Here is a 72,089-nt window from a genome sequence, read left to right on the forward strand (position 1 = left end):
TGCTAACTTATATGCAGATACCTCATTTCCAAGAACGTCTGCTACAATTTCGGTTGAATCTGGAGAAGATTTGATGATAATAAAGAAACATTGCGGTTTGAAGGCATCAACGGTCGCTGAAAGGTACGTTGATTAATTAATCAATCAGGTGGGTTGTGGTTAATTTCCTTCAGCTTGAAATTGCTAACTTATATGGAGATGCTTCATTTCCAAGAACGTTTGCTACAATTTCGGTTGAATCTCGAGGATATTTGATGATAATAAAGAAACATTGCGGTTTGAAGTCATCAACGGTCGCTGAAAGGTACGTTGATTAATTAATCAATCAGGTGGGTTGTGGTTAATTTCCTTCAGCTTGAAATTGCTAACTTATATGCAGATACTTCATTTCCAAGAACGTCTGCTACAATTTCGGTTGAATCTGGAGAAGATTTGATGATAATAAAGAAACATTGCGGTTTGCAGTCATCAACGGTCGCTGAAAGGTATGTTGATGAATCCTGAGATATCACTGGATTTGGACATCAACGAGAGTTGTAAATGTCCAGAAGAAATATAATTTTAACACAAGAAACTTCCACTGTATAGAATCATTCATGCAATGAACACGAAAAAAAAAACGTTTTCCTATTACGGAAAAAGCTAGAATTTTCAGTTATCAACCCAATTGATGTGATGATATTTTCGAATTTTTAGAAGCATCTTCGGAAATCTACAATTGAATTTTTATATGAGAAATATAATCAAATTTTCAACTTAGTTTCCGTCTGAACAATATCAATTTTATTTTTTCACTGATGTAAATATGAAGAGAAAATATATTTCATTATTGAAAGTGATATCTTCCATTTGTAGCTCGAGGCACTTTTTCCATAATAAATTGATATTTATTTGTTTGCAGACAAACATTGTAAATATTCATTTAAATGAAATGAATTCGAATTATTTATAAAGTCAAACAGAACCAATATTAGTTCTAACTCAAACAGATATCAATTTCTCCAAATAAGAAGATTTAATTAGACTTCTGCGGAGAAAAGTGTATCTGAAAATTTTCAAACAAGTAACAATGTCAGACCATATTATTAAATGAAAACCTTTTTAAACTAGAACAGAAAGTCGAGGGAACAAAAATTAAAGTCAACATTTATAGAATTAGATACTTTGAATAATATTTACAAATGTAGACTTTCCTTCGAGCAATTGAACTTTTATTTTAATAAACTATCGAATTCATTAGGGTATGTTATCCATAATCATGTGAAATAGGTTGAGAAAAGTTTCCTTTTCTTATTATTTCTAGTTTAAATCAAGCATTTTATCCTGGAAGGAAATAATTGTTTTGAAAGTTCCGTTCTCTGAAACGTTCAGTAACATACTCGTTAACGCAAGTGGGTTAATTGCAGAATTCTTTCTCGTTCAACATCATTTTATCAACTGGGTTGTAGAAAAACCTCAAGCTTTTTATTTTGATTCTACACTGTTCTTGTAGTAGGAATGTTGCTCATAAAACGAAAGTTGATACACAGTAAATCTTGTTATCCCATTCATACTATGCTTTATTCAAATATTCATAGAATCATCTAAATTACTTGAATAACTTTCATGCACATCCATTGGTTATTTATCTGCAAACAATTTCTGAGGTATCCAACACCCAATTGAAAGTTACCTCAGTCTAAGTTTACCCAGTTTCCATTTCAACAACTCATGACTGAAGAAATGTTATAAGTAGCTTCAGTATCTTGTTAATTGATGTTAGTATCTGGTATTCTTGGGATAAGAAAATTTTCTACAATTCCAATAATTGAAAACCAAACATTATTACTATGAGAAACAGAAAAAATAATGATAGTAGTAGCGCTGGAAATAACGATAACAAAACAGTTTCTCCGAGAAGCACCCATTGAAATTTACAACAAACTCAAAGTTTCCGATGAATATTTGTTTTGAATTTGTTCATATTTTGTGAAACGTAGTGAAAAAGACCTAAACGCTTCAGAAGATTATGATGCGATGAAAAGAAACTAGAAATTCTTAGCATAGAAATTGGTTCGTGTGAACTAATGAATCAGAAATATTTTGACACACGGGATGATAAGCAGAATTCTTATTTTATTACCTTTCTAAATGCTTCATAGGTCTATAGAATGCGATGAAACTCAGACGATGAGGCATAGAAATCGACAACACAAGCTGACAGTCATTTCATCGTTTCATGGTAGATCAAGTCAAGTTCGAAAAAGACTGCTAGGACACACCTGATATTACCTTGAAAATATTGGAGTCTAAAAATGATAAGGAACAAGAGAAAATGCGTTTTATGATAAAGAACGAGCTTCTTTTAAATTGACATACTTATCTCTTTTTGAAGATCTGATTCCACTGTCCGAAGATGACCACTAAGACATTCAAAAGCCTAAAAAGTATTTGGTTTATAAGAAGTAAATGATAATAAATGAAGCTAGAGGAAAACTAGAAATATTTATTGGTTCTATTTTTTGTAACAATAATTTATAAAAACAAAAATTAACTGCTTCACTGTTTATTATTTAGAGTGATTTTCATTGATCTAAAGTTGAAAAGTTAACGAAAAATAAGCAAAAATAGATATGGAGATTAACTGTTCGCTTAAAAAGATATTCATAAATTGAGGTTTCGAAATTAAAAAATGTTTTTACTGTGTATCTACGAGGTTTTTTCATTTCAACGGGCACCATATCGGTTCGTCTACGCAAAATCTCCAGACTTCATTCAAAATGATCGGAATGGGGTAACCGAGATGCCGAAACGTTGAAATAACGATTTTTATCAGCGATGACAGTGATTAATTGCGTAAAACTGCTCTTCACATTACCACAAAGGAAACATATATAGTGTTGTCTCAGAGTCATATCAAATCAAAAAAAGTATTTCAGGTAATTTTTACAAGATGTTGTTCCAATGCGATTTCATCTAGATTGATTAACATTGGGGTGTTTTTCTCGAAAGTTTAACTAATTGATTGTAGTATTTAGTTTGAAAGGAAGTGAAGAAATTTTGGAAAGAATGATATTTTCGCAAACAGTCTCCTCTTATATTCCTTGTTGTATCATATTACAAACTTTAGAAGCGTGTTTCATATGAAATAGATACCTTAACAAAGATATATTGGAAAATATTGTCTTTTGTTTTGAGTAAAAGCATCAGTTTTTAGAAAATTCCTTGAAACATAATATCCTGCATTTAGTAATTAGTCTACACAATGAAACAAAAACATGGAACAACGTAAATTTTTATGAAACAATAATGGAAACTTCGCTTACATCTCAATAGCTTAGTTAGTTTTATGTTTCTAAGTTGGTGATTAAATTAGTTGATAAATTTTTCCAAATGAATATATTCCTTTACAAAAATACGTTTGGAATAATGATTTGAAGTTTATTTGAACACTGTCCACCGCTCTACACAATTATACAAGTTTGGAATCATTCAAATGGTTATTGTTCGTGGAGCGTTGAGAGAACATGGAGAGAGATTTATTCATCGGTTGAATAGATGCGAAACTACAACGAATCATTTTTAAAAATGAATGCATTTCAAAAAAATTCGCTGTTAAAGCACATCAAACTAAAAATTTTTTCAAATAAGTTCAAAACAATAATGAATGAATGAATGAAAACGAAAGCGTATTTTTGTTTTTTTTTTTCTCTTATAAACTATAATTATTCTCCACATCGAAAATAAAATTTTTCTAGAAGTTTAGGTCATTATTATTGTGAATCTCCAACACAGGAAGCACATATCGAAAATTCTTTTTAAACAACATAATTCAAGGTGTTAAATTCTAAAGAAATACTAATGGAGGTAGTCTAGTGAATCATCAACAGAGGACAGACAGTCATAATTTCTAAAAAAATCTTTTTTAAAGCGTGAATTGGTTTTGAACCCTTGACCGGCAAATCCAGATGTTGACGACTTAGCCCTCTCGGCTAACGAACGCAATTAAAGTGGTAGGGATATACCAACAGTGATAATCCACTTGGTTCTAGTCCAAAGGATAGTTACATACAGGTGAAGCTAATAAAAGCAAGTGAAAAACTACAATTCTTAATGGAAATATTTCAATTAGCCCAACAACAAAAACTAGTTTGAATGGAAAGTTATATATACTTTCATCTCGTTTTATATCATTTCTCCTTATGCATTATCAGTTATATAATTCCAGTATTTCTCGCTTTACTGTCTAGTATTGTTTTCTTTTGAAAACTTTCAGAATTCCTATATATTTTTCATCTTTCTTCTCGATTTTCTCTATTATAGCTTTTTTTAATGCTTTCAATCCTACCATTTTGGTGTGTTTTGTTATTTTCACTCATGGTATGTATTTCAATTTTATCGTTTTCCCTAATTGCTTTAATCTTATGTCCATCATATCTCATATTCTATAATTCATTATTCGTAACCTCATTATCTTATTCGTGCTTTTTACTGCCTATTTTAGTGATCGTCATATTATAGTCCCAGAGCTGGCTACAAAAAACAAGGTCCATAAGATGCGCGCCATTTCAGCTTGTAAACTGGCGGCCCCAACGTAGTACATCACCAAACGCCACTTCTTAAGGTCACCACAGGTCGGATATGAAAATGCTGAAAACACTCATAACGTGTGTGCGTGAAACCTTCTGTAACATGGGGTTTAAACCTCAAATAAGAGCGGTGTTGTAGTAGTTTAGAAGGCCGGAAAATCCTCGTAAGAAGTGACCGAAAGTGCAGGAAAACTCATCTGAGTTTTTGACCCTATTGGGGTCTCAACTAAGAGCAGTTTTATAACGCAAGAAGTTTGGCTTAATGGAAAATTATTTTTGATGTCTTCATTCAAGATATATGTTTGAGCTGCCCGAAATTATCGATTGATTTTGATAAAAGTTTTCATAAAACTTCTGGGAATAGTTATACTTTTTGATATAGTTGCTCAGTATTGAGTAACGGCTCGAGGTGTCCCAAGAACTACTCTTAGTTGAGACACCAAAAATCTAATAGAAAAGTTTCGCGCGCGCACGTTATGACGTTTTTCAGATGAGTTTTCCGGCAATTTACGAGGGTTTTTCGGCCTGCAAAACTTCTTGCGCTATAACACAGCTCTTATTTGAGGTTTAAACCCCACGTTTAAAAGGATTCACGCGCGCACGTTATGAGGTTTTTCAGCCAATTTTTTCGTTCGGGAAAACCGACTAGCATTTTCATATCCAACCTGTGGTGACCTTAAGAAGTGGCGTTTGGTGATGTACTGAGTGGGGGGCGCCAGTTTACAAGCTGAAATGGCGCGCACCTTATCGACCTTGTTTTTTGTAGCCAGCTCCCCGTCTATTAAACTGTCTTGTTTGTTTCAAATCTTCAAATTCCTACTATATTTATGTTACCGTTAATTTATATTTACATTCCAAACACTGCATATATTCAACTTTCTATTCCAAGCAAGTTTCAGTTTTCGAAATTTTTGTGTTTGTAACTAGTTTATGTTAAATATATTTTCGTACGATACAAGTTTGATGTGTGTAGGTAGCGGCTTTTTGGAATTTGTCATCGTCTTCAAAGGGAAAATTTTGGATAAAGAAAAGTTAGATGGTTATAAAATAACTTGTACTAGCTCTAAATTGCATTTGGCATGAGATTTTCTGGGACTAATACTACGATAACTTTTTAGATATTCAAAACTTTCCGTCATATTTCCATCATCGTCGCCTTTTTTTATATGTTTGCTTTAAATTCCTTTTATTGAACATCTAGCTTATTCCAATTTACTTATTTTTCTAATTGAAAGCGTCAATGACAGTTTATTGTGTCTTGATATCTTTTCTAAACACAAATTCATCCTCAATTCCTATAATCCCATTTTTTGTCGTTTGAAGCATATTCTGATTGCTTTGACAAAACTTGTTAATCAATCAAGTCTTTATTAGACAAATAAACAAAAGAATTATTAAGTTTCAGTGAACATTTTATACTTTTCTGACTCATTTTTCACTTTTTTTTCAGATTTGCCTTCAAATTACCTCTAGCCATTATGTTTCACAATCAAAAGTTAGGGTAAAAGCACTTAATTTTCTAATAAGATTTATGAAAAGGCATATCACTTTTGGCAACTCTATTATAATTAGGGTCGTTGAGGAGAATTGCCGGACAGAGCCGGTTCGAGTAGTATTTAGACAAAAAAAGATAAGATTTGCTAGAAATGTAATATTTGAAATGTCAAAAAAGTAATTTATCCTACTATATGAAAAAATATAGTTTTTAGAACAAGCTGAGAAATGTGGAAGAAAAAAATTCATTTCAGTATTACAAATAATTGAACAAACACACAACACACTTGTCAGGACCGTCAAATTACAAACGGAGTTCATTATAGACTGATCTAAATAGAATAATTCTCAATTATTTCTTTGGAAGTGCCTCGTACGGCGAATCTTTCGAATGTGAATTGAGGAATTTTGATTGTTGGGGTCCCTTTGTCATTAATTCACTACAATTACAACGATTGTTGCTAAAATTTTGAAACAAAGACTAATTTCCTGGGAAAACCGGATCCTTGATTTATAGAATTGATCTAAACTCTTTCGATTGGTGCTTATTTACTTCGGAATAATCTAGACATACTTGCTCGAACCGTATTTTAATATCTGGGTTGTCATTTACGTTGATAGACATGGGAGGATGGTCTCGGAGACAATCATGGTTTTGGTGTTTGGTCTCAGCAAAGACTTCTTTTGAATATATATTGAAAAGTAGAGGAGGCAACATGCATCCCTGTCGCACGCCTCTTTTCATGCTTTGTTACAACTAGTTTTTCTCTCATTGAAATTGGTGAAGTCGCATCTTTGTATACGCAGAATAGAAAAATTGAAAAACATTTTACCGAATCATCTATTGAACATTGACGAATTTTGAAAATTTTTATCCACATACCAAGTCAACGTATACCTTGAATCTTACCATGTATTTGTTTCTCGACTAATTCGCCTTTGACCTTCATTTTCCAACAAGACTTTTGTGAAAATTTTTGATTAAAAGACCCGAATTTTCGAATCTATTTTTGTAACATTTAATCTCTTATCCAGATTTAAAAAATTTATTAGAATAATAATTCCAGTTTCGTGTCAACTATATGAACAATAAAATTCATCAAACATATTTTGATCGAAACATATTATGTTTTCTTTTTCATTGTTATATTGTTAGTTTTCAATTAAAAAATGGATTTTAATTCATCAAATTGTTGATTTTATCGTGGTGGTTCCACTGAATTCAATCGATAATATCTAATGAATCACACTACTGGAATAAATATTTTTCGAAATTTTCTACAGGGCGGCCTTATCTTTGAATTAAATGAAATTATATGGGGTTTAAAAATTGTATTTCTATACCCATATTCCTCAATACTATCTATTGTCTCTTCCAAAAATTATTTAAAAAAAGTAACGTAGATTCCTTTCTATGAAAATTGGTATTTTCTATGTTTGGTGGTTGGAAGCTGATTTTCCTCAGATATTCCTTAGATTTTTTTGTAAATAAAAGTCTGAGTTGTGCTCTTTTGAATACGCAATTCCCAGCAATGGGACTCTCTCATTTATATCTTTAAAGAGGATTAATTGGAAGCCAAAGGAGAACAAATATGAAGCTGAATCTTGTCTCAGAGTGACAAAGATTAGAATGGATCCGCTACATTATTTACAATAATGTTGTAGCTTACAGCAAGAAGATCTTTAAGAGATTTGAATCAAGCATTTTCTAAATGATTGTAAGTTCTTTTTTCCTTATTCCCTCTCTTGGTGGAAAATATCTTAACGATATGAAGTGAATTTGAGACATTCTGTATATATGATGATTGCTACAGCTTAGTTCAATAAAACATTAACATAATTTTACTTGTTTGGTATTCTATTTTATAGAAATCCGTCTCTGATATATACCGAAGTCAAAGTCAAATTTTGGTCACGCATAATTTTAAATGGCAGCTACAAAAATGCGTGTAATTAAGGCAGTATCTGCAAAACTGACTACGAAAAATGGGTTTTATTATAAAAATTATTCTACAATCGAATGCTTCCCTTCAATATACTTCCCTCCCTTCGCCACATACCATTCCATACGTTTTTTCCATTGATCCAACCAGTGCTGGAAGTCTTCTTTGGTGAGTGCCTTTAAGAACTTTACCGTCGAGTGTAATTTCGGGTGTAAAAATTTTCTATTTTTAGTTCATTTGTCGGCGTTTGCAGTTTCGGCAATTATCTCATGATTTTCTCTCATTTTAATTGTTTTTTTTTTGATAACAGAGATCATTGACACGTGGTACTGATAAAGTAAAATTATTAATTCACAATTTAATTACAATACCTGGAAATTAACAATAATAAACATTATATTAATGCTTCTAAATGTTTGATAAAAAAATTGACGTTTCGACTTCAGTCTTCACACAGATAATAATTAAATAAACATTATATAGATACAGATTTTCCAAATAGTTTATTGTTGTGAATTGCCCAATGATTCACCCACTAATCACGTATGGAACGTCTTATCCTGGTTATAATTGTCTCGGGGGTTGCATAAGTGAAAACCTAGCAGATTGCATATGTCTCCTGTGTAAATTTGAGCACAAGATGGTGGACGATGCTGCTCAATTGTTTGATGAGATTTGGCTAAAGCGTCAGATTTACGTGAATACATCAGTATACAGAATTTAATTACGATTGGGTTTAATGATATTCAGAAATCGTTGTTTCAATCTCTTGCTCAGAAATTATACTGGGAGATGTATTGCATTTTGCTTTCCACATTCTTGGCAGCAATGCGAAATTTTAGATTCTAATTAGTTACATTTACGTGATTAGAGTGAGATTTTGTTCAATAATTAAAAATTGTACAAATTGGTTTCGGATGCAAGTTTTTTTTGCCTTTTCTTAGGAAATTAACCCTGGTAGTGGTAACAGAAAGTAGAGATCTCAAAGAATAAAAATCTTACAGACTTTTTCAAAAAAGCTCATATTTTGATGGGACAATTTTCGTTTCAAAATTAAAGCGCTCTTTCGATATTATGACAAAATAATGTAAAAAAAATTAATATTTCAGACAAAATTATGGTTATGGATAAAAATAAATTTTGTTTTTTGAGTTTTGACATAGATTTTGAGGTTACGTCTATTTACAAAAGTTGTAGATCTTTTTATTTGCTACAACTTTGCTATAACAATGATTTGTATTTTTGCCGAAAATACCGTTTGTGACCATTAAAAACTAACCTGTGATTAAAAAAGAATGTGAATAACATAAAACGTGATAAATATTAGTATTTCATGGATATTTTTTAGGTTTAATCATTATAAAAATATTTGTTTGTACTGTGTTACAAAAATCGTGGAGGCCAGTGTTATTTGTGAAATTCGTACACGGTTTTGCTTCGCTCAATGTTTAACTAACTGGATTTGTGTCAAAACACCGACGTATTCTATTTGTACTGAATCCAACAACATTTCCGAAAGAGGATTAAACAGAGAGAAGAATGTAACGTATACAAACGCAATATTACTGTTATTAATTACATCGAGTTCAAAAATAATCGGTCATACCAATCCGCAAATCCTTCCAATTTGTTTAATTGACATTAGTAGGGACCTTTGCCGCCATTTTAATTTAATATTGGTTCATCGGATTATTTTTCCACTGATATGAGTATCTGGGAATTAGAACTTGATATAAAAAGGGAATATATATATACGCGTTTGTAAAGGTTGAAAAAATTGTTTACGAGAATTGCGAGATATGAAAATGATTAATAAAAAAGAGACGATGTTTTTTTATTGGAAATGAAAACGCTGTTTGATATTTCCATGAATTTTTCCTCGTTATTTAGAAGTTTAAGGGATAGAATCGTGAGTTTTTTAATTGGGATCGAAATTTTAATTTTCAAAATCAGAACTAATTCTTATGATTATAGATTTTGTCGAGCTTCTTCCGTGGCTCCTAGGTAATCACGAAAGTAAAAGATTGTCTCATAAGTAAAAGATTGTCGTCTATTTTATGGAACCAAAGCTATTCACAAAGATTCATCTTTCCACATAAAAGATCCGTACAACCATTATCATAGTTAGACGGCAAAAATTCTACATTGAAATTAAACAAAAACTACAATTATGTTGGTATACGAGGATGGTTCCAGAAGTACCTGGCACAACAAAGAAAAATTTTTGAAGGAAATATACTTATATTTCAATAGCCAAATGCCAAGAGCCAAATACGGCCGTTTTTGGTTGATTTCTTTGCTCAAACGTTGCATAATACTCGCCGTTTATAGTTTTTCCTTGTTCGAGATTATCAATGAAAATTATCCCACGCGCGTCTCAAAAAACCGACGCCATAACCTTGTCTTCAGATGGAACGGTCTTTGCCTTCTTTGGAGCCGGTTCTCCCTTTTCAATCCATTATTTTGAAGTGATGGACCCACGCTTCATCCATGGTTATGAACAGAGCAAAAATTCGACTTTATTTCCGTTAAACTCCCGATGGAAACATCTTCCCGATGCTGTTCTATTGCAAGCAAACCCATTTCGCGCACAGCTTTGTCATGACCACATTATCAGTTAATATGCATGTATCACACTTTTTGGAATGCCTACTATGTCTGCTAGCTGGCACACTTTCAGTCGACGATCACCCAGTACCACTTTGTGGAGTTTCTTCATTATTTCTGGAGTCGTCCCCTGCTATGCTTGCCTTAGCAGGTCGTACGGATTTGTTTATACTCTGCTACTCAATATTTTACTGCTGGACAAGTACCAAGCAAATACTAAACAACGTGACGTCTTGAAATATATGCTGTACTTATGTACTTTCTAATAAAGTGATATTTAGTCTACAAGATCGTTTTTCATTTGAAAATTTTGCAAAAATCGTATAAAACTGCAGTGGAGAAGATCATTCATCGAATCTTCTTCCTTTTAAGCCTTGTCAGATTTCCCTGGCGTTGTGAATTACATTGACAAGCTGATCTTTGTTTTCAAAGAATTATTTGTATGGCTGTCCATGCCCTAACCAAGAAATTTGTTGTATTATAAGCTGGTAGAATCTGGTAACGATTTTCACTCATGGAATTATCGAGAAATGACGATGTTAGGTATTCAAGAAGACTATTTTTCCTGATTCATTTCCTTGTATAGCCACCAATGGTACTCGTAGCATTCGTCTATGTGACCACATTTAAAATTGTTGATTGTGTCCAGTGTCCAGACCGCGTACAACAGCTCAAAAAAAATAATATTGAATTATTCTATGTCTCAGTTTCCTGTTTATATTGACGTTAATAAACAGTAATCTCAAGTTGCACGAGACCATCCAGTCCTGCTTCTAATTTCCTTATCAGAGTCCAGTTGCTGTATGAAGGAAATTGGAAACCCTTTCAACGTTCTGGCTGGCTGGACATTCAGTTCCGTTTATAAGCTATGAGATTTGTAGACCCAAAAAGCAAATGGTGTTAATTACTTCACCGTAAATCTTTTTTCTTCGTCTTTACTAGACTTTGCTAGAATATCATATATTATCAAAATGTGTGTACTCTTAAGAAAAATAAATACGGCAAAGTTGACATTTTTTTTCCGCCAAGCACAATCTCAATTTGATTCTCTTTCTCACGTTAGTGGTAACACAGAATCAGCTTTTATGACTTTAACACAGAAGCAACATCATGAAAAAACGCCAGTTAATTTTTTTCTATAGTAACTCGAATCCTCGAGCGAATTGGAATTGATGATCGTTTTTATAGTAGCGACTCGAGAAATTATTAACAAAATAATCTTGGGATTAACGGTTTTCCGTTAGGAAATCACAGAAAAAAGTGGAAAATAGTATGTATCGAATCATTCAGCCGATTGGATTGATGTTGAATCACTTTTTTTTAAAAAAAAGCTTATTCAACTCAATAGGAAAAATGTTTTGATAAAATTTCACATGGATGTCAATAAAATGACAACATTTTTATATATGACATAACCTCAACAACACAATTAGGTTAGTTAAGTGTCAGCTTCTATTATATTTTGTCTATGAATGTATGTGGAACGTACCAACAAGTTCTGCTCTGCTTTTTGTTTATGTTGCCAAACGAATTTGTGATGCAAATTTCGAGAAGCTCAACCTGGATGAATTGGGAATCATCTATAATGTTTGTGTTAAATCTCGAAAGTCATTTTACCAATACACTCATCCATAGCTCAGTTTCCAGGATGCTTAATCGGTTTCAGGAAACTAGAAACGAATAAATCCAAGAATCATCAACTGTCATTGATGATATTTGCCTTAGATTTACTGCACGTAAAATACTTGTAATACTTGCAGAATCAAGATCAGCTTGGGCATTAAATCAACAACGCCTGGATCATGAATGGAGGGATGCGATACTCACAGATGATTCTGGTTATGGATTAACCACAGAAATAGACGAGAGCAAATGTGGATCAATCTATTGTGACCATTGCATAAAAAAAATTGCCTCTAGCGAAGAAATACAATTATGGTTGGAACAGGAATTTATTTTAATGGAGAAACTAATTTGTTTGTATTGGATAAATCATTGCAGGACAGGTATTTGAAGATCAAGACTTACTGCCACAATTTCACGATGTAGATCCCCTGTATATCAAGGTTATGTTCATCTACTGCTTCCTCCCACGTCGCCTGATCTGAATCTCATAGATCATACTAGAAAAAATTATAAAAAGACATTAACAACCACAATCTGCGACAAGATTGAGGTTGTTAAAGTGAATTTTCCTCAACGAATTTGGGCAGATATTACAGAAAATTTATTAGACAACTTAGTTGAAATCAGGTCAAGAAGATGTGCTGCTTTGATACGTATCAATAAATAACGGGTCTGGTTACGAAAAAGGGGTTTATTATAAAAATTATTCTACATTCGAATGCTTCAAAATACTTCCATCTCCAGCAATCTTCTTTGGTGAGCGCTTTAAGGAGCTCTGCCGTTTTTTGTTTTACCGATTCCATCGGGTCCTTTTCACATCAGATCTTCTTTTAACCTTTCAAAAAAATCTGATCAGACCCGTTGACGCAAGAGCTTTTGGTCAGGAGTTAAATTTTGTGGCACCAACTTCGCATTGACTTTTTTCGTCTCGGCAATCACCTGGATGCTCATTTGACGATCCGGACGCACAATTTGGTTGATTTTGGACAATGTTTCCGGTCTCTGGACCTTCACTAAAGCGTGTACAGCACTCAAAAACACACGCACGAGATAAAGATAATTTTTGTTTGAACTAATGTGCTCGAACTCGCATTATTATGGTGGAGAGAAATAAAAATATTCACGATTGCAAGTAAACTACTTTTTATTGAATTTCCAGTATGGTAAGATAAAAAAATGTTATTTTCTATTGTTCTAGCTTCTAAAACCTTTCAATATCTTCCACTTTTGAACAGGAGTTTATTCGTCTCCAGGATAAAGGAAAATATTTCATTCCCCGCATTTTTTCATTAATTACAATTCTACATCAGCTTTATATAGTCCAACTTTTCTCAGAATATCATAAAAAATAACTGGAAGAGACGAATTACTCCACATAATTTAATTTTCTTAATTAATTAGTGTACACGGAGATCAGTGAGTATTTAATTTCTTCCTTTTTGATATTACGGACAGATTATAAAACATCGCAAATTTCCTTTATTTTTTTCTCAGAATTTCTTTAGTAAATGCTCGAAATTAACAGCGCGAGTAGGTCGCATTAAATTTACATTAAGAAAGAGTGAAATGTGTTTTTTTATTTTTCTTTTATCCGTTGCTCCAAAGTAGAATCTTTTCTGAAACCATCGAAATAACTCGACGGTGATTGGCTTCATTGTAGTTACACACTTTGATAAGAAGAGCAAATTTTTTGACGTGATTCGGATCTCCAGTCGGAATTGACTATGTCACTTTCAATATCAATTTCCTCTTCACTTTCCACATCTCTATTTCAAAAATTACCACACGTATTAGATCTGCGAGAGGAATTTTACAGACAATTTGATTTTTGTTTTACATTGACGACATTTTCATTCAAAATTGGTACCCCTTTTGATGCTTTTGATGTTTGTGTGAACTTTGAGCCCCATATTTCAATAGGTGGCATTCGACAAGTAGCAGAGTGTTTCAACATCTTCTAAATAGAATAGACAACGTAACTGAGAACTTTACATGTGGGTTTATGAATATAACGTAGAAACTGTCCAACAACCTGGTAATATCAAAGTCAAAGTCAAAAAAACCAGGTCAATTAAAGGTTTTCTAAGATTATTATCGTGTGGTTCACCAGGAATCAATTCCAAGGAATGGAATGGAGTACTATTTGCCCGTTTTGAAGTATTCGCATGAAGTTTTTAGTGGACTTAGGTTCAACTATACTTCAGTAAACTGTATTGCATAACATGACAATGGATAATGCGTCCACTACGACTGTGATTGTTTTTTTTTTGGTCAAACAACAAACGATAATCATCGTTCAGCCAACGTATTCCCCATATTTGACCCCTATGTATTTTTACCCTTTCCGAAATTCTAAGATCCGATTCGGGGAACGCATAATGATTAGATTGAATCCATTAAAAGTAATTGGATTGAATTTGATTAGATGGTATACGTCAAAATATTTCAGTAATAATCATAAAAAATATAGAGTAGTATATATTGATTTTAGAGCTGCAGGTATTGGTGGATGAAGTGTCTCTAAAAGCTCTATTATCTAATGGATTGAAACTTGAAAGGATTGTAGAAATTAAAAATCGTGAAAGTGGAAATGGCAATTTTTATATCTCAACAACGTTTTACAGAATATGACAAATATAACGAAAAACTTCAACATTTCAATTATTGGATGAAAGGACTTTCCACAAATAAGAATTTTACTGAACTTTCTGTGTGTGAAATCCCTTTTCATTGAACGCATTATAGAAAAATCCATTTAGGAATATTTTCTATTTCAATTTTTTGTTCACATTCACTCAATACGCCCTTCCGAATATTCACAAAAGAGCCGTTTCTGTAGTTTATATGGTCATTGAAAAAATACTGCCTTGTTAGTGATTTCTACGTTCAATATTTCACATAATTCCGTTTGTTTTTTTGGAAATGGATGAAATAAAGTGACAAATCATTAACTCACTGATTATTGTTGACTTTTCCATAGATAACGAAATATGTTTAACAGTTGGCGTCAACAAAACGAGTAGACATTAGTAACAAAAACTTTATAAGAACTAGAAGTTACTCAAAGAACTAATTGCAATATTCTGTGCTGCACTTTCAATAATTGAAATAGTACAATTGAAAAACAGCAAGATTAACCTTTAACAAATATAGAAACCAGCTCTCAGTTGGAAGGATTTTGTTCTTACGGTTTTGAGGTTTCAACCGAATAGACTTCAATTTAATCTAGACAAAATTAGGGCTGTAAAAGACTTCGCATCTTCAGAAGGTAAGGATGTGATTCTTCCAATATTTCTTCTGTATAAATTCAACCTCGATTCAAAATAATGAACTTAAATCATGGCAAGAAGACTAACAATCGGCTTGATGGTCAACACACGCTTAGATTTAACCTAAAGAGAATACGACTGACATTATTATGTGTGGAACTCGTTTGCACACATGATCAGAAAACGAATTGTTTCAAATTTAGAGCGAAACCATCTCTATATACTGAGAAGATAGATATTTTGGTCAAAACTTCCAGTTTAGAGCACTTACGATCAAAAGGCAACGTATTTGCTATCTCAGAAGATGAGGTACATTGAAATCTTGGTTGAATTTGTTACCAACGAAGCTTACAACGCAAACAAGCTGATACTCGATATTGAGCTTGCGAGATTCTTCATTTTTTTCGAAAAAATCGTGTGTTTTCGGCAATTATTTCATAAAGAACGAACGGCAGATTTCCTATAGTTGTTTCTAGACCTGCTTTGTCAACACAAATTGATCATAATTGATTTTGAAATATACAAATCATACCTAAATGTTTTGATCTTATGTTCCATGAGTTTGGGAAACGATATAATACCAGATATGGTGAAATTATTAACAGAATTCTTGATTTTGACATACCGTATTTGTCATAATTTGAAAGTATCTGTAGGGTTTCGAAAAACCTCGAAATGTATGAAAAGTTATAATCCCATAGAACCCTTTTATATTGTTTCCCATACAAAACTAAAATATCGGGTTATGCAGAAACTTTTATTCCAAAATCCCATCATTTTCAAATGAATCTCTCCGGCTCGATAAACTTTTCGGAAACTTTGTTTCCACATTTTTTCATGGACCGTAAGAATTATGAGCGATCCCAACATTACAAATGCAGTGAAATATACTTGTAAAAGTAGTAGACAAAGCTAAAATTCAAATTTTTACTGGAAAACCAGATAAAAACTTTTCAAATAACACGTTCGTACATTTCAACTTCCCACGTTACACCAAATGGATTTATAATGCTCGAAAGGGGATTTAAAATATGAAAAATAGATTGATTGATTAAATTTCTAAAGAGGTATGTAAACTTTTAAAGTTACCTGCCGAAAGGCCAGGTAAATTAATCATGTTTGAATTTTATTCCAGACTTGGTGAAACTTTTATAACTATCCACAAATATTACTATAATTTTGTAATGTTTAACCCTTAAATCGTGCTCCATTATGAACAAAATGTTTTCTTAAAATATAATTTTCGATTTTCTACAAGCACTATTTAGATTTTTAACTTTTATTTATCAATGTAACAAACACCAAAATAGAAATTTTCTACTCAAAATACAATTTTTCTCTGAATACGAGGGATGCTACCTAAGTTTTGAGTTATGATTCGTAAAGTTGGACATTTTCAATGATTTCAAGCAACAATTTGGAAGAACTGCTTGTCAAGTCGATTCATTACAGTGATAAGAAGAAAGTCACTCGGTCACAATGGTAAATTTTCCATTCACTGATCCACCAGCAATTTCCCAAATTGCTGGTGGACCAGAACAATGATTACAAAAACCGGCAAACCTCTTCGTTTGTTTGGTGCGTTCATTGGTGTCATTGACATCGTCAGTCACAACGGTTTTTAAAAAATCTTTTTCGGTAGTAAGAATCGTAATAGATCGAATAGAATGTTCTTAAAACTTTTCTTCTTGAATCTAGCAAGTTAAACTTCAAACTTTCCAAATATCTGAGTCTATTTGTAATAAATAAACGTCTAGAATTATTAGTTGACATAAATTCTCTACTGATTATGGTCGAGTTGTAGTTAATTTCGATTTGCAACTAACTCTGAAAAAGGATCGCGATTCTATCAGATTAAAAAGCATAAGAAGTAGAATTATCCTACAAACTTTTTCAATTTCTGAGCATATTTGGAGTCAATAAATATCTGGAAAGATAACGTAAATTCTACAGATCTGCACAGATCTACCGTTTGATCTGGAACTATTTTCCCTACGATTGTATCAAACAGGAATGAGTTCCAAAGGTTTGAATTAATTGATTCACGTTTTCTTATTTATCTATTGATAATGTAATTATTTATAAATTAACGGACCGTTACTGCAAAATGTTACCAGTTGCACGATGCTTTGAATCGTGTTTCTCCGATACATACTTTCATTTGTACCTGCTCCAAAATTTCAAAAAAAAAAGTGTGTTTAGTTTTTTGGTCATATCTCGGTTAATTTTCAATCAAATCAATCGCCCAAAACGTGGATTTATAGAGAATTTCATAACCTATAAGTTTATAAACGTTTTAAATTTCTTTAGAACTCTATTTTTTGAAGAGCAGTGTTTAAAAGATAATAGGTATACGTTAAGATACGATTTTTAAGTTCATATTTAAGTAATTTTATAAAAAAGGGGAGATATTTGTTAAAAAAAATTGACTTTTTGCTCTCTATCAATTTTTATGTATATCCTATAGTCTTTAAGAAATTTTGAAAAAAAGGAGAAATTTTTAAAATTTTCGAATATGATTTTTCGACTTTAAACATATTTTTTTTTCAAAATTGTGCATTATAAATCATTCAAACTCTCAGAAATCATTAGTACGTGAATAAATTAAATCATCATTACATTAGATTTTTATTGCAATTCGGGTACTATTGCTAACGGTGAAATTGAGACTTTTTTATACAAAAAAAAATATAAATCGATTTTATTTTAATCATAACTTTCTTAGTTTTTATGCTAGAGAGTTTTACCAAGTCTCATTTTGAAAATTTTCAAAAGTATTTTCAAAATGAATGTATTTGATTACCTCGAAAAGTTGACCGTTTTTCCATTAATCAACGTTGAATTTTCAAAAAATTTTTTACGATAAAAATAATGAACATTTAATAAATCATAAAACGGTTTGTATTATACCTAAAGTGAATTCAAAAAAACCGAACTCTTCCTTCTTTTATAAGCTTCTTTTTTCTTTCTCCAATTCTTTAAGTTATACATGAAAAATCAATTAAAAACATGGTTTTTTCTCATGAAAAATTGTTTTTCATAAGTAAAAACATTTTTGCTTAAAATTTGGATCAAATATATTCACCCTTAAGTTGGGGTGGAACTCACCACTAGTGCAAAAACACGCATCGGCGTACGATAAATTTTTCTTTTCGAGATATTCTCCAAAAAATTTTATTAAAATCGAAGCAGATTCGTAGAAATCGGAGGTGAGAACGACTACATTTTAGTCAACCGATTTTGATTATAGTTTCAAAATTTGAAATGGGTCATAAATTTCAATTTCAAATAAAGAACTTGTGTACTTTAAAAATCACATATCATATATTATTTATTCTTCTCCATTCACTTATATACCCGAATAGCGGCTGCCGTACCGTTTTCATATTAAACTTGGAGAAAGAGCTAAAAGGCGTTCGGATTTCTCATCAAAAATAAAACGCTGTGTATATCTTGAATCTGTCCACTAATTCATTTAGAAACGTAACTGGTTTAATTAAATTTTCCTCTTTAAAATGCCGCTAAATCAAAGTAGTTACTTTGAGATATAGAAAAGAGTTTGAATCGCTTCTGAAAGGAAAGCGGCTAGATAAATAAAAGTAGAAACTACCTCTCGAATAGAATTTAATTGAATTAGCAATGACTATTACCAAGATTGGTTTTTTCTATACTACTTTCACTGGAAGTATCATTTATTAATACTACTAATAAAATAATAAATGAATTAGATAATCAAAAATTAGTCTTCTTTTTATCTTCTTGACAAGGGTATAAACTACGATTACGGTTTTACTTTTCCTCTGGATGCATCAAATAACTTATATTTACGTCGAAAAGCTAAACAAAATCCTTTGTTCCTCGTACATTCGGTATCTACCAGCAAACATGATGCGTCAGTATGTTTACAACCCAAGAACTCCAATTTCACCGTTGAGCGCTGCTGTAGCTTTGAAAAGGGTTGCTTTTTGTCAGATTATAAATAGGGTTGAGAAGGAAACTCAACACAAAAACACTAATAGTGTGAATATGATGTATTGGGTCACTTGATAGCCTCAATATTTTACGTGGATTGAAACGGTATGGGATTTCATTACTGCTGACGATAACTTTGTTTTAGGTTTTATCGAGATAATACAAGTATCGTATACTATATCACATTGATGATTTTTGGTGCTAATGTATTGAATTACATCTCCGATTTACAAAAAAATCAGACGACATATTTATAATAACGTTAAATGGAAAATAGTGGATGATATTTGTTTTTTATCTTCACACAATTCTAGAATTTTCAGCAAGTTCCTTTTATTTGAAAATTTAGTATATATTTCATTGACTTTACATTTCCATCTTCATTGGGGTATCACGTAAACCGTGACCCGGAGGATCAAACCCTCTGCGATATTGAGGAATCCAGTGTTTATGAACTATTCCAATACCTCATAAGAAAGTAAGCTTTTTCATACAATTCATTTTCAAATTTTGTAATGGAATAGTGAAAAATTAAGATATGGACGTAAATTTTAAACTTTTGCCATTTCTCAAAACAGTCACCATTGAAACTTCAAAGTTTTGCAAGTCTTAGTACCATCAAAAAACCATTTTATCTTTGATCCAGTTATAATATCTAGTTTTTGTCCTTGAAGCTTTGGGAAAATATGGATGGTGGTGCTAATTTGAGGTTATATCCTGGATATTACACTGATTTCTAATAAACTTTTTCTAGTAACACCTTTTTTCTACCACAACAAGTAGCCGAGAGTTGTCGTAAAGTAAAACTGAGCTTTCTATAGTAGAGTGTCTTTGGTCCTCAATATTAATTGAAAACGTGGAAAATATAAATTGTTTGACACTAAAAAAATAGATACAAGCAAACAGGATTACATTCAAGAGCTCCAGTTCTATAAGAAGTATTCTGTCCTGAGACCGTTGTTAACCATTTGAATGTGGTTAAACTTATACCACCATTGAGATCAATTTTTTTCCAAAACATGTATTTTGAAAACATCAATCCCTTCTTCGGATATAGAAAACTCGCAATTTTTTTTTGATCTGCGGAACTAAGAAGAAATCCACGTGTATCAAACAAGGACTATACGGTGGATGAAACATCAATTCAATGTTTGAGAACTCGCATTGTCGTGATGGAGAATGATTTTTCTTCGGTGATTGGTTCACCTGATTCTTCTGCAAACAAATGCTGGTGTACCATTCAGAATCGACAGTTCTACGTTGCTCTAATAAAGCGGTGGTGACAAAAACAAAAAATCAAGCGACCATTTCCTTCAAAGTACAAATTGTTGCTCAAATATACTTCAATCTCACGGTATGTCACATGACGATCTTGCAATAACAGTTTACGCAAAATATTGAGACACAACAGCTGATTTTAGACCACCACGGAATTCGTCCTGTAGAGAAGTACAGCCGCGATACAATTAGGAAAACCAGCGAAACACGGTTGCTTCAGATGGTACTTCATCATCAAAAGTCGAAACGAGTTGATAGACACACTCGTCGAAAAATCATCGTACGAAAATGTTTATTTAATTCCATTCTTTTGACCAAAATGAATGTTTCATTTATTTGTAAACAACTGAAATAGTACTAGTACGACATTTTAAGTACGTTCATCTTTGAAAATATCATTTTTTTTATAGTAATGACAGATTTAACTCGTTTACATCAGTATTGCCATACCTCAAAACGAAGCAGCATTCGTATTAAGTCAAAGTGTTGGGGAAGTTTTTACCCCCGTGAAAGAACATCTCTAAAGATCTTAGTAATTGAAAAATTTCCCAATTTTTTCTTTATTTAACAGAACAAATTAACTTTTACTAAGTAATAAGCAATTTTTCTGATTGTTTGTCATTTCGTGATATTGCAATTTCTAAAAATGATTCCATCGAATCAATACTTGATCTCAATTTATCACAATAAGGATTTGAATTAATAGTCTCAAGATTGGAAAAAGTGAATTATCACCATTTTTCAGTGAAACTGTTTCCCAATATGAGTTTTAAAGAATAACAACCAACTGGGTGGTGATTTTTCATCGGCAGCTGGAAAAAAAGTTTGAAATGCATCGTACTTTACAATATAAATAAATTACTATCAATTCCGATTATGTATTTGATAAAAATCAAGTTTTATAAAGAATCAATTACTTGGTTTACAATTAGTCAACTAACTTTGACCTGCGGGAATTCCATCAATTTACACTCAATATGGAAAAGTGGAAAGGTGAAATATTTGATGCTTCTTAAACACGAAAACTAATAAAAGATAAAGTTTCATGATTATTTAGGAAAGTAGAGCTTGGAAAAGTTCGTGTTGATAATGTAAATTTTTTTAAAAACCATCGCAGCACCTAATTATGAAGAAGTTGTGCAATCATCTCCATAACATAAATTATAATGGATTAAATAAAAGAATCAGCTTCACCGATATTAGAAAGGTGTCAGGTTTGGCGAAATGAGTCTTTAAAGAGAGACGTATCTCAATTTTTCGAAACAACACTGATATTATTAACATATCCGTTATTCCAATTCATGTTTTTCGATGTTCCAAATTTTTTACTCGCAGTGTATTTGAAGATAAGCCGCTGCCACTTTGAAATTTAAATTCGCCTAAACAAATATCATCTCCTTTGATCTCATGATTGAAAAACCAGGCATATTTAATAAGAGTTCGTAAATATAGCGAACAGCAGTAGGAATATCTAACGACCGTACTAATACAATTCCAACTATGTTAGATATTTTTTTTTTTTTCTAATTCATATTCTATGTTCATTTTAGCGTGAAAAGTTGAAAAGAAAATGTAAAAAATTCTATATCTGCAATTCTACTATCATTATGAATTCGACGGTACAAAGATATAGAAAAAAAATTTGTTTTTAGTATGTTAGAATATTAAATTTTATGTTTTGAATTTACAAAAATTGAAAGTGAAAACATTGTTTATTGTGTTGCCTAGTTATCATTTTTTATTATTCGATATGCTGACGGTTATTCAAATACGAAAAAAACCAAATAATATAATGAAATAACCTTATTTCTAAAATAAAATTTGATGATTTTATTCCTTCTATTAAGCTATCAAAGTCGATGTTTTCAGCAATTTCATTTTCGAATGACAAAGTTCCCAGCGTGAGTTACAGAATTCCATATTCCAAAACATCGGAATCAAATCAAAGATCGATTTTCTAGGAACAATCTCTATTTTCAAAAGTTGAAAAACGATTGATAATATGCTTCTTTTTAGTAGAATCCGCCTGTTAAAATAAACTGCTTACAGCGCAGCGATTAGAAACTACGTTCTAATCTAGTGTTGTCGAATTATTCGCTAAGTTTTCGAAATTTCAAGACAACAAAGCTCAACTCAAATATGGCAGTAGCGCCCTTTTATACCTGGCGTCCTGGGCCCAGTACCAGCACTCACGGATCTGAATATACCGTACATAGACTTTTAAAATCATTGAGTGATCTCTATATCAGCTGTCGCAAAGTTTCACAAGAACTAACTGACATTCAAGTGCGAGATGATCGTTTAATTAGACGCATATTTATCCAAACAACCTCAACGTAGAAAATGATTAATTAGACAAAGAACAATTATCAGAATCGTTTGCAAAGAGGTAGATTCGAGCTATCAATGATGTTGTAGTTGACAAAATAAATGGACATCCGTAATGCAGCTCCAAACCACAGACATATTCCCAATTATTCATTGACTTTGTTTTCCTAATGGATATAATGAGGGACCTCAACACCTAATCGGTTTGTTTTCAAATCTGTTACAACAGTTTCTTGTTTGTCTGACATGGATTTGGTCCTTTTTCCTGATGGTCTTTCTGATAGATAGGTCGAGCTAGAAACGTCAAAATTACAGAAAATAGAAAATTGTTTTTGGTGTTTGTGAATGTTTAATTCACTGGTTTTTATCCAAAATTGCATACAATAGTTCACAATAATCTCAAAATGTTTCGGCATATTATTTTTAAAGAAAAAACCGTTGATTATTAACGTCTTTCAATGAACTATTGAAGGTTACATCTTCCATCTGTTCTATTTCAATCTTGATCTAAATTTGAATTATGGAGAGAGATTTCATCCAAACTATTTTACATACCTTCCGCTCTCGTACTCTATCCACTAACTAATGCTCATAACAACTCATTACTCTCAAAATATATAAGTAGTTTTATATAATTCCATTCTGTGAACTCGGATTTATACTTCAAGCTTTAACAAGACCGCTCTTAACCTCATTAAATCTTTTTGCATCTTTAGATATGAATGACTTCAATAATTTTCCATGTTTCTCTTTCTCTCTTCACTCTTTTAATCATAAAAGAATATCCCTGGAAACCGTGTTCTGCTGGCATTGACTTTGGTGAGTAACGATATACCGATCATATTTCTATTTTGTGGAAACGCTCGAGTGGAAATATAAATGACAAAGCGACAGAAGTTATCATTGGCGTATCCAAATACTTGAAATACAAGTTGATTTTCTGAAACGTAATTTCTCATCTTCATAGCACATCCTATGTATTATATTGCTACGAACTCCTCCATTGACATAGACCGTGAAGCCGGTATTATTAATAGAAAGTTTTAGATATTACTAACATTCTGAATATGACCATATTAATGGGTCCCAGACGTAATGAGTATCGAAAAGTAAACCAAACGCTATAATCAAGTCAATAAACTTTTATTTTTAGGATAGAAAAGTGTGCTCACCTTAAGAAGCTCCAGACACTTAATAACTGGTCTACTCGAGTCAACCAGTTTATCTGTAAAACAAACATATCATGAGATATAAATTACTCTCGATTAACAAAAGGTCACAAAGATCAATATATTGCAATTGATTGCCACGAATCAAAATAAAAGTAAACAAAATACAGAAGGAAAATATAACTAAGAAATTTTTGGAGAGAGACGAAATATCAGTTGATCATTAACTCATTTCTCGTTAGAATTGCATTTTGCACGCAATAAAAACGGCACCAAACCAAAGTTGTTTGACGTGATGTAAGGCAACAAGCAATGCAATGCAAGAGGCAAAATTTTTTGATCAAAACTATGGAGTTCAATTGATTGTTTCTTGCAAAATCTTGCTGTTCAGTTCAAGAAACGGATAAACAAACACTACAATCGATTAAAAAATAAAACAGAAACCAAACATAAAACGTTTTTTCTTACCATAAGTACAAAGATTTTCCCAACAACTATCTAATTATTTTAATAAATATGATAATAGTATAATTCATGAAGGACATAATAAAACAAAAGAAATAATATTATATATCAAGTGCCTTGTACTAATTGTGACGCTGTCTACATAGGGCAGACATCTCAGTATTTGGAAAATAGACTAAAAGGTCATCAATTACGTCTAATTCTACAATAAATGATGACAGAATATGTGAATTGACATAGGTGCTTTCTAGAAAACGTTTTTCATTTTATTCTTATTTTTTAACGTATATTAACAAAGAGGTAATCAGGAAAGGATTCGAAATATTCATTTCTCTCAGAACAAATCGAGTAAGGAAGCTTGGTTGTACTAATTTCCATTTGCACTTTCCTAATTTGGATTAGCTTCGATGCTTCTCCAACCCCCGTCGTCTTCTTGTTAATTGAACTAGAATTAAGTTTGAAACTATTAAAAATATTCGTGATTGCTTCACGGAATGTTGTACAATATTTGCGTGTAACTTTGGGTTAATAGCAACTAATTTCACATCGAGATTCCTTTATACAAGTTACCTGAATACATAATCGTCTTGGAACTCGGTTGAACATTCCGCAACTCTGGTCTTTGAAACGAGTTGATAGTTGAACATATATTACAAGTTGTGACTTTTGGTCGGAAGTTCCGAATAGTTTCGTTACAGATAGCATGTCTTCTGACATGAAATAATGTATATCGAACGTAAATTTGAAGATAATACAGTCAGTTTACATCACTACCCTCAGATTTCACCAATATCCTCAAGTCTTTATATACATTCAGAGAATCAGTTTCTTGTCTTGTTTTCCAGAATAAATTAATCGATATAAATTTCAAACACTAATCAATAATATATGTATAAAGTTTTTCCACAAACACAAGCTCCTTTTGAGCTTTACCAGCATTATCAAAATTTTGAGGTGATTGGATCAAATGTTTTACCATGCAAAGTCTTTAATGAATCAAATTGTAAAGTTCTATTTTTGGTTTATGTTACTTCTAATATTTTCTGGCCTCGATACGGTTATAAAATAATTTTCATACGAAAAAAAACTTGCTTCTGGATCGGAGGTTCCCAAAATTTGTTTCTCATATACCACTGAAAAATTTTCCTGAATCCAGAGGACCTTAAATATTGATTCTCCTCTAGTATTTTCGCAAAAAGTAGCTTCTCATGAATTCCTTCGTACATAACATATGCCAATAATAATGTTCCATTGCAGATAATCATACAAGAAAGTTTCAATATCAGAGTTAATTTCAACAATATGTATTTGTACAGTGTTGGTACTCAAAGTATGTCAAATGAAGACTTGAGCAGAATAGTTCTCAAAACCTCAGTTGATATCAATTGTTTTCAAATGTATATTTCCGTAGATTGGATAGAAAAAATACTTTTAAATAAGGCCTGTAATAAAAATAGAGTGAATTGAACAAAATAAATGGGTAGGAAAGTACTTAATTTTGATAAGAGAAGTCAAGTCAATATTTCAGTTCTTCATTATCAGAACTAAATGAAATTTCATGGTACGAATCGTAGACACCCATTGGTTTGTCAACCACTTTGGGAATAATTTTTCTAGATATTGAACGATCCGAATACTAAAAGCATTGGGAAAATCCCACTTTTTTGGCACATTAATTCATCTATCTGGCAAAGTAACTTAACAATTCAGTATTTAGCTTGTTTTTTTCTATAAATCACTCTCTAAAACCCTCCATTTTTCCACAAATTTTGTTTTCCATAACTTGAATTTCGATCCATGCGAATTTCGCATCCATATGGCTCAATATGTCTATTTTTTTTTTTTCAATATTTTTAAATAAACCATTAAAACAGCTTTTGCTTAAGATCGAAATTATGACTCAGGTACCAAAGTTTTTCTTTTTCAATTGACACAAAGCAAAATGTGGCGAAAGTCTGAAAGTTTGATTGTTGATGATTTGTTTTTATGTTTCGAAGTTTTTCCACTACTTTCAAATTATCATTTTCATCTCTCAATATCTCGTTAAGTTTGTTTAGTTACTACCTGGCGCTTTTTGTGTTTTCATTCCAGCTATTTCGTCTTCTCTCTCATATATGACCTAATTATCTTTTATTTTATCAAATTGCAGTTCAATTATTCGTGAAATAAATCAACAAACTTTTGATTATTATAAAAAATTCATGTATATTGACGTTGATGTTCAATCAATACAATTAGTGAATCCTCTTTGATGTTAGTAAACAGAGGTTTCGGTAGTGTCGCCGAGCGATGCTGAAGCTAGTGCGAACAACTTCCACCTCATGCAATTAGCTATCGACTTAGGGGAAGCGGGATAGGGTGCATAAGATAACCCATTTTCATATGGTAATAAAGATAATTAAACGACAGGTGTTTCTGATATAACGGTATGCTCTCAGTGGAATTAAAACAATTGAAACTTAGGTATGGTAATAAATATTAATGGTACTAAATTATTTAGTAATCTTATTCACTGAGCTAAATCACAGTTATCATCATTCTACGTTTATTAAAGTGTAAATATTAGCTTGCAAATGCGTTATTGAATTTTGAGAAAAGTCAAATGTTTCAAAACGATTTACCTTTGAATGGATGTGACCAAAAACATGAGATAGATTTAAACGTGAACAAATAAACAATAGATAAGAAATTAAATAGATATACAGGGTGATACAGGACTTGATGTCAAAAATTTGGGAGTGACTAGAAGACATTAAACCACTGGAACCCCATTCTCTGAAATGAGTTTTAAATTTTTGTTCGTAATCGCCAAACTCTGTATAAGGTCCTCCACGTCAAAATATGATCCACGGAATGTTATGTGTGGTCAGTACTGCTCTACAGAGTGGAAAATTGCACCTTGGAAGCTCAAATGATCGAAAAACTTGGAGCATTTGAGATGCGGCTCTATAAACGCATCCTGAAGATACATTGGACTAACAGAATCACCAGCGACGAAGTACTAAGATGCATTGGTCGCAAAGGAAAGCTGAAATTATTAAGATATTGGACACATCATACTCAAAGACAAATACCTACTGCTTCAGAACAGAACAGAACAACTCACTTTGTATAGATTAAAAAGATTTAACACGGTTTGCAACAATTGGTTGAAGGAGAAAAATAGTTGGAGGCCTAAAGTTCTGTAAGAACTTATCTTAGCATACTGGTTTATATGTTCAACGTTATATTAATCTAGAGAAATGGAAAAAAAAAGGATATTTTCGTAAACCAGATGCATAATATAACCCTTATAGCAACTTTTATAGTAAATAACAATTTTTTTTAGCCTCGAGATAAAATTTAGTACCTCAGACAACTTTTTATAAACAAAGAAAGAAGTTTTCACTTGATTTGTACTAGGAATTGGGTGTATTTGTATAATTTGAAGCTCATGATTCAGATACGATACGCATAATAAAAAAAATCATTTTGAGGTTAGGAAATGATCGAACTAGATTCTAAGTAAAACATTGATTTTCCAATCCATTACGTCTTATCAAAATGTTACTTTATTCCATCGAGCGAACGCTAATCAATGTTTGCTTTGAGTTCCCGATATTACATTAACAAAGAGCGGATCAGAAATTAACTAGACGTGCTCCGATTATGCACTTCAATATCAACTTAATAGAGACAAGGTAATGTAATTCGAATAATAGATCTGTGTGTACTATATCAAAATATAAAAAAATAATGATGAGATTAAGTGAACAATCCGAAGTTGAACGCGCTAATTTTATTAACTTACTATCTGATCTTTGTAGAGATGTAAATGCGTTGTAGACAATGAAGGTTTGATTCATTTAGGTTAATAAAGTATTCTAACGTATTTCAAATTAAAATTCTTTTTTCCACTATTAATTATACCAGTAACGATTTTAGAATAATATTAGTATAATATTCAACATCAAGCTTCATCAATCTTCACGTTTCTTTTCGTTCTTATTGAGTTTGTGCCTCTTTCGTGCCTCTTAGATCTTGAAAGTCTCTAGTTCTGATTATTCAATGACTCAATTTGGTCCTTGGTGTCTTGCTGGCGTACCTTTCACAATAATATATTTATTATATTTTCATTTAAAACTAATAATCTACAATATGTACAGGTACGGTAATGGCCGTTGTTGGCGTGTTTATTTATATGAGAGTTTCAGTTTCTGTTATTAATAAATTGAGAATAAACGATTATTGTCCTGGAAATCAATTATGAAAGTCAAATAAACATAAGAGCTGTACTGAAAAATAAAAATTATTCTTATAGTAGTCGATCGATCGATGTGTAAAAATTATAATGAAAAATTTCGTTTAAAAAATAGATAAAAATTAAGGAGAGTGCCATGACTAATGTTTTGGGGTATGGAAAACAGATTATCAGACCTACTGAATATGCATATAAAATTTTATAAAAATCGGTCGAGCCGTTTCCAAGGATTACGGTAACTAAAATTGTGACATGATTTTATATATTTTCCGCGTTTAGTCACTCATTTTTCACTAATGCTTCACTTCTATTAGTCGCAGAGTGATGTTATATATCCTAAAGTCTTCCTCGATAAATGAACTGTCCAAAACAAAAAGGATTTTTTAATAATTCGAACCAGTAGTTTTTGAAATTAGCGCTTTTAAACAAACACTTATACTATTAGTATAAATGTTAATTATTCAATTAATTTGATATAAATAACATGAAAATTTATTGTTTATTAAGTAAATTGAAGAAGCTATTTTGGAACGTACTATAAAATATTTTTCCGATGTTTCTGGCACTCTATTCAAGATATGTCTCGGCACGGATATTCCAATAATATACGTAAGATAAAACGTATGCTAGAGACATTAAAAGTCGGTTACATGGTTCAACTATCGAAAGAAGTGAAATATATACTGACGTTTTCTGAGAATGTGACTCGTAAAGATGCGGTGGAAACATATTTTTCTCTGGCACAAACATAAATTATTGTTTTTATGCAATATATAATGTAACCACCATACTTGATATTATATAATTTATTATTGTTAAAAGTTTATCTACGTATATATATTATATTGTATATAATTTCTATTTTCACTATATTTCCATCATTTGAAACTGAAAATTTTTAGTTTTTCTTAAATATTTCATATTGATACTCAATAATTCAGCAATTGCCTATCTATTATTTTCACATGGAAAAAGTTGTACTTCTGTTTTGAATAAGAAATTTCCTCGGTAAATTTAATATCAAAATTTTCATTATTTGGATTCAAAATAATACTTTACTGATACCAGAGATGTGTCCGATATTTTGATATTTCACTTTTAAATTAATCAAAATATCACATTAAAGTAAGGAACGTCAGTGATTTTATCAAAATAGAGCTCTAGCGACCGCCCAATATCTCAAAATGAGTCTCAATAAAGAAGGATTACCACAAATCAAAAACATAATAGAGGCTATTCAGGGTGAATTCTATGCATCATTTTCAACAATTAAAAATCGATCTAAGTTGTTTTGCTGGGAACGAACTAATTATAACGGGGGGTTCTACATTAAAAAAATTCCATGGAGTGTTATCGGAATGAGAAACCGTGTCAAAAAAAGCAGAAGTCACTTAAAGCATCAAAAAAAGTGATGGCTACAATATTTTTGGACTGTAAGGGTATAATTTTGATTGAAATCGATGAATTAAATACCAACATAAACGCGGGATATTACTATGACTTATTAAGGTAGTTGCATCACAAAATTATTCAAAAAAAAAACGCATGGGGTGTGCGTTTGCTTGAAGGTAACGCTCTAATCCATACTGTCTGCTTTGCTTTATAAGGCTACTGTATACGAATGAGGTTTCACTTAGATTAAACACCCACCATATAGCACTGATCTGATCCCGTCTGACTATTTGTTTGTTTTTAAAATTGAAGCCTCAGTCGAGGAGGAGAAAATTTAACAGCGACGATCAAATTAAAAAGGCCGTGCACGAACATTTTGACTCTAAATATGCATCATAATTTTTCTAGTGACATTCCACATCAATCTACATTGGCAAGTATTGAAAAAAGGTTGGAAGAACCGGGAAACTTGTTAATTAAAAGTAATAATGCTGGCAAGCAACGTACAACAAGGATCTGGTAGAGACAATATTAAATCATATTTTTGAAAAGCCATCTTTAAGTACCCGAACTGTAGGTGTCCTTTTTAAAACAACGAATGTTACATTCATACAAATTGAGATTTTCAGGTGCGTATAGAATTTTTAAACTGGTATTTCCAAAAGTGTCGTGAAAATGGAGATTTTCCAAAATATGTGTTGCGCTGGACTGAAGGCAGCGAACTGTTTAGGTGAAACCTGTTTGAATTATAACTACGGTCACCGAAAGAGCGCACAGAGCACGTTCGCGTATTTCAAATGGATAATAATATAACTGCAACAGCGTGAATTGCAAGAAACTTCGACTCTATCTATCAAGGTATGGCAAGGCGACTCAATATTTTCTTGCGAATAAATGTCGTATTCATTTAGATTATTATAATTGGAATCATGTCGTTATTATTTTTTGAAAAGCTCTGTGCATTTTCCATCCCTGTGTCGCTTAATGGAAAAACATTCTTTTCAAAACAAAAAGATATCTATCTCACTTTCATTGCAAATTGTTAATAATCACACCTTTCAATTCCAAAACACCAAATAATCATCTTTATCCACCGAATAATTTGTAAGCCTTCCTAGTTATATGGCATTTATCGTACGGAAAGCTGTGTTAATTTATTTCGAGTTCCGTGTTTCTGTGACTTGTTTACGTGTAAAATTTAATTAAAACATAACATGGAAGTAATAATAAATGGATAAATCAATTAAAGGAAAATTTGTCTATTCGATAAATCCTAACTGAATGAGGTTATGTTGTGATGAAGATATTATTTATTTAAATAACAAACATTGTTGTAAAGCAAACGCGAAATATATGAAACAAATCAATAAGTTTGGGGCATGAAATATCAATTCTCTATATTATTCGGTTTGTTTTTTGTAGATCATTAGTGGGAATTGGTAGTATGATACATCAAGATGTAATAAATGTCCATTTCGACTAGCTCAGTCATGATACGGCCCGCGGGCCGCTTCCGGCCCCTGGGCCGTATTCCTCATTTTCAACTTTTAACACTTTAACGCGAGATAAAAATACCAAAAAAGTGGTTTTGTCTTGTTTTGGTATTTATTTTTTCTTTATACCTTGGTCGAAAGTAAGTAAAAATCGTATATATAGTCCGAATGTTGAAATCTAGGTCCTGCGCGTCCTGATTATCAATTAATTCAGTGAGTTAGTTGTAGACTAAAGACTACTCGACTCACGTAATGTTTGATAGTATTTACTCATCGGTCTATCGGGGTAGAAAGTATCCTATCATATAACTTTGATCCGATTAACTCCGAATAACATTCAAGGAGTTAGTCCTCAGATCCGATCGTTTTTCGTGCTAAAAACCATAAAGCTTTATCTTCAAGGTTTCTTTCCGGACTCATCGTTGAATTTTTGTGAAAATTTGTAATTACCAAACTTAGGAGACCTTGAAATTCGTAGACCGAAAATTGTTAACTTATTTTGGAAATGATTTAAAGGGTTTTTTACTGTACTAAACTACGTAGTTAAACTTGTTGTTGCTGAAGCAGAATTTTTGTTCTAATATACGTTCGTTCAAACATTATGTAGTATATTAGAAATTGTGTTTGTATATGAATTTTTAATTGATATAACGAATAAATAAATACCACCCCAATTTCGATTTAATGAAAACGCAAACCCAGTTAACTGATATGTGTATAATATAAAGCTTCTAACAATAAGGAAATAACTGTTTATAATTTAAAGTTATAATAAGCGTGGAATTGTAACATAATTTCAATGAAACTGATAATAATTGATGGAATTACAAGATTAACTTGTTCGTGATATTACGCATGTCACATATATATACAGAATGTCCACATTTCTCGAGGAAATGTTTGTTTGATTTTAGAATTCAAGTTTCTTTTCATCTGAAAAGTCTAAAAGACTATTTTTGAAAATGAAATTTGATTTTTGGTCGAGCGGATTTTACGTTAGCTGGCGGCTTATTCCTTGTTTATCTTTATTGGAGTATATGCAGCGGTTAATTTTTTTCTATTCTTTTTACGGTCATTTCGTCGAACGAAATTTCTCTGGAAACATTGTTAGGATTATCGCAATGCTTCAATAAAGCTTCCGCTCCAAGAGATTTTAATCATTTTGTGGAAAAATGAAATAGGATCATATGTAATTCAACATAGAAATTGGACATTTGTTTTATCAGTAGATTTTCAAATATTAGGGCTTATACGGAAGGAACAGTTGTAGATTTAAGAGAATAGATATTTGTGAGACTCGAATATTCAAAAGTAATTTAGAGAATACTGGAATTGAAGATAATAAAGATAAGGATGTTCGTTTTTGTCCAATCCACAAAAAGTTCAATCAACTTGATACAAATTCAAAATTCGTTTATTTCCAAATTTTTTTTATTCTTCATTATCTATAACGGATTTTATCTCACAAATTTTTTACTTTGTGGATTATTTTATGAACGTTTTGATTCGGTCAGAATGTTGTTTAGTTTGAAAAAAAAAACATTTACATCGAAACATTAGGAATAAGCCAGCTATTGTACTAAAAATGCATTGTCTTGCGAATAATGAATCACAATGGACTGAAAAAGCACTATAGATAAATAAAATGAGAAAAAAGTGTCAATGAATGAATATTGTGTAATTGAAATAATTACATTCGAAATGAATTTTATTAATGTGTACTTCAGAAAAAAAATTAGCCATTTTGTAGCTCGATACCTCCTAAAAACGTCTAGACATGGACAAGAGGAAGTCTTAGGTAATATAAGGTATAAGACAAGAATCAAATCAAAACTTCTTGAAGAATCAAAGACTTGAAACGATTACCATGTTTTATATGACCAATGAAAACTATCTTAATCCAATTGTTTAGGTTTTTAAAAATTGATCAATTTCCTATTTCGATATGTATACGAACTATTTTTTATTTTTCTGGTATCTGTTTAAGGTTAGAAATTTTGAAATTATATAGATGATATTTTCTGATTTTATTTCTATTATTTTTATTTTATTTGTCGTATCGTGAATATGATTTCTCGATCTATTTTCTAAATAATGAGATGTCTGTACTATCTAAGCAGCATAATAGTATAAAATCATGGTAATTGTACACTTTCACGGTCACCTGGTTTTTTGGCTCTAGAAAATCGAAAAATGGATGGATTTTAATGATCTTGGTCTCAAAATTACGGCGGATTGATAAAAAAAATTAGTAGAAATAGCTGGAATGAAAATTTCTCATAGTTTTACTGTTTTAAATCGTAAAAAAACGGTTTTGCAAAATAATCCTTTACAAAAAATCATCCCATTATCAGATAAAGTTATTATATTTTTTTTGTATTCTACATAAATTAATAAACAATTTAAAAAAAAATCCAAAAAGAATGATTTTTTCAGTTTTTATAGCTTAAAATGAAATCGATGAAAAACAATCAATTTTCGTGAATAGTTTCGTACTATATTCTTCAATGTTAATAGTTTTTGGACCATTAAAAATCGAAAAATAGATAAATTTTATAATTTTGGTCTCAAAATGTTCCATTTTACGACGAATTTATGAAAAACACGGGGGTAGTGGCTGAATTTGCGGTTTTTAATAGTTTTAAACCTTAAATAGTAGAAAAACTTTTTTTTTCAAAATATTCATTTTTTTATGTAAATTGCGAAAAAAAATATACGAATTTGATTCCACGACGTCAGAAACAGTTACAAAGGATTATATGTAGAAAGTCATTTTTTTGCATTTAAAGTCATGAAACTGTAAAAAATATTTATTTTTTTTAATTTTCGTATTTTTTTTTATAAATTCGCCGTAAAATGGAACATTTTGAGACCAAGATCATCAAAATCCATCCATTTTTCGATTTTCTAAAGCCAAAAAACCAGGTGACCGTGAAAGTGTATTATTACCAAAATCATTATTGATTAAATATATTTCTGCTTCTCCACCAAGTTTTATCTGTAAGCTTTTGCTTTGTGAACTTTTTCATTCGAAGCTTCATTTTTGTCAAATTTTATTTGGAAAAGAAGGTTCTTGTTAACATAACTGTTTTCTGTCCAAATTAAATCGGGAAATTACATTTTTTGCTAAAATTGAACTCAATTCATTGAGATTTGATTGAGACAAATATGAAAGTGACATTTTTGAGAGATTATAATTTTAGAAAGTTATTTTTTGTCCAAATAAATTTTGGTAAACTATTTTTGTTTATATTAGACTTTGGAACGTCAAATTTCCAACGAATTAATGGTATTTCTTGACAAAATCAAAACAGAATTGAATTAGAACAAGTAATTTTTCTCGTCATAAAATTTTGGAAAGTTATCACAGCTATTTTTCTACAACAAATCAATTCTTCATCAAATAACGTTTAGAACAGCCAGTCTTCTTCAGATTAAAATGATTTTTGTCCATATCAAATTTGAGAAACCTATTATTTTTCACAAAATCAAATTTCGGAAATGAGATATAATAGAATATTCATTAAAAAATTACTGTGTTTATTGTGATGAGAAAGAACTTTCTCTGTATTGAACTGAACAATATTTAGATTGATTTTTCATTAAAAGAGACCAAAAAGGAAGAAAATCTAATATTAAATAAGTACGAACAAATTTATTTAGATATTAATGTCATACAGCATACCGCAAATACTATTAACAATATGTTGAATTTCAAGTTACACAAAAATTCTTCACAGGTCGAAGCATTCCAGTAAATCAAACTTACTACCCACCGCCCTACCGTCAATTTTCCAGTTATGACTGTTAGAAATGAACATCAGCCAACAAAAGCAACCCTCCATTTCCATTAGTCAAATTGAAATGTTTTCCGCACTCAATTTGTGCGCGAAACTTGGCTAAAAAGGTACAAAAATAGAAAATTAGCAGTGACTTTTCAGTTTTCACCCGTCTACCACATTTGTATTATTCTCAGATACAGCATTTACTTTCATAAGAGCGTGAAAATTGGGGGTTAAAAGTGGCATAACGAAACTATCAATAAGTACCTCAAATTTTTTATTTAAGATATAATTCTAGTTTGAGAATATTTTGACATTATGAAAATAATAAATCGGTGAACCTTAATTGAATGTTCGATGTAACTACGCATTAATCGAAATTACAAAAGTTTCAAAATTACCTAGATCGAAACTAATCTGAATATTTGCTTTAAATCAAGTTCGAAATAACCGTATGTTTGATTATAATCCATTTTTCAATCCAGCAAATCCAACGTTCGTGCTTTTATAAATGTTACTATATCAACAAAAGATAATTATTTATGTAAGTATCAAGGACATCAAGTAGATCATTATATCCTGACTATTCCAGTCTAATTACACAAAAGGCTGAAAAGGCAAACAATACCGAGATAATTTAAAAATTCATAACATAAAGAATAAATAACCAATTTTTGAGGTGGAAATCAGAAAATGTTGTTTTTGGGTACTATAACGATTTATCCGAAAGCTTTTTCTTTTTTTTTTTTTATTTAAAGCAAAAGTCGAAAAGGTACCAACGAAAAGAATCATCAGGATCTCAATTTATGTATTAACTTACAGCAATAAACTGCGGAATCTCGTAGAATTACCAAATACAATAAAATATGAATGGTTTTTTTATTTATTGGACAATAATTTTCAATTATCTATATTATAGAAGCATGATAAATTACTGCTGTGACAAAAATATAATAATAAATAATAAAAAAAAATAAAAAAAAATGTAAGACTGTATTTAAGATTCCAATTGACTATGGGGGACTCCATTTTTCTATCAGCTACAAAATAAATGGGATATAGTATATTTTAAATAAAATTCCTAACTTTTTTCTAGTACATTTGGTTGCTACTACATTCTTATCATATTTCCAAAGCTTTGGAAGTCGGATCCAACAATAAAAATGTTTGTAGACTTTGGTTTAGATTCGACCCCGGACTATTACGTGAATCAAAGTTCTAAATAATAGTAATAAATGTTATTTTCAGGAACTATGGAAGCAAAAAATGATGTTGAAAAAACCTACCTTGATGAAGACATCAATAAACGATGTCCTTCACTATACATTTCAATAAATTTTCACTAATATACCCCCGAATAATCACCAACCACTAAATTCATAGAGGATTATTTTTACTTTTTCACACATCCTTCCGTATTAATTTCATGTTTTCACTTACATTTTATAAATACCTTGATGAAATTAAAGTTTCTTAAAAAAGTTTTTCGGCGCATTTTCCAACTGACGCGAAGTTTTCTACTGAAAACTGGCACAGGGCATACATACGTCATCAAATACACGCCGAACTGATTTTCCTTAACTTTCGGAGTTAGATGTGATGGGTAGAAATGAGTATAGAAAGCGATCGCGCATCCGCATCCTGCGCACTAAAATATTTTTACATGGTAAAAGAATTTTACGATATGTGAAAATTATTTGCTTCATTATATCATTTTTCACATCAAATATCCGAACAATACAATCTAGAAACCAACAATTATTGCTACTTTTTGAGATACTGAATATACTGTTTACACCAACACTAACAATTATACTGTCTGACGCGTAACTTCAGTCTCTGAAGACGATAACTTGGTTATCGAAACGCCAACGGTTCCACAAATTCCAACTTGTTAACTTTTCAAGATACCAGACTTTCAACCTTCAAATATGGATCACAATTTTCATTCTAATATTGACGTTTTTTGACACGAGCGTTACCAACTATACCTACGCTTAAAAGCGTTAGAAGCATTTCAAATTCAAGCAAATTAAATAAAAAAATGTCGATGTTTAGCTACAAACCCAACTGGTAAAGAAGCAGCTACAGAAAACATTAGGGGTATGTTCGTTAATGACAGAAACCACTATAAACTTGGTATTTTAGAGAAATCTTCAGATGGTACTCCTACGAAAGTTCTGTCCGTTAATGAAAAGAGGCAACTGGTGTTTGATTCCAACAAGGTTTGTGATGAAGTGACCTGCGAAGAGCTGGCTCAGCAACGAAACAAAGTTTACAATAACCTTTATGTTTGGTTCCAAGTAAACCCGACGAAGAAACTTTTGGAAAGATCTTTAGGTAAAACATCTGCGTAGGATATGGAATCACTATATATTTGGTATTCGAGGAAGATCTAGGATGGAGCGGCTAGAGAAATCTTCAGGTGATACCCTATGTGCGTTAATGGATAAACTTGGTGTTTTAATACAAGCAAGCTTTGTGATGAAACGACTGCAGAGGTCTTAAAGTAAGGCGCCTGCAAAGAGCTCACTCAGTAACGAAAAAAAGACTACAATAAACTAGGTGTTTGGTTACAAGCAAGCCCGACGAAGAAGCTGTTGGAGAGATCTTCAGATACGAAGAGCGTATTCGGTAATGGAAATGTGTCTCAGGAAACTGATACTATTTTGGTAATGGATTGTTATTTGATCGAAAGAAAGAAGTAAAGAACCTGGAGGAGATGTTTCCATGTCAGAAATCTGCGAAGTGCCTGTTTCGTAAAGGAAAGGATCTGCAAGGGAATGAGTTCTTGGTTAAAAAAGTCCAGATGACGATCTGTTTTAGTGGTCTTTGATTCAGAAAAGTGCGCAAGGCCTATTTGGCGATAAAAGGGAAGAACTTGAGGTTTCGTTAGGAAAAACCATAAGATGAATGTACTGGCGAGATCTTTGAGTCCTACAAAGGTCTTGATCATTAGACAAAGAATATTGTAAGACAACTGGAATAAGAACGATTTACAAATAACGAAGATCATTTGTTGCAATTTTTTTTGTTTCATTTCATTGGCCATTCTCCACACAACAGGAGTATTATCAAAAGATCTTTGGAGTACATCTTGAATCATATGTTTTCTGTTACATTGAAAAGTACCTCGGCAGTATTTGTAAAATTTTGAGTTGAATTCCGTTTATCGATTCTCGGCATTGCAAATGTGAAAGTTTATTTATGTTTACGTCGAATACTTTTTCTTGTGAATATAATGCTTTGAAAATTTATTCTGTCACAGCTTGTCAATCTGTGTACGTCCACAATTCATACAACTCCATCTATCGAGTAATTAACTAGTCACAAAGGTAAAATTCCTATGAAAGAAGCGTCCTTTTTAAAGAAAAATTTTTCCCGGAAATTGCTTCTTTTCGTTTTCTATACATTTACGAATTTTCTTCTCCTACAATAGCCGCTAACAACGAAATAACGAAGCTATTAATCTAGTTAACAGAATAGAAGCTAACGTCAAGTAATTAATCTTTTTTCTGGTTAGTTGAAGAATAAACCCAAAGTAGACGGTAATAAATGATGAAAATTAAGTAGTCGAGTCGTTTGAAAAATAGAAATCAATAATCATGAATAAAATATTCAGTGCGTGATGGTGGTGCATGTACAATCAATGCAATTAAACATTTTTCATTACTTCGATTAGGAACTTTGTTTGTCAAATAAATCATTTGATCTAATCATTAAGGATTAGTTTTTTGATCCACGTCAAATTTGATCTATACAAATACTGATTAGAACAAATTACAATCACATTAGTTGTCATTAAAATTTTTATATCGTATAAGTTCATAAAATGTTAGTCCACTAACTTTATAAATCACAGCACGCGTCAAATCAAACTCAAGTTCTTATTTTTTGCAAACTTGTTAATAATGTTGGCATGAAGAATAATCCAAGTTTGTTAAAAATTGAAAAAACCGCGCAAAAATCGGGTCTCTTTCAAATTTTTGCGATTCAAACCTTAAAGCACTAGCTTTTGAAAAAACTTACTTGGTACGTTTTCAAAGTAGACAGAATTTTCCACAATATAATACTAGAAATGTCGTTGTCGACCCAATAGTTTTTGAAATTGAGCTTTTCAAACTTTACTTATATGAAGGGATGTTGATAATGATGTTTAAGGGTGAAGAATTAACTAGGTGGTATGATCTTACAGCTGCTTTCATCATAGTCTTTCTACTTGAGGATCAGAACTAGTGTCAGACCATATACTAGCGAAAATTTTTAAAACAAACAGTCGTGTGTTTGAAGCGTCTTTTGACGATCAAAATGTCCACCCCTTACTTTGCAAACTGTTCGTATTGAAGAAATATTTTCCAAGGCCTCATCACCTGGACTTTCCTGTTGATGGTACCGTTTAGAGATTTGTTTAGTAAAACTAATGATATCTAGCATTAAGGGTTGCCGTTTTTTACGGCTTCTTCTTATTATCTCAAGGAACTTTCGAGTTATTTTATCTTCACATAGACAGTGTTCTCGTGGTCCTTGATGGTCCAATATTTCATTTTGCAATGCTACCAGCTGCTTTGGTCAACTTTATATTGGTAAGCACTGTTCATCCTTCAATAAGCAATGATTTTCTATGTTCTCAAGGGAAATACTCAACGCATAAAGGGTTTTTACACCTCTTTCCTTCACTAGTGGTAATTAACCTTCACTTTACATGTAAAATTCAAACCTATGCTGGAAAGAAGCAGATGCTGCATTCAAATACATTGTTTTGGATGTACCTCAATCGAAATAGGATCTAGAAACGACAATTGATTCAAACGCGTGCAAAAATGTATTGATCTCAATTGAGAATATTTTGAAAAACAATGAAGCCATATTCAATCATAAATATCTGTTTTTTTATTTGTCTCAAAACTTAAGTATCGATTTCCGTACGAAATCTTTTAAAATTTGATTAAAACATTTAAATGGATTTCTGGATTGGATACTAACCCCAAATATTGAATAATAAGTTAATTTTGATCATTTTTTATTGTCTTTTTATTATTATATTCAGTATATATATATTTTATATATGTTTACAAATTTTTTCATTTCTTTTTTGATTCAAAATCATTGAAACTAAGTAGTTGTCTAAATAAGTATATATTTTTTCCGTTAATAAATGTTTAAACAATTTCTCCCAATATATTTTCTTACGAATCATTTTTATCTATTTCTATATTTAACATTTTTGAAAGGGATAATTCACGGGAAACAACACAACAACAAAAATATCAACTATTCTCGACAAACAAAAGTGTTTTCAGTTCAAATAATTCTTCGGTCATAATTTCTTTATATACATCGTTACGTCGGAAAAGTTTCGCCATCATATCGGGACGACCTTCGAAAATAAAATTTGAAAACGTTGCTTCGGATCGCGAATTTTCAACGTACAAATCATCGGGAATCAAAGTGAAACTTCTATCGATAATGCAATGTATCTTACAAGTTAGACGCAGAAATTCGAACGATTTTTGAAATTCTCCGAAACTAATAACTTCTTGAACGTTATAACCAGCTGCTTCTATATTTTTTGAGAGATATGTGTAATATTGACTAATGAGATCGACCGTATGAATATCTCGAAAAGTTTTTCTTGTATTCAAATAAATAAAACCCAATACGTCTACTATTGGAGGTTTTAAAGTGATAGTTTGGAAATCTATGAGTTTACAAGACTCCACATTTTTATCATTCGCATATTTATACAGGATATTACTGCACCAAAGATCGTTGTGAGTAAGGACGGTTTTGTATTTTTTGTTGCCTTCTGCTTGAATTTCGGGTATTTTATGAATGGTTTCCTCAAATAATTTGACGAATTGTTCTACTTCTATCGTATCCTCTGGTAGAAGTTCGATGAGTTTCTTCAGACCCCGGATACCGTATTCGTAATATTTTGCAACCAATACGTTTTGTTCTTCTTCTATATGATGCTCGAAAACTTCAGGAAACGCTTCAGATAATTTATATTCCCAAGCTAAATCTTTGGATTTCTTCAATTCGAATAACATTGAGTCAGCATGAAATCTAGCGATAGTTTCCAAACATTTATAACAGTGATTTATATCCAATGATACATTTTTTCCAAGAGATTTATAGGATGATCCAACTAAATCTTCCAAAACGATTATTTCTGATTCGAAAAAATAACTTTTTGGTACATAAGTACAAGGAAAACCTTCATCTTGTAGATAAGGGATATACTTTCCGTAAAAAAACGATTCGTTTTCGAAGGCTCTTATTTCTTTTGCGATTCTGTACATAATTCCGTTACTTTTACTCAATATTTTCACAAAAAAACTAGCGAGTTTACTTTCAAGTTTGTAGTGATATTTTATCGTGAGAAAAAATTGTTCTCCTATCAACCCTTCACACTGATTATCGATAAGGCGACTGGAGAAAGAGGTTATGTTGGTATTTTCCTTTATTTTCGAATCTTGTATCTCGCTCACAGCATTTTCATCCAACAAATATCGTGCAAGAATTCTTTCACATTGTTCTTCTGTTATAATTTCTTCGCCCATCTGGAAAAACAAATACAGCATTATTTTCAAATCAAACATACTCCATTCAAGATCTCAAACGTCACTTTAACCTTTTTTCACGTTAAATAGATGGCGTTGACCGAAAAACTTCAATACTTAACCTAACTTTTTCAAATTGTTCACATTTTAAGGTTATAAGAAGTTTTGGTAGAAGATTTGAACTTTATATTTGATGAACTAGATGATGATGATGATGATGATGAAGAAATTATCAACATTGCTGAGATGCCAAAAAAGCAAAAAGTTATTCGTTCTAGAGCGAATCTTTGATTTTTTCCACAATTTTTAAATTTTTTTTGATTAAATCGAAAATATGACGGTTTATGTTATTTTTTCCTTTTTCATTCAAAGTTAACCAAAAGGATAAAGAAATGGCACGATTTTTGTTCTTTTTTCATTTTTGATTATGCAACTATCTCAAACAACTCAACTAAAAAACAAATATCGGAACAATTCGGTTATATCCGTGACAACTGACAGAAAAATGTCTATTCAACTGTCACCTGTCAAATCGTGTATATTCTTGGTTTAAACTAGAGTTCAAACCATAGTTTAAGCTCTGGTTTAATCTCCAGTTCTACTTTTGGTTGCTAAATTGGTACTTAGTAAAATTAGCAGATAAAAAAAATGTTTCTTTACTCTAAATACTAACATGATTGAATGTTTCTTAAGAATAACATTTTTGGTATTAAGGTATGATTTGATACTTTTTAGTTAACCTCACTTTTGCCAACAGTTTCATAAAGTTGAGAATATTTGCTGGTTTTTTTTTTAAATTGAACAAGTGCAACATCGAATTCTCAACTCATTCCTCATGTAAATTGCAAAAATTTCTTAAGAAAATTATTTTGATAAGCAACAGTTGTGTTAACCGACTTCTAGTTTTCACCTGCCCTTCGACCAACACTACTAAAATCTTGTTTACCCTCCAGCCAGTTTGAGGGAGTTGGTGTTACCCAGATAACCGAAGCCATGACCTTTTGTATTATCTCTTTCTCACATCTTAACTTTGGCAAGCTAGCTGGAAATTTCGTTGTCCTTTCGATTCCCTGGAAAACTCTTTTGGTAATTCATTGAGAACCTTGTAGTATTTCAGAATGAATCTATGAGGAAATTTGATGTGAAAAAGTTTGTCTTTTACAATACCAAACTTCACACAATTAACCGCATTTCAAAACAAATTATTTCATTTAAGTGGGAGGATATTCATATCCGCTTTATAGTCCCGATCTTGCTTTTTGTGACTTTCACGTGTTTCAAAGAATAAGCAACTTTGATGGCTGGAACTAAATGGATGGTTCCAGAAGTATTTTCGCCGTTTAATAACCATAAATGAAACGTGGGTCCATCACTTCACACCCGAAAGAAAAGAATAATGTAAAACATGGACTAAAAAGGGAGAACCGGCTCCAAATAAGGCAGGCAAATTCACGGTTTTTAGGGATTCGCGTGGGATAATTTCCATTGAAAAATGGAAAAATATCAACGGCGAGTATTATGCGAACTTATTGCAAAGTTTGAGCGAATAAATCAAGCAAAAACGGCCTCATTTCTTCAAAAAAATGAATCAGCTGATATTGCAATGGCCAGAATTAATGAATTAAAGTTCGATTTTCTACCTCATTCGCCAGATTTAACCCCCTCAGATTATTTTCTGTTCCCAAACTCGGGAGTCAAAGATTTTCGAACAATTAAGAGGTGATGTCGGCATTTAATGGTTATTTTGACGACTCTCATCGCTCTTTAAGATACTGCCTTTATTTCTTGTATTCCAATTCAAAAAATGATCCTTACTTTCTGAATAACATTAGAAACTATTTTCTTGGGGACACTGTATAAAGTAACCTAATAAACGAAGTTCAGAATTACAGTTTATTTACATCTATATATCGTTGTTGACCTACAACCTTCATTTCTATGGAAAGGACACGATTTTATGGTTGGAACAAAGCAATAAAATTGCATGTTAGTAAATATTTTGAATTCCTGTTGTATTAGTAAAAATCCCATTAACAACAAACAATGATGATTCACTAAATGGATTTTGTTGAGAGAGTATTAAAAAATAAAGATAATGAGAAGATAATTTTGAATTGGAAACCAAAAGTGGATTTGGATATTTGGAAAATTTCATTACAAACTTCAGCGAACGTCAGTAATCAACTTTGTGTCCAATTATAAGGACAAACAATGAAAGTTGTTCAAACTATGAATACAATAACGAAATTGAGTAGAATTTCAATTAATCTTTTAATATGAGAAAAATATTTGATATTTCCATCTGTTGTAAGTCATACTCGACCTAATAAAATTGACTACCACAACTTTATGTGAATGTTTACACGTCCTGAAGCAACAATGTTTAGTAGTATTTGCACTTTGCAATTTCTCAGGTATACTGGGTGTGATTACAAAATTATCTCAAAGCAATAAGGTAAAGTTGGGTTTACATGCCAAAAGGAAAGCATTTCTTGAAGACATTTTATTAGAATTTCTCCTTCTTAACTGACTTTCTTGATTCATTTTCAGTTTTTAATTATTCAAATCAAACTAATCTAATTAAAAAGATAATAGACCATTCAAAATTAGTCAAACTTGTTACAGCCTTAGTGATAAATAATTTTGCCGAATTCTATTTCGCCAAAATAATGTTATAATAGCTCAAGCACTGAAAATGCAGTAGACAATTCTTTAGGAGTTCCATTATATCCTTTCCCTGCTCTCCTTTTATTTCTTGTTCCTCCTCGTTTTATGTTCATCATTTTTTTGGTCTCTCTGAAATCTGGCATTATTTTATTCGTCATAATTCTCCATCCTTATCATTTCCCAAGATTCTTCTAGATTTCTTCACTAGTCCTCGATAACAACTCCAAGAAATTCGGAGCTTTGAACTTACTTTTTCTTTATTCAGTTGTATTTAAAATTTTCTTATTTCTCCTTTCCTTTATGGTGTTGTCATTATCGTGAACTTTGATTTATCTTTCACTATATCAATCGTTTCTATGAAGATACAAATTTCTTTGAGCTCGTTTTCTGATGATGAGAGTCAACTACTTATGACAATAGTTACGTTGTCATTGTTTTAGATACTATCCATGCCAATAAAATATTGAATATCGTAATGGATAACGAAATTTCCAGTTTCAATCTTGTACCAACTTATAATACAAATATATAATCAAGAGAAGTAATTCAACACTAGCAATAAAAGTATTCGATAAATTAAATCACTAATACGGAAATTCAAGAACCAATTTTCAAAAGAAAAAATTAGTGAATGATTTTTCTCATTATTTGGTTCAGAAGTTTTGAACCAAAAGATGTTCCCAGGTTTTTACGTAGAATTCAGTGAAGTAAATATTAATATTTTGTAAATATTATTGACATAAATATCGAAGAATATTTTTAATACAAATACGAAAAATAATAAACATTTTTCTTAACATACCATAATATCCTAGAAGTTGTAGCGAACCACCAGTTAATAATAATGATAATATCTTTAATAATATGTTGTCTTATTAGCGCCAAGTTTAAATTTGAAATTTAACTTATCGAATGAGATCAGGCGTTTGTAAATTGAGATAATAAAATTGGTCCGATAGACATCGAGGTCGTCAGAGTCGTAGTTAGAAATATTTTGTAGGTATCAAATTACAACGAAATTATGTCTATTTTAATTCAATATAGAATAATGAAATATTGCATTTCGCTTGATATCATGCAAGTCTCTTGGTTACCACCAAAATTCCATTGGTAAAAGTTAATAATTTCCCAATTTTAGTCAATATTTTGTGACCGGTTTCAAAATGAAAATTCCTGATTTACAAAAAAGAGTTCAAAGGCGATGGTGGACCAGTTCATGGGTTGAAACAAGGGAAAACATACCAAAATTAGTTGAAAATGGATGAAGAAACATTTTAAAAACTCCTAAGGAAAATAAAACTTGGTATCAGAAGAATACATTTCTCTTTAGAATTGCGACAAAAAAATGACACTAAACCGATGGAGTTGCAAGTCTAATATCCTGCATGAAATAATCGGCTGAATTTGATCTGAGAATTGCTTTCGATTAAGAAATATTTTTCCTTGGATTGTATTTTAAGCATCCTTGAATCATCGTGTGTTTCACATCCATATAACATCAGTTTCAGCTACTTGAGAGTGTTCTATAATTTTTATGTGAATTAAATGGATTTAAAGAATAATTACAAAGATTTATGAATCAAAAAACGTTATGATTATAACGATCACTCAAATTTTTATGCCTTTTCTTTAAACAGTTGATAAAAAATATTCTTTCAAACCGAACATCCCTCCTTGAAAATCAAAATCAATGGCGTTAATATTTGTTTAACAGCTGGAACAGGTCCTTCTAGCATTTGATGTATGTTTAACTATTTTTACTTGAAGGACTGTAATAAGTATCAAAAAATGCTGACCACTAAACTGATTTACTTTGATGGGTTTCACCTTAGAATTGCTTAGAATTTTCACGACAAAACTCGAACGAATTTTATCAATTAATAAGCTTAGTAAAAGATTGAAGTGTCGCCAAAAAACGTGTGCTCTTGATATCGTTCGGATCAAAAAAATCGGCGGCAGTCAATGAAATATTTTCTCTGATCTGTACTGTGGACAGTGGCGGTTCACACACTGCAAATTATAATCAATTGAAGGCTGTTTGAGAAATATTTGAGGTGAACGATACAGTGTCGAATAATAAAACAATAATACGAGGGTTTGCACATAAATATTTCCGATATCAAATTCATTTTCGTACTTAAAAGAATAAGATGGAGATCAGTCATGGAATGCTATTATTAAACACGTTTTTAATTTCTTATTCCACTTTTCATTGCATCGTACGAGTGGAGGTTTTATACGGCGTACACTGAAAAGAAAGAATTAACTAAGAAAGAATCATGTCGTATCCTGCAAGTACTAACTTATATTTCGTAATTACCAGTTAACCATTGGGATTTTTGAAAAATAAACCATGCAAACCATATATAAAAGGAAATTTTGTTATGCACGCCACTGATAGACGACACCATTCGTGGGATTACATCGAGTTTGTATGAAACTATAATTATTTTCAGTCTTGTTTACGGTGTGGAATCTCAACCGTTGACTGAAAAATTAGAAGCTTTCGAAATGCAGGAATCCAACGATCAACAAAAGAAGTTATTTATACTGTAATATCTAGAAAACCTCAATATTATGATATGTAAACTCAGATTTCAATCAATATCATATCCAGCGGTGGATTCACCAGCAGACTGAGCAGGCTGTAGCCTACAGCGTCAGATTACAAGAGGTGGAAAATTCTTCCAAAAATTTCAATCGAGAAACAATATTGTTCATATGGAATTTCGAAATTTTTATAAACGTAGAAGTAATTTAATGAAAACTGAAACATAATTGCCGAATGATTTGAAAAATATGCCTAAAATAATGTCATTTAACAATTTTTGGCCGTAAAAATGATCAAAATTTCAAACAAAAGCATCAAATTTCATAGGACAGTAGAGGTAACAAAAGATTAATAGTCTAATGTAGACAAATCGGCAAATCCGTAGCCTGATCATATTGCTTGTATCGAAGAGGGCTACAATAATAAAATTCAACTCAAAAATATATTTTTTTCAAATAAATTGAAAATAGTTTGTATGATGGCCCATATCCGTAAGAGAAAAGAACGACTTCGAAATAATCAGTTATCTTTTACCAAAAGAGCTATGCTTGGAATGGTATTGGTTACAATCAACGAATAATTTTCTTAATTGATGGATATTAAATTGAAGATACAATTATTATAATAAATAATTGATATATTTTCAGTTTCGTCATTTACGGGGTTACATAAATCTATCATGTATTTAATAATATATACTAATAGCCCTATAATTTCAAATGAGTACACCAGTGAAAGTGTTTTATTTTCGTAATCTATTACAAAACTGTCCATTGAAATCTACAGTGAACTGTAAAAGGTCCTCAATTAAATCGGTGCACCTCCAGCTCTCATATTTACTCAGCAGAACTGTATGCATTATATCTGACATCAATAACCTCCTCATTGTAAAGAATTTCCTCAATGCTCTAAAAGCCGTATTTACCCAGACATCCCATCATTCCTAAAACCAAACAAGAACTTTATTTTGCTGAGCTATCCCATATAGCAATCCATGGTATCGAAAAAGTATGCAAATACGCCAAAGAAGCCGCTGAAAGTAATATAACGGATACTATTACATGAAATGAATAGAACAAACAGAGGAAAGTGCTTTGATCAAATTGAAACAAGTGAAAATCCAACTGGACTACGCCTAGGCCACACTTAACTAATATTCGGCCATCTCATCAGCAAGGATCCTGATTCAAAATGCAGTTACTGCAATGAATTGTTTTCTGTGGAATACTGTCTGTAATTATGCGATAACGAATCAGCAATTTACTTCTGGCGAACTATCAGACTTTATAGGATATAGATTCAAATCAATTTATGCAGAAAACATTATTTGTATACCTTAATGATGCTAATGAACCAAGCCTATTATCAAAAAAAACGGCTGCTAGACGTATCTAGGTAATTATACATTTTCACCGTCACCTGGTTTTTTGGCTCTAAAAAATCCAAAAAATGGATGGATTTTAATGATCTTGGTCTCAAAATTTCTCCATTTTACGGCGGATTTAAAAAAAAATTAGTAGAAATAGCTGGAATGAAAATTTCTCATAGTTTTACTGTTTTAAATCGTAAAAAAAAACGGTTTTACAAAATAATCCTTTACAAAAAATTATCTCATTATCAGATATTATTTTTTTTGTATTCTACATAAATTAATAAACAATTTAAAAAAAGATCCAAAAAGAATGATTTTTTCAGTTTTTATAGCTTAAAATGAAATCGATGAAAAACAATCAATTTTAGTGAATAGTTTCGTACTATATTCTTCAATGTTAATAGTTTTACATTTACAGTTACATTTTACGACAAATTTATGAAAAACACTAGGGTAGTGGCTGAATTTACGGTTTTTAATAGCTTTAAACCTTAAATAGTAGAAAAACTTTTATTTATAAACTGTAAAATGGAACATTTTGAGACCAAGATCGTTAAAATCCATCCATTTTTCGATTTTCTAGAGCCAACTTAACCTAACCTAACCTAAACTAACCTAACCTAACCAAAAAACCAGGTGACCGCGAAAGTGTATGATTACCATAATTTTTTGTAAAGGATTATTTTGTAAAACCGTTTTTTTTTTACGATTTAAAACAGTAAAACTATGAGAAATTTTCATTCCAGCTATTTCTACTAATTTTTTTTTATAAATCCGCCGTAAAATGGAACATTTTGAGACCAAGATCATTAAAATCCATCCATTTTTCGATTTTCTAAAGCCAAAAAACCAGGTGACCCTGAAAGTGTATAATTACCCGTATCTAGTTACTTAATTGATTCTTGATCAATATTAGGTGTTGAAAATATACATTTCACTCAATTCGCGACATAGACCTAGATTTCTGCCAAAAATTAAACCAACTAAATGTTTTTCATCAGCTGGGATTATTTATGTATCATTTCCAAAAATTTCGTCCTCAAAAAACTCAGTTCTCTTTTGAACTCTTCTAGAATAAAGTCATACATTATAAAGTTTGTAATTTCGATGAATTTGCGTGAACTATACATGTTTTTATGGTATTTTTAATGTCATTTCACCGATAGTATTCTAAATATTTATAATTAATAACGAAGAAACATCATTAGTAACGGGAAATTTAATTGGTTTATTCAAACATGAATCAAATAATCGCAATTATGCCATTATATAATTTGAATTATGTTGAATATCTTCCTACGAAATCGAACGAAAAACCCCCAACTATGAAACATACCCAATAACTCGTCAAAGTTAATTAAAGTTCAACCGAGATAAGAACACAACTTGAAAATTCGTACTTCGAAATTGCCTTAGTTAAAGTCACGTTAAACCTATATATATATGAAATATCCTGAGGATATTATAAATACGATTTGTATGGTGTTTATTTACCCATTCATTTTAAATCGAAACGAGTTGATTTATTTAGTTTATCTTCATCTCTTATATACCTATATAAATTATTTAGGGATTTTGATAGCCTACAGTTTGCAAGCTCTAGGCTTAAGCCTTCCACTTCCACAACCCGCATAAATTCTTAACTTCATTTATAATAAATAGTGACATAATTTTCTTCATATTATATTCAGATCATTAATTTTTCGAAAAAAGTACGTCATCATTCTTAATACAAAACTTTGAATTGAATTTTATAGTAAATAAACGTTTGTTTGATAAGTTCCGTCGTTCAATAAGCGCTATTAAGTTCGCTGTTATAATTGTCCCAAAGTGATAGTACATCTTTATGAAGACGTGTAAAATTTCCTGTAGATCGGTGCATAAATTAATGACTCCGTATAAGTTAGTTCGTAGTGCAGGAGCTTAATACACCTGAATTTATTGCTCAAGAAAATTCAAGTGAATCGCTTTTTGTTCAATTACGAGGCTACATCTTTCAAAAAATTATCTTGAACACGAAGCGGTGTATTCGTAGTATTCCAGTCTAAACAATCATCACTCCAATGCACGACTTTCAATGGTGTTGCAGTACTAAGGTATAAGTCGAGTGGTTTAAGTCATATCTTACCAACAGAAGTCAGCTTTTAAAGGTTGATACAACGAACTCTTTTTGCATACCAATAGAATATGGAGTTCTTCGCCTATATAGACATCAGAGGAAAAATTTGTATTAATCCAGACGACACTAGTTTCTCTTTGAGCATTCCTAATCTCAAGGCACTTCTAAGGATCATACCTAGTGACCTAATCATCCTTAAATCAAAGTACGATTCTTCTGTGTCTTCTCTGTTTCTAAAACTAAAGTTGAATCGTTGAATCTGTAAAATTCTTAGGGCTTGTTGTAGACAATTCTTCGAAATTGGAGTTACGTATTGCTGCTTTATCTAAAAAATTAAGCTCTATCTCTTTTTCCACTTTTATAAGAGTTTATTATGTCTCTAATATACTCTTCCCTTCAAGGGTAAGTGTGGTACGACTCAATTTGAGCGAATCTTCAAACTACAAAAGAGATCTGATAGATTCTTACTCAAATTAAACAGCAGGGTCACTGCAGGGATTCCTTTAAGATATACAAAATATTGACTCTTCCTTCTTCACTCACCTTTGGCAGTTATCCAGGATAGCTGTTTATACTTTATATTTGGATTTTATCTTCATCTAGTTATTTGCATGTTTCTTTCTATGTTTTTTACAAACTTTCGTCTTCAAATTATAAGCAATTAAAGCATTTTTCTCTCTATAACTGACACTATCCGCTTTATAGAAACGAAAACTGAGTGAATCTGAATTTAACTCGTTGTAAATACCGGAACTTCCACTTCAAATTTCTCCCATATTCTCCCTTCTTGCACTTCTCTTCAATGACTCTATATATCTATTTTCATATCTCCCTCTTCGAAATTTCACTAAAATCGTTATTCACAAAGATTATTCAGTTCTTGGTTAGTTTTTTACCTTCAAAGTCCCCAATTGGTTTTTATTACCTTTGTTTAAACCCTTGATTCACATGCGTGAGTTATTTTGAAAGTATTAAACGATATATTTCACTTTTTGCGGCTTTAGATTGAAAACAGCCATCGACATTGGATCTTCCTGATTTTATCCCTTTTATCTCTGATACAGCTCCATCGCCCATTACCATACGGGTTTGATTATCTCAATGTCATCTAAACTATCCTTAAAATATTCAAGGCGGTATAGATTTTGTTTATATCCTGTAGGCATAGATTTTGGTCATAGATTTCATCAATTATCAGCTGAAGGGTGAATATCTGATCTTTTGAAACTAGTTAGATCTGGTTCTCACAACTTTGCACACCATATCAAAAAGAGATTGCTAGAATTATTTTAGACAAACGTTGCAATATCTAAATACGATGTACATCAATTTGATACACACACATAACAGCCCTAATTACTGATACATGTTATCCACCCTGTATATATTTCATTTCTTGGAAATTTCAGCTGATCAAGTATGAAATATATAGAATCACCTTTGTCTTTTAACTATCAACTACCTTTTATAATTAACGTCGTAATGTCATTGATTACTTTTTCTATTTAAATTTATTTTTTTCTCCATCACTGACTTTTCTTGGTGATATCTAAATGAAAAAATCTAATTGGACTACAACAGGCACAATGATTAAATTTTTTCGTGTCATGCAAATCCAAGGAGGCGTGTTTAAATCTAAAACGAGCATATAAAATATGACAAGGGGAGTAAAGCGATAATCGTAAAATGTCCCAACTTTCAACATTTACACATCATAATCCTTATGGCATTCTACCCGGTTTTTCTGGTCCTCTCGATCCAGTGGTGATACATAAATGATTCAATCAGGCTAACATTATACTTTTTGATCAAAATTCTATCGAAAATACTCCGAAAGACTACAAAAAATAATTTTGCTACACTTGATTATTTTTTTCTTTCCAGAACTGTAACTATTGAATTCTTATTAAATATATCACACATGGTGAACTGTATTAGACATCAGTTATTGGGAAAAAAATCCATTTTGTAAAATTATAATGAATAATTTATAAATAAACGATTCCTGAAGCTGAGGATCCACCAATGAAAGTGCCTCTTAAATCGCCCAGACCTGGAGATTACGTGATGTGATCTAGTAGCTACTATATAGAACTCACCTTAGATCAAAAAGGCTTCAAATATCATACGAAGTTGACTATCGGTGTGAACATCATAGCAAATAATTCCTTCCTGAATCTTCTGTTCCAAACACTAACAATTACACTGCTTGACGCGCGTTTCGATAACCAAGTTATCGTCTTCAGAAACTCAAAGTAAACTGTTTAACTTTAGGCTCTGAAGACGATAACTTGATTATCGAAACGCGCGTCAAATGTATAATTGTTAGTGTTGGTGTAAACAGTTTAAATCTTTTCATGGGTGGAGTATGAGACAACGTGTTAAATTCGAATGAACATTGAAGAGTATCATTCAAGACATCATCTTCATAGTATGGATATCACTGAATACCATTGGTGCATGGAGGATGAATAAACTGTGAACCCCTTTGTCGATGAGTGCCTATCACTAACACTTGAACAAGCTTTTCAACTTGCTATATGAAAATTTTAAGTCAAGCTGCCTTAGTAGCCTATCAGCCTTTAGTAGTTTCGAGTAGGGCGGGATAATCCACTTCAGATACCAACTTGAAGTTATTTTAAATGTAAATCCAATGATAAGGGGTTGTTTATCAAACTCAATGGAAAAATAACATTTTTATGAATATTACTTCGTAGTTTTAACTTTGTTAAGAAGTTTACCATTTGCTAAAATTATTCACCCAGTTTAAATACCGATTGCACCTGATTCTTTGTATGATTTCCCAGGAAAAAGTTTTCGATCGAAAATCATCATCATCAATCAACTCCGAACTAAGCTAAACGAAATTATTTTGACATATTCATATCTCATATTCAGAATATCATTAATGGAATATGTTTATAGAAATTAAAGTAATTTCACTTTTCGAAAAGAAATATTAATTAGATTGTGACCGACGACGCCACTGACTTTAAGTAGATTAAGTTAATGTTTCTCTCGCTACTCTGTACACATAATTAAAAGGGTCGAATGAAATTATTTATTTAAACTGAGCTAAAAACTCCGCCAATGTATCCGTGATCCACTGATACCTTTTTTGATACGATTTTGTCGAAAAAAAAAAGGACAATTGAAATATTTCAGCGGATATCTAACCCTTGAAGCTTTTAGGACAGATTTCCGAGTTTTAACCAACTTGACATTATTTTTTATAAATCCAGTCCTTTTTCCATCAAGGAAGATTTAGGAGTTTACTAGATAACTTTAGTGTAAATGAATTTTCTCGAAATTTCTCTATTAATATATTCATATTGAAGATTTCGTTTGGTATAGTTTTTTATATTGTGAGCTAATGAATTTCGAAGTAAACACGCGCTAGATTAACTGTAAACTTAAACACGAAGCTCAAAAACTCGAGAAGGATCATTTTAGCAACAAATTCCTGATTCCTAACACAAGGTTTGCTCAGTCTAGTGACTTACCCATTAAAAGGAATTGGTTACGGCCGATATATACAATGTGTTGCTTTTTTATTCAAAAATTATATAAGTGTAAGAAACAATTGTTATATATGTTGTTGATTTTGACATATTTATATCATTTATATCAATGGAATGGATGTGACATCAAAATGGTATGAATTTTCTTCAGGTATAAATCTCAAATATCACGTTAAATTGAAAAAAAACTCCGACTGACTGCTATAAATTGTTGCAAAAGGCCTATGGGGACTATCCTGTATCTCATGCGCGTGTTTTTAAGTGGTGTATTGTTTTATTGAGTACCGAGAGAGCACTGAAGATGACCAGCAGCAACCAGGTCGCCCTGAGATTTCAACTCCGGAAACAGTGACCAAAATCAATCAAATTCTGCGTGCAAATCGTGGAATGTGCATCCGGATGATTGCCGAGGCTGTAAACGCCGATAATGAAACGGCTAGAGAAATTTTACATGGGGAATTAAACATGAGAAAAGTCTAACTCCTGATTAAAAGGTTAGAAAAAGATTTGCTTTGAAAAGGACCCGATTTGAGTCGGTGGAAACGGTAAAGAGAAAAACGGCAGAGTTCCTAAAGGCCCCTCACCAAAGAAGATTTCCAGCATCGTTATTTAATAGCCAGACCTCGTATTTGGTGGATTAGGAAACAATTTAAATTGTTTTTCAAGTAATTCGCTAATCTCAGCTGAAAACTTATGATATTGTTTATTGAAACACTATTCTATTTCTATGAGTAATGAATAATATAATAATTGTCGATGAATAATACATAAGACACAAAAATACGGTTACCATAACCTTTCCAGCGGTTTTTTTGAGATTTGAATAGGGTTCATCGGGTTTTCTTTACTAGATTGATTATCTATAAGTCTTAAGTAGTATGCTATTAATCGATGTTGGTTATCTTTCATTGTAGACAAACGTTAAACAAAAAAAAATCATATTTCCACTGTGTAGATTATTATTTACAGTTCAGTACAACCTCAAGCATTATTGCGTCCCTCATCTTGTCTTGTTATCAATACCTAAAGATCGCCTTCCAATTCGAAAGCTCTAATAAATTGTGTTCGACTTTCAAATGTTTATTTGAAGCAACTTTGAGTATCCTTACAACAAGAAAGCATCTCGAATTAGTTGAGTGATTCAGACCGAAAATACACGCCCAAAGTACATCTCTCAGTCTGCGTACAAATGAAAATTTCCGTGCTATGCATGTATAAGTCTCTCCGTTTTCCATTGGTTTATGACCAGAGACTGATATTCTGTTTCTTTCATCAAGTTTTCCTTTACGTGATAAAGTTTATTTTAATCGTTTTACCTATTGGAAGATTCTATCTAAACTCAAATACTGATCTATCTAATCCCAAATGATGTATGAAACCTTCAAATTCCCTAGCTGAATAAGCTTTTGAAATTTCTGATCCTGGTTATTTTAGGGATACCCTATACGCTAAGTACTTCCATCGAAGTAATTTCTGGTCCAACAGCTCCAAGTCAACTACATCTAGATTTGTAGGTGTTTTAAAAATAAGAAAATTCGCCAAAATTAATGTAATTCTTGTTACAAACTTGTATAATTAATTTTTCTCAATCAAAGTTGTAAATTGGGACCGAAAAAATAAAAATAATTAAAAAGTCCCTTAAAGTTCTCGGGGAAAAAAACATCTGATTTTTTCATCCAGGAAAAGAAGTGATTGAATAAATGAGATTTTCTCAAACGCTTTGCGGTTCCAATGAACTTCTATATTTTATTCATTCAGTTAGGTAGTTCCGTTTTTTCTCCTTCCGCTTCTTATCCTTAGTCCGAATTCTAGAAACATTGTGGGGTTGATGTTTTATATAACGGGACATTTTTTATACCATTTACGTCTACTTGATGTTTCAGCAAGGATTGATAAATTAAATCATAATATGTATGGAAAATTTCCAGTTTTTCAGTCGCTTTAATATGGATGTGGTTGTTTTATTTCCACTGAGTGGAAAATTCTAGAGATAAAATCTTTTCTCCTATAAATAATGTCATGTTTTTCTTATTTATTTAAACTATTTCTAGCGGTGGATCGAACTACTTACACACTAATCATATTTATTTAAACTCACCGTTTATTATTTCGTTCACTATGACATTGAATTATATACTGACTCCACGCTGCTAAACATGCAAGTATTCATACTAGAAATGAATTTCTTGGATAATTCTAGAAAGTAAACAAACAAATAAAAAGGCATTTCTATATAAACAAAACACCACTGTGATAAAAACATGTAAAAACAAACCGTCGTATTCGTCAAACTTTAGACAGAACAGAGCCGGTTTCACGATCCATGTTGTAGTCACGTTCGTAACAATAAAATTACTTGAACTATTAATGTAATATTCTTCTTTGGAACCATCTTGTGGTTCTTAATTTTGGGCGAGTCCTGGGACGCTCCCACGAATTCCCTAGATCTCCACAATTCCAGCATCGAATCTTTTATCATGTTGATGATCTAGTCAAAGTTGCTTTTTGCTTTCGTCAACCTCTTCGTGTAGAAGTTTTGGGATGAGTTTATATAATAATAGATCAAACAGGGTGTAAATTTTTGTAAAAGGTAGAATGGTATCAATAGGTATTTGGTTTTCAGTTTCTTAAGCTTAATGGCAAGAGGTTGCCTATATCTGTCCCTTGGTATGTTTCGACACTTTTCGCTGCATTTTTGTACCTCTACTGAAAATATGATCATTGTTATTTGGGACTCTAAGTTCTATGTGTACATTTGGCGTTTTGGTAAGCCATCGATCTTTCTATTTATGTCACCCAAGAATATAGCGACATCTTTTTGAAATTTTTATAATTGTGTAATATTTTCATAACAAAATTCGAATTGATATAATTATCGGGAGCTTATGGCTTCATCTCTATGGCTATAAACAGTTTTCATTGTGCCATGACTGTTTCATGTCGTTAAATTAACGATGGAAAAAAAATACATATTATTTCGTTACGATCTCGCAAACCATCATCTGTAAAATTATGGTGTGTTTTGTGGGAAGTTGTAAACATACATATAATCCAGAAATTTCAGATAACAGTTTAATTTATTTGTCGAATTCCATTCAGTTCGTTTTATGGTCAATTTGAGTTATTCCTGAAATTATTCATGGTGAGAATTACACATCATATGACAACGGAATGCTCCATTATTTTATATTAAACCACGTTTTTTTTTTTCACAATACAATCTATAGTTCTTTTACTTCTATAATTCCTCATCTATACATTGAAATGAAATTTCATTGATTGAAGGTATACGTTCCATGTGTTTCCAGAAGCAGATTTTATCTACCGGTTAGAAATATATAAATTGTGGTTGCTGATAAATTTTTCAAATTTTTTTAAGGACGTAATGTCTCGGTATAGAAATTCACAATGCATTCTTAACGAAACTTTGAGAGTTACTAAACTTCCGTTTATAGCGTTTATAAGTTTAGATTTAATACCTTTTGATTGAGAACCTTCTAAAGTTTGCTAAAGTTCAGTAGCATCAGCTCGATGAACGAAGGTATAAGTTAAGAAAATTTTCCTAAATACAACTCAAGATGAGCTGTAGTTCTTCCAATACTAATTGCAGATTATAAAAAACCCTTACTGACAACTTTGTTTGATCTACCATTTGAGAAAATACCTCATTTTATAAATTTATTGTTTTTATAAATACTTAGAACTTTGTAAGAAAATCTACAACTGAATATTAAATTATAAAACGTAAATAGACGAGTGAAATGTACCTGTCTGTAAAGGCGTTTGGTTTAAACAGGGTACCAGACGTGAATTGATCCCTTTTTGTAACCCAATCGTTTTTAAACGAAATTTTAAAGCAAAAACCATGAAGGAAAATAATAATTGCAAATAAAATAAGACAAAAACATTTCAATTCCAATATCTTTATAAATAATCATGTTAATCCGAATCGTCTAAGCTAGAGTCATCAGAAAGCGTTGTCACCCAACAAAATTCAACTGGGCGCGAAAGAACATAAAATGCCAAAAGCTCGAGATATACATAGTGGTACACAGATAGTATGGAGAGGAATTAGCACTGGTAATAGAGTTGACCTTCTTTCTATATAGATTTTTAAGAGTAGCTGATTATTTCTTTATCTAAATTAATACTCAAATTAAGATTCTATTTATATTGAAAAAAATGGTAATTATCTAGATTAGGTTACATCCCTCCGATTTCGTTAAAATTTTAATATTTGCGTTTAAAGAATCTAATAATTCTAATAATTGTAATGATTTTCCAGTGATTGTAATATTTAGTTTAATCGTTGATACCTAACCTAACTTAATCTAACCTAATCTAACCTAACCTACATACTTTTGTACAAAATGAAATCCAATCACAAGTAGGGGTTGATGTTATCGAAAACTCTTCCATGGTTTTTTCTTGATGAGGTGGTCGACAATAAATATAATAAGCTATGATTCTACATACAGTTTCTATATCTATTTTATTTTTTTTTTTCGACCACCTCATCAAGAAAAAAACCATGGAAGAGTTTTCGATAACAACAACCCCTGCTTGTGATTGGATTTCATTTTGTACAAAAGTATGTAGGTTAGGTTAGTTTAAGTTAGGTTAGGTTAAGTTAGGTTAGGTTAAGTTAGGTTAGGTTTCAACGATTAAAGTAAATATTAAAATCACTAGAAAATCATTACATTGATTATTTAAACGGAAAAAAGTACTTGAAGGGATGATTTCCGCGTCCCATATGTACATATTCTTGAACAGCGTAATTTTCTTTATAACATACTAAATTTTCAAAGAAATCGGAGGGGTGTAACCTAATCTAGATAATTACCAAAAAAACAATCAAAATTTTTTGTTTGTAGTAGTAGTAGTAAGTAGATTTATCGAGTTTTTTTTATTTTATCTAAATTTTTAAATTGTAGTTGTTTTATATAAATACGAACTTCCATTGTATCAAATAATTGAACATGAATAACCTCCACGATGATTTCCATAAAGGTATAAGTTGGTATATCTTCTGCCTGTAAACTATTTTCCATTATATTCTACTCTTTGTCTCCGTATTATTCTTCGCGACGAAACAACGGATTATATTTTGATTAGATCTAGACTGGGATATCTCAAGTTTCAAAATGTTGAATTTTGAAACTTAAATTAAAGTCCCCTTTTCTGTTCCATCTTATTCCAAATGTCCCTGTCTCCCTCTCTCGAATTTCTTGTTATTCTACTGACACAGATAAATTTTTCCATCTCATAACAGAGGTGAGAGAAACAATGCAAAATCTGATGACACCTGCAGATTGCTTTTATTAACTCGACGTTCAATTGCCCGACATGGATTTTAATTTTATTACGGTTTTTCCCAACAATTACAGTTAGGATTACAAAAGAGAATCGCGGATGTATAAAACTGGGAATAACATCGTTCTATGAGGAATTATCTCTTTGTTATGAATAATATTTCAAATAAAACTAAGTGTTTTGGTAGGTAAAATCAACCGAAATGAAATCGTAAGATAATGTCCAAAATTCTGCAACAACAAAAATGCACTGACTTCTAATGAATTGGCTAAGTTTAGACAGAGTTTTTAATGCAGGGTTAATCCTTCTAAAGCCCTCTTAAAACGACCAATCTAGCTCTTAAATGAATTTATAAGAACACCATAATTGTTTTGTTGTGACCAAGAAGATGTTTTGATTTGAAATATTCATGAAAGAATATCAGATAATGAACAGGTCTACACCATATACAGTCGTTAATACAAACTGTAAGAAATGGAGAAATAATGGAAAATCATTGATATATCCATTTAAAGAAGAAGAGCTCTAATTTCGTGGGCTCCAAAATTATGATACTCCACATGAACGTCTACAATATTGTTAAGAATTGCATGGGAATAAGTTGAAGTTATTGAGGCGGCCAAACTTTAATTGAAACATGTTATAAATCAGATTCTTGAGGAAATTGAGCTCATAACAAGATGATAATGGATTATTACTCTACAGAGCTCGATACTCCTGGTACTTATCCGACATTTTTATTGAACCATATATAACCAGTGGCCCCGTATCGCTTTTTAATCTGAGTCCACCAATTGCCTATTTCAATGGACTAATAAATGATAGTCGCATGGCGACAAATCGGGACTTTAAGAAGGGTGTTTTAGTGCCCTAACCCCGCACCCACCCGTAGGTTTTACATTATCCTTGTCCAAAAGGATGCGTTGCACAATAGACACTGATATAAGGAAGTTAGGTTAGGTTCAGTACGTTTCGTGCATCAGATAAACTTATTGATGCTTCTAAATGTTCTGGATTTTAGGTCTCTTTAAAATCAGTTTTTTGAAATAACTCAAGGAAAAATCGAAACGTCAATTTTTAACTTTTCATCGAACGTTATTAGAAAAAACTAATTTTAAAACAGAAGGGAACTAAAAGCAAAAACATTTAGAATTATTAATATATCATAAGGCCCAAGAGAAAATTTAAAGTTATTATTTGATGGTTTTCAAAAAGGAAATGGTAGTTATTAAGATATTTATAGCCGATTATAATAAAAAATAATTTTTCTTGATCATTCTAGAATGGTAACGATGACTTTATCCTGGAACGAAATTAAAAAAGTTTGACACCTTGTCGTTGGTATAATTTATTAGAGTCGCATCCATTCGGGCATCAAATTTAAATTAGCGAATGTAAAATTTACAATCCACTAAGCCAAGATTTTCCGCGCCGCTATAAACAACACTTCCAATTTATTTTTTGAACGTTCCAAAATTTTCCAGAGTTAAGACATTAGATGGCTTTTAATACGGTCGTAACTAGGATAAAGCAACCGAGGAGATTTTTTATCGACGTTTATTCTGAAATTATGTCGTTCTATATGCATACAGATAAAAAAAATTATCGTACAGGATAGATCAGATCATCCGACGACAATGATTGATATGGGTTCAAGAATTTCCTAAATTATTCCGATGGAATGAGGATTATAATCCTTCGTCGTCGCGTCGGGCGCAATTCGAAATTTGCGCGCAATGCATCTATCAGATTCTTACAGGAAAATATGACATTTATTGCATGTAGATGAATTAGAAATAGAACTTGATCGAAATATAAATTTGTTTCATCAGAAATTCTTGATGGTTAAAGATGCTTTTTCGAGAAAGTGCGTCTGTTTTCTATACTAGGTTAATCAATAAAAAACTGATGAAAGGAAACACAATGTTTGGTTTCCAAGTTACGCATTTACAACATAGTTTTACAACCAATAGTTAAGTATCAACTGATCTCAGGCTTCCCAAGAAACTACGATCATAGGTCGAAGTTGTTCGTATTCATAATATAGAACAGAAAATACTGTGGATTCTAATTTTTTTATTTTTATTTAGATTTGTCTTTTCTGCGTGTAATCGCCATGGAAACCGAGATTCCGATTCAACAACTTCGTATCCGTGATGAAAAAGATGTACGAGAAACATATATTAAGGTTTATCAGCTACTTGAAGTTTCACACGAGAATTTTTCTTGTTGAGCTCGCTAAAGCCATTTTTCTAAAAGATTATGATCTTTCAACTGGGATCCTTTTATATAGAGTATTGAACAAATTATGTATATTATTAGAATTGATATAATACGTACGCAATTATTTATATTCTGGATTTTTCTCAAACATTACCGAGGCCATATGAAACAATTTGGTATTGAAAGGACATTTGACACATCCATCTTACCATCGATATATTTTTATATATTTCAAAATCTTGTAGAAGATCCCTTGGCGCAAATTTCTTTTCAACATATCTGATAAACAAGTTGCGTTTCGCAATTTGGTATAGCTTATGACAAATGACATGGATAATGGGTAATCGCTGATGCCTCTTCTGAATATTAACTGTCTCTGAGCTCTCCGTGAAATTGAATTTGCTTTCAGATGTTCGTGTTGCTTGCTGAACCCCAGATATGTATTCCAATCGACTACATATGCCTTATTATAGTTTTGCCTACGAGGATTTTATTCGTGAAAGATAATTGGGATGAACGGTCCTTAACTAGGACTAGAATCCCTGTATCATTATCAAACGTGGCTAGAGTATTCGTAGGGAATTAGATCTAATATATAACTTGAAAAACTTGTGAAGAAATCATTGGTACAAAAACGATTAAACATTATTTACTTCGTAGTAATAATACTGTTTAATCCAGCCCATTGATGTAACGACGTACTACTACAAATTAATAGGATGCTGGGAGTGCGGAAATGTTAAATTATCCCAATTTAGTCCCGCAGTCTGCACTTTCCAGATGAATCCGTTCTCACGTAACTTCATTAGTTTATCACTTTTGCGAGTGTCAGAAGTCCCAAACATCGATTTCTGGCCATACAAATACCATGTTTCAATCTAACAATCAATTTACGACTGTATCAACATCCGACGGCCGTTGCTATCAACTAAAGCTATTTAGTTGTTTGGGAAATGAAGGTGGACCTAATAGGCCAGTCTGATTACTATTAATACCCCAACTAATTGTATCAAAACGATATACGTTTTATATACATAAGACGATTGATTACCGAAATATCTAATCACATCTAATTAAATGTGGCATAGTTTAATTAAATTAGTTCTAGTGTAGATGAGTGTCGTGAGAAATTTGAAAGTGCAGGCTAGAGTTTGAATTGGACAAACCATAACTCAGCAATCAATTTTTAATTTTCAATTTAAAAAGCTTTTTGCTTGTAAACTATTTCATATGGATATCAGAGTTGGGATATAGATTCGATTAAGCTAAAAAACGAGCGTTCTTCGTACCATGAAAAACTGTTCCAATGAAAATCACTAAAACATTAATTTTCACCTATTTTTTGATACTATACAAATCACAGGACACCGATCCATCATTAATCTGTTCATACCCTTCAACACTTTCGATGACCTCTAGCTTTTTGATGTAAATTGGCACTTTTCATCATTCCATTCATTCCAAATATGTTTTCATCCTCCCATTTTGTTATATCATTTTACTTGTATTCGATTATTCCGTTATTATTAAGGTCCTTTCCACGCAATTCGATCTTTGATTTGCTAGCTCAATTAGATGCGAAATTACGCTGGAAATCTCCCATAAAAAAGAATCGAGAAGAACTAGATATTCCAGATATTCAGGGAGCATCGATGATACACCCTGGTGCTTTTGAAATAACGATCTTCATCGGGACATAGAGATAGACACCATAAGGTAGGTAACCACTAAATTTTCCAAGAGTCACGACCAGCGGCTTTCGAAACATCTGTTCATAGAGACAATCCAGCGAACTTGTCAGCTCATTGTGTAGTTCAAAGTCGTGTCGAAGACATTTTAAAATTATTGTGGCATCCTCACTTCTAAATAATTGAATATCAAACTTTTTTTTGCAATTTTGCAACCAAATTCCAAGGGTTATTGTTTGCTTTTTTACTTTTGTAAGGGTACTAAGGCAACAGCTTCGACCAAATATATTTGCGATCTAACTCCTAGTGCATCAAACGTTCGCCAAAGATGCCGATGATGTTTATCCAAGTACAGATCTTTATAGCTCCTAACAATTAGAAAAACCAACTAAAAATATAACGACACGATAAGCAAAGAAGTGAAAGCAAATCTACTCTATACAGAACCGTTTTTGAATAGACGAGATCTGGACAAACTGTACTTAATTGTGAAAAATTATATCTCGTAGATAAATATCAAAATAAAAATGAATCCATTTGAATTCAATTTAAGAAAACAACTATACTTTTCGATCCTCCTTTTATTTATCAACTTGAAACATAAGAAAATATCTTTCATCCATCATTAACGTTAATAATAAAAGGCGCTGGGAAAATAACACAACTCAAATTAAGATCCGCACGAGAAATAATATTTTTATAATATATTATGAAGCTGAAATCAATCTTAAACTCAGAAAATGTTATTTTACAGTTTTTTTCGAATAAATACGAAACTTAACCTCAATTATGCTACCAACTATTTAAACTGAAGGTCAAGTATGAGTAAATTATATTGGAAGAGAAGCAGCTTTGGACGAATTCACAGCTGGTGGTTATCAAACTATGAAATCAAAATATTTTGATGAAGACTTAGTTGTTTAAAGACTGACCTACAAAAGAGACATTATCGTGGTTACAGCCAAAGCAAACTAGAAATAGAAACCAAGGGAATTGAAAACCAAACTACATCACAACTTGAGATTAGTGTATACGTAGTAATAGTTGTCCGTTGTATATAGAGCAATTTCAGATATCAATGGTGAAGCTCACAATTCTAAGACTAGAATTTATTAGCATGAAATTGTTTTACTATTATTTGTATTTATTTCCGCAAATAACGATATCGATAGAGATACATCTCCAAAAACAAATTTTGACTATTTCTACCAACTAAAACGCTTTTACAACCTACAAACTATTCGTGTATTTTTGATTAAAAATGCTGAAAACTACTATACAACAAAAGATAATAAAAAGAATAAACCGCTTAAAGTAAGGAGAATGATTTCGGAACACACACACACCACTCTGGTGAATTGACAAAGAAGTCGTATTCCTCGCGACGGGAATATTTAAATCGAAATAGAAGTAGATTGAAAACAAACCTGGACGAAATATGAGATCCTAGTTTAAAGAATTTTTCCCATACTTCCAAAAATACATCATGCAAGAATCATTCACCAAGAATGGAAAAGAAAGACTTACTTTCCAATCACTTAGAGAAGAAATAAATCGAGACAAACGTATCACTTCCAACTGAAAGAAGACTGTGACACCAGAAGATGTAAAAGACAAAAAAGTAAAAGAATTGTAGAGAATTGAATAGATTTCTGATTAACAAAACGTACATAGTCCTAAGGACTCGAAGTTAAGGACTACGCTTGCACAAATCGTATTCAAGTTGGTAGAGAAGTACTAATAATACAAGTTATTAAAAAACATCACAAAATCATAAATACTCATCCAAGACTGAAGAAAGCGTAGTTAATGGACCTAAAATGGGGTGTTAGTACCCTCTAACACCCCATCGTTGAATATAAACCTAACAAGGCATTGCAGATGATAGAGAGCCTAGCAAGAGGGATCAAATCAATACATAAAATGTAATTAAATATTCTGATTGTTAAAATATATAAAATAATTTAATAGCTCCATACACTTTTTTCAGTAATATTCAATAAGTTCGACACTCTTTTTATATTAAGATAGCCTTTAACTGCCGACATCACCTCTTTGTTGGAAAATCATTGACTACCGAGCATTTTTTTTAAATATGTACCACACTTTTTGAAATGCCTACTCTAGCTGCTAGCTTCCGCACTGATCCAGTACCGCCTTATGGATTTTCCTCAACATTTCTGGAGTCGTTTTGTCGACCGGTGCGACGCTGGTCTTCCAGCTAACTCTGCTACCCAATATACCCAATATTGAAATCTAGTTCTGCTTTTATAAGGGCCGATGTTTCCAAGTTTTTATGGCAGTCAAAGAAATACTAAACAACACGTCGTCTTGAAACAAATTCTCACAATTAACTGTTAAATTTTGATAGAAACAGTATTAAAAAGGGCCAAATCTACATGTATTGTTAATCAATGCGACAAAAACTGATTTGGTAGTTAAACGAAATTTCCGTTTAAATCGGATAGATACTATTAATGTTTAATCTGCCGACGGTAGTAAAACAAGGGCTTTATGTTTTATGGACGTTATAACTTTGTACCGGTCCCATGTTAACTGCTTCATTTGGAAAATCAATTCGGAAACTGAAAATTATACGATTTCTATGACCGGCGATTTAATATTTTTTAATCAACGAAATAAATACAGTCGTTAGTCAACTACGAAGAAAAATAAGATCTTTCGCAATATCTACTTTATAAATAGAAAATCGTAAACAACGGTCAAATATAGTGAAATTCCTTAAGTACTTACCAAATTTCTATTGTGAGGAATTTTTATATTTTAATTCGAATTTCGCGCTCCAGAAAGAAAAACTTGAGAGGTTATGTTGGTAACTATCATCGAGACTTTTTTCAGACAGATGTAAACACAATAAAAATATAGATGGTTTTGAAAAAGTTTTTTTGAATTTATTCTGGCCGTCCAAGAAAGAAGTTTACACTATATCAACCGAATTGAAATCAATGGTATCAATTTTATTATTAGATTCAATTAAACATATCACTGTTCAAAAGAGAAAATCGTTTTCGAAATAACCGAAGTAATAAAATTCGTTTGTTGATTTATTATTTTTTATAGAACGTTTTCACTTTATGTATAGTATATACCTCGTATAACGGATGATATCTAATAAAGTGTTATCCAGAATATTCCTTATCAGCTCGTTCCAGACAATATTAACCATTTCGTGTTCAGTTAACAAGCCAGAAGTTACCTTCGGGCGATATCTATTGTTAATCAATAATAGAAAAACCTCGCGTTCAGTTACAGTAATTTCTACATCAGATCCCACAAATTGTCAAGTTTAATCTCGTTGAGGATAATTCAAACAAAAAGATATATTTTGTAAGCAAGAAAATTATATAGTTTATCCATGTAAATATCGTATAAAAAATATTTTTTTACGTGGAAAAACATACGAAGAAACCAACGAAAAGTTACGTAAATTTTATCTTGCAAGTGGCCGGATGATGCTGACCGTTCCTGACTAACTTTTACAGTTTCTTGTAGATACTTAGTGATCTTTAATAAAATAAATATTCTCAATAAACTGATATATCATTTATTGCAAGAATGTATGCATATATATGTTATTGCTAATCAAAAGCTCTCTCTCTCTCGCATTAAAATGTCCAATCCTCAAATGTTTTAATGTAATTCAAGTGAATTTTTCGGTCGATATAACGTAGTAGATGAAACTTGAGTACGGCCAATGAAGTGATGGCTACAGTTATTCTAAATTCCAAAGATCTGTGCCCTCATTTAATATAAGAAAGTATTAAAAGGATAACTGGTCAATTTTGTTCCATCACGACAAAATACGCCTCCCCATTCCTTCCAAAGTTTACCAAACTGAGTGATTATTTATTGTTTTATCCACCATATTCACCTGATCTGTCTTTTTATTTTTAGAGACTTCTTTGCTTTTTATTACGTTGGAAGTTCTTAGTGATAGATTAAGATGATTTTGGATTGAAATCACCCTTTATCTAAGGTACCAAATCCAAAGTTCCGCGAGTAGAAGTCAAAGAAGGGACCCAAGGGGCAGAATTGATAAGTGCGTTAACGTCTGCTAATAATAATTTGACAGTTTCTAGAAAGAATCGTGGCTTTGGTATAAATGATGGTTTAGTCTAGTTGGATAGACGAATAAAGCAACTGAACAATAGAATTTGGCGTACGACTTCTCGGGAGCTTCGTAACAAGCCAGATCTAATTGAAAACTTCCTAGACATCCTAGAAAAAGCGCCGGAGATTGCTTTGGTCACTTTACTGCGAAATTGGAGATACCGTAAGCAAATTTAAGGTAGGTACTTTGATTGATAAAAATTGAGGAAGATTCGGGAAGGACGAATTAGAAAAATATGGCGTTGCAATAGATTTCATTGGCCAAAGTTTGCGTAGGAAAGATATTTTTCGAATATTGCATCTATTTTTGCTTTTATTCATTCAAATTATTATTAGATTCAATATTTTAAGCAGAAGAATGATATTCAAAAAGGATTAATTGAATCAATTTTATTCAACGCCTTATTTTCAAATTTTGTAAACGATCTTGACAACCAAAATGAAAGCTACTAATATATAAGGCTAAAACTCATTAAATGTGCCGTTGTGATTAAACTGATGAAAGGAACGGGGTAAGAAATAATTAAAATTTCCATAATAAATTACTGGCATTCCGTTGTTGAAATTATTTGTACTACAAAACATTGTTAGCTACTTTATCTGTTATAATCGCGTTTATTACAATTGCATTGTCGTATTAAATGAAAATATTGAAAAAGTTTTCATTATACAATTATATTATACAATATTTTTTGGAGGATATCACACCTTAATGTACCCGATCTCATCGGTGAGTGGTATTCTTCCTTCCGTCAAATATTTTTCTTCTTCAAATCTAGCAAACGGTTCAATAAGTATCAAAATTTGTTATTACTTACTCCAATTACTAGCCCTCGATTTCCTTTTCTTTGATTCTAGTTACGTTATTTTGGTACCGGAGATTAAGGCATCGAGAACTAAATATTTGTAGTACAAAATTTCTGTATGATACTTGAAGAGATTACTGATTGAAGTGGATCAAAGAATAAAACATACGACTGAAGATTTACTGCACCTTATTGAATTATAAAAGGATGTTAGCTTGGAATCCATAAATTACAAGAATCAGCAACATCGTTTGTTATTAAACTGATTCCATGCAGTCTATCGAGACTATTGCCAAAAGGAAATATACAACTGCCAGATTCAATGTATTACCAGTTCGGCCCTGATTATATATCTCAGAATTGCTAAATAAAAGACAACACCCGATGTTCTTTTCCGTTCCCTTTAGTATTAAACTTCTACTGTTTTTTATTATCATTGCTTTTTTTATATGTTTTTTATAGGGAAAATTGGAAGTCAACTTTGCACTATTCATCAGCTTTGAGGCTTTATCTTTCTTTATAGGACGATTTTCGGTTAACATTAGCTATTTTCACGGTATATAAAGAAATTCGATTTGTACGGAGACTATAGGTACCATAAAATATACAGTAGAACTCCAATTATCCGAACTCCGACTATCCGAATCGCCGATTATCCGAATCACTTTCAGAAAAAAATTTGTCCAAAAAAAGTCTAAGTGACGCTAAGACGTGCGTGGAATAAACTGAAAGGCCTACCGTCTGAGAAGAACAAAAAAAAAAGAATCCGAAGAAAATGAGAAACAAGAAAATGGAGAGGATGAAAATGATGCAGATGCGTTGCCACTAGAGGAAATAAGAAAAATGATTGTAAAAATTCCTGGTTGTACAGAAGTAAGTGCTGAAGATGTAGGAGAGTGGATGGCTTGTGACACGTCTGACCCTGCTTTTCAAATTGTCAATGACGATGAAATTGTTGAAAGTGTGAGAGAAGATGTTGAAGTGGAAGTGGAAGAAGAACTTTCTGCTGATGTTGAAGTAGACGCTGGACCATCAGCTAGTGAAGCATTTGCCGGCCTCGAGACTGCTTTGAAGTGGATGGAGCGTCAGCCCGAGTGTGACCACTTGCAACTGCTCACCGTCAAGCGAATGCGTGACCTGGCTGCCCTAAAATGGATGAAGAACGCAAAACAGCTTACATTGACGGAGATATTTGAAAAACAATGATTTTTATTTCTAAACTTGTACATAAATACATTTTATTTATATTTAAAACATGTGAAAATATCATGTTTCTTTCATTTAATTCAATAAAAAAATAGTGCAATATCAAAACGTAGCTTTTATTCTCTCCAATGGCAATTTTTTTAAAAAAAAAACTCCGATTATCCGAATATTTGATTATCCGAATGGGTCCCGGTCCCCATTAATTCGGATAATTGGAGTTCTACTGTATTTTGGATTGCTTAGACAATAGTCGAGTTGAAATTTTTGAATAAACGTGAACTTCCGAATCCAAACTGACTATCTATTCATTTTTGCACATTGTACTTTTGTAGAATTCCACGTATAAATAGTACTAAATGGGAATCTTAATTCCTCCCATTTTATTTGAAGTACGTTCAAGTGTCTGATAATTCAAATACGGAATTAGGCATTGAGTGTATTGGTCACGAAAGTTAAAGTGTTGATTGAACACCGGGAATTTCGAAAGGACAAAGCAACCCAAATTGATACACACGATCTTCTATGAACCCCAAAACTTCACAAAGGTAGGAATCATACAGTTTGAAATAGGGAGATAATCTAAAACAAGTAATGTACCATCGAACTGTTGAATACTTCGTTAAACACCGGCTAGATTTACTATCTTTTGAGTCCTATATACACATATTGAGTATTTATATGAGTCATTAGTCAATATAACATGATCCGAATGGTATAAATCGTCGTGCAAAAACATTAAAACTTTTTAAACGCTTCAGATTTTCTTTTATTAGCATTCTAGATACTAAATTTTCGTGTTTATATATATTTTTGAATGTGTTTAATGTAAGATAAAATGATGAATATGTCCTGAAATTAGAATTAGTGATGAATGAATGCAAGACCATTATCAAGATCAGGTTAGTCATGGTCTTGCATTGTGCTAAGTGGTTATTCGAGGGTTCAGAATCAAATCAGCAAATTAATAACCATATCTTTTCCTTTTCTTTTTTTTTTTTGAGATACGAAATATATTCTTATTATTTTCGATAAACCTTTGAAGCAATTTTTTCCTCCATTTTCAAAATTTTTGAGTCTAGAAGTCATCCACTGTTCAGCTTTGATCTTGGTCTTGCAGTCAAATGATAACCATACTTGCGTGGAAAATTCTTTCTATGAAATCACTTTCAATCTATCCTTTATTTAGAAATTTTGAAAATTTTGAAAATATTGACAGTAGTTTGACAACAGGCTTTAGCACTTTATTAATTTTTTATTCAATTGCAAAACACGATATACATAAAATAACATTAAGCCTTTATTTGAATTTTGCCAAGTATTTTGGAAAGATAATTGAAGCTGAAAAAGATCAAAGATCGAGTCTTTCTTCGTTAATGATGGTTATAGTGGTGGAAGTATGAAGGGTGGTATGTTTTCATCTTGAAACCCCGTTCAATGAAAAGATATTATTGAATGTATAGTATCCCAGTAATATCGAATTTATTTATTACATAAACACAATTCCTAATTATTTTAAATATAATTATCAGATACAGATAAATAAATTTATCGACTAGTCTCAAAATAATTGTTTTCTTCTTCTATTTTCTTCTTCCTGTACGTTGTTTTTTCCTTTTTGAATGTACAGTCGTCCCTGAAAATCTTCTAATCATGTCGAAATTTTCCTTGTAAATAGAGTAAATGTTTTCTTGGAAATGATGCAGGAGATATAATGTAACTTCTGCAAAAATAAATCAACATTTCTTTAATTAACATTCAAAAATATGTGCAGAATTCTCCATTTTCTGTGTGTAGAAATCGGAATACATATCGAAGATTGTGACATATTTTAGAACAGATTAGAAAAGAATTTATAATAATTTGAATTTATATAATAAAAATTAAATCAAACATACCTTTTAAACAAAGAATACAGAATAATATGAATACAATAGAAAAGTATACCGAAATGAACAAAATCCAATTTTTTAACACTAGGATATCTGTTAGTACGTCTAACCACATCTTGAACAAAAAATTCGTAAATTAAAATAACGTAAGATTTGATTTACAAATTAATTTGATTAATAGTAGGTACAATTGACACAATTTGACAATCTGTCATCGTTTACAAATTTTAGGTTCATTTTTATGTTCACCAGCTCCCGACGTAAAAACGACACATGAAATTTTAGAAATAATTCCAAGAAAATTCATTATTTTTTAAGTAGGAAGATAATAATAGGATCTAATTAGAATAGTTTACAATAAATTTACCATGTAAGTATTCAATTTGAATTTAATTTTCAACAAGCATATAAAAA

The 72,089-nt window shown here is 31.6% G+C and overlaps 1 protein-coding gene across 1 annotated transcript; it reads right to left on the reverse strand.

The window, feature by feature from the left end:
- Window positions 1–40,893: 40,893 nt before the first annotated feature.
- LOC130441792 (uncharacterized) lies at window positions 40,894–42,189 on the reverse strand. The gene has a single exon (XM_056775581.1). The coding sequence runs from the start codon at window positions 42,187–42,189 to the stop codon at window positions 40,894–40,896; it is 1,296 nt and encodes a 431-aa protein (XP_056631559.1).
- Window positions 42,190–72,089: the final 29,900 nt, after the last annotated feature.

This window comes from Diorhabda sublineata, chromosome 3 (genome assembly GCF_026230105.1).
Source record: "Diorhabda sublineata isolate icDioSubl1.1 chromosome 3, icDioSubl1.1, whole genome shotgun sequence".
Taxonomy (NCBI): domain Eukaryota; kingdom Metazoa; phylum Arthropoda; class Insecta; order Coleoptera; family Chrysomelidae; genus Diorhabda; species Diorhabda sublineata.

Excerpts from the sequence above, each read along its gene's own strand:
- LOC130441792 (XM_056775581.1), bottom strand. The coding sequence starts at position 42,189 with ATGGGCGAAGAAATTATAACAGAAGAACAATGTGAAAGAATTCTTGCA.